At 43.3% G+C, this 71,477-nt stretch overlaps 5 protein-coding genes across 5 annotated transcripts; 4 read left to right on the forward strand and 1 right to left on the reverse strand.

The window, feature by feature from the left end:
• Window positions 1–1,148: 1,148 nt before the first annotated feature.
• Window positions 1,149–2,786, reverse strand: cebpb (CCAAT enhancer binding protein beta). Its single transcript, XM_062392252.1, has one exon. The coding sequence runs from the start codon at window positions 2,589–2,591 to the stop codon at window positions 1,671–1,673; it is 921 nt and encodes a 306-aa protein (XP_062248236.1). The 5' UTR covers window positions 2,592–2,786; the 3' UTR covers window positions 1,149–1,670.
• Window positions 2,787–7,394: 4,608 nt separating this feature from the next.
• On the forward strand, window positions 7,395–14,729 carry peds1 (plasmanylethanolamine desaturase 1). The gene is made up of 6 exons (XM_062392253.1): window positions 7,395–7,569; window positions 9,525–9,644; window positions 9,756–9,847; window positions 9,970–10,114; window positions 10,259–10,471; window positions 10,561–14,729. The coding sequence occupies exons 1-6, from the start codon at window positions 7,434–7,436 to the stop codon at window positions 10,680–10,682; spliced, it is 828 nt and encodes a 275-aa protein (XP_062248237.1). The 5' UTR covers window positions 7,395–7,433; the 3' UTR covers window positions 10,683–14,729.
• An 844-nt stretch (window positions 14,730–15,573) lies between these two features.
• Window positions 15,574–18,401, forward strand: ube2v1 (ubiquitin-conjugating enzyme E2 variant 1). The gene is made up of 4 exons (XM_062392254.1): window positions 15,574–15,691; window positions 16,534–16,682; window positions 17,180–17,305; window positions 17,738–18,401. Exons 1-4 carry the CDS (start codon window positions 15,670–15,672, stop codon window positions 17,882–17,884), a joined length of 444 nt encoding a protein of 147 aa, XP_062248238.1. The 5' UTR covers window positions 15,574–15,669; the 3' UTR covers window positions 17,885–18,401.
• Window positions 18,402–19,622: 1,221 nt separating this feature from the next.
• On the forward strand, window positions 19,623–25,473 carry slc52a3 (solute carrier family 52 member 3). Its single transcript, XM_062392354.1, has 5 exons — window positions 19,623–20,163; window positions 21,146–21,304; window positions 22,618–23,652; window positions 24,216–24,339; window positions 24,531–25,473. The coding sequence occupies exons 3-5, from the start codon at window positions 22,646–22,648 to the stop codon at window positions 24,741–24,743; spliced, it is 1,344 nt and encodes a 447-aa protein (XP_062248338.1). The 5' UTR covers window positions 19,623–20,163; window positions 21,146–21,304; window positions 22,618–22,645; the 3' UTR covers window positions 24,744–25,473.
• Window positions 25,474–55,224: 29,751 nt separating this feature from the next.
• Window positions 55,225–60,799, forward strand: scrt2 (scratch family zinc finger 2). Its single transcript, XM_062391116.1, has 2 exons — window positions 55,225–55,992; window positions 59,417–60,799. The coding sequence occupies exons 1-2, from the start codon at window positions 55,830–55,832 to the stop codon at window positions 60,214–60,216; spliced, it is 963 nt and encodes a 320-aa protein (XP_062247100.1). The 5' UTR covers window positions 55,225–55,829; the 3' UTR covers window positions 60,217–60,799.
• The last annotated feature ends 10,678 nt before the right edge of the window (window positions 60,800–71,477 follow it).

Here is a 71,477-nt window from a genome sequence, read left to right on the forward strand (position 1 = left end):
TCACTGCGTGTGTCGAAATATCCAAATGTCATCTCTGCACATCAAAACAACACCACGGGTTTTATGCTTCATTTAGATGGTGGAACTTTTCGGTTCCAAAACCAGTGTCGTCTCTTAACACAACCAGCAGAGTGGGTCTTTCTCAGCTCTTTGAAGCGAGAGCTGGAAAACATCCCCCACCCTGAAACGTCATGGATCACCTACAAATCCTACTGTGCTCCTTTTCTTTATCTCCTCCGTCAACTGTCATCTTATCCATTATATCTGGTGTAACCCACTGTGTCACTCCCATCTTTAACTTCTTCATTTTCTGCTGAGTGTGTATTCTCTTGGGGGTTAAAGGAGGATTATCTGTATTTCTCGTGCACTGACTCGCAGCCGCTCAGCTCTCGGCTGTTGAAGCGTGACCTGAAGTGGTGTGAGGAGGTTAGTTGCTGATTAATTTCCATGCAACCTTGAACCCATCACTGGGCCAGTGGACCCAGCAGACTATTGACAGAGCCAGCTAAAGATAAAACCAACATTTCTGTGCTGCGTGCAGTGTGGCCGAGTTTTTTTTCCTCTTTTGTTTGCTGCCCTCAGCAGTATCGTTTCAGCATAAATTTGGCTGCATGTATTTCAGGATCTGAGGACTTCAGTGTCCAGCCATTAAGTAAACAGAGGAACCAAAATGGCGGTGGCAGGGTTATCCAGTAACAGTGAGATATCCTCCTACATTCCTGTTGCATATGAAGAGAATGGAGAAACACCAATTCACATATAAATCCTCAGCCAGTCATACATAAAGACGTGTCTGCGCTATCTAGACCTGCTGATAGAAACCACTGCATTTTAAATGGGGATGCGTTGTTACAAAATGATATAATATTGGTGTAATCTGTGTATTTGGCCAACTGAATCAATAAGATTCACTCTCATCTGCGAATTCCTGCAGTGTGACGTGTCTCTTTACAATTTGGTACATTTGGCTGATTTAAACGGTTGTGAATGTGCCTTATTGCCATCTGAAATATGTTGGAATCGACATGCAGGGTATAACACGGTGGTGTGAATATTAAAGGAGAGCTTTACATCTATGTCTGTCTGAGCTACACACACACACACACACACACTCGACTTCCAGAAAAAAGAAGAAATAACAAGAGAAATTGTTTAGACAAAGTATAAATCTGTTTAATTCCATAAAATATCAAGTACAATTAAAGCATTTCACCTTTTAATATTAAATAATTAGACTTATTTCATTCATTGCCAATACTATTACAAAGAGTTGCATCATTTCACTGCAGCACAACTCTTCCCTTGACAACCGCTGCTGTGAATACACAAAAAGTACCAATTCACTCGCATGTATGTAAAACCTGCACAGAAATACTGCATACACCACAAATAAAAATAAAACGACAGCTGAGAATAAAGCTAAGGTGACATGTGAAGAATCGTGAACGATTGCGCAATCCATGCACCCACTTCCTCAGTCCCATTCAAAGAGTCCTTGTAAACTGGTGGTCGGCCGCCGTCTTCACCCGCGTCCGCGAACCGTCTTCAACGCTCAGTCAGCGGATCAGCTGCGGCTCTAAAGTCCATCAGTGATTAGACAAGAAGCCCCGGGCTCCATGTGCAGTCTGCGGGGGGGTGTGTGGGGGGGGGGGGGGTTGGGGGAGAGGGTTCTAACACTGTCCGGTGGCAGAGAGCAGGTTGCGCAGGGTGGACAGCTCTCTGGACAGCTGCTCCACGCGCTTCTGTAAACGGTCGTTCTCCGCGGTCAGTTCCAGGACTTTGTGCTGCGTCTCCAAGTTGCGCATCTTGGCTTTGTCCCTGCTCTTCCTCACGGCCCGGTTGTTCCTCTCCCTCCTCTGCCGGTACTCCTCACTATCCTTGTCCAGGCGCTTCTTCGCTTTGCCGCTGGACATCTTGCCCCCGTGCGACGGGGACCTGTCCCTACCTGCCGGGGCAGGTGTGCCGGGCGGGCTGGAGCAGGACGAGGACGCGCTGGAGATGTTGCCCAGACTGCCGCTGGTGGACTGGTAGTGGAGGTAGGACCTCATGTCAAAACCAGACGAGCCGTTCTCCATCTTCGCGTCTTCTTGAGTGTCGTCTCCGTCCGCAGCAGCAGCTGCAGCAGCGGCGGCGGCGGCGGCGGCAGCGGCTCGGTAGCGACCCAGCTCCGGGCTCAGCACGCTGTCCACACGGGTCTCCTGCAGCTCCGTGTACCCCAGCGAGTAGGGCTCCCGGGGGTCCCGCAGGCTGTCGCACTGACTCGCCTCCAGGTCGCCGAGCATCGAGTAGCTCTTGTAGTTCTGAGCTGCAACTCTCTTGATCTTGTTCTCCGCCAGGAAATCTGAGAAAACGTCCCCCTGCTGCGGCTGCGGCTGCTGCGTGTGCGTCTGCGTGTGCGCCGCAAGCTGCGGGCAGTGCAGCGCCGAGTCCAGGTAGGCGCTGAAGTCGATGGCTCTCTCCCGCTCCTCGATGCCCAGCTCCGACATGGAGTCGCCGAGCCTCCAGTAAGAGCCGCCGCTCACGGGTGCGATAGCTCCGTCTCTACTGTGGATAGCAAAGCCGCCCGCCTCGTAGAAGCCGGCCACTTCCATGGATCTTAACACCCGCCGGATTGCAGGAGCATGGAGGGCTGAGGTCGAGGTCAGCTCCAGATGTGCGACAGCGGTGAGGTGGTTCAGGTGTCGGTAGGTCGGTCGGTGGTGGGTTCGAATCCCGCCCTGGAGTCACAACACTCAGCGGAGCAGATGTGAAGGGCTCGTGCTCGCGGGTCTGGAGGAATTGACAGGTCTCCGAGTCTCGTGGGGTTATATTACGAGCGAGGGGCGGGGCTTAGCTGGGCAGGTGTGTGACGCGCAGAGCGAGGGACCAACCGGAAACTTTCGACATCCAACTGTTTATATGTTTATATATATATATATATATTTATACACTATACCCATCAAAACACTTTTCAATAACTAACTCAAACTTCTGTCTCTTCTTACAGGTGGTGTTGGGTTTCAGCAGCTGAATGTGGAGACGCCCCACCGAGGTAAAAACTTTCAAAAACTTTCCATAAGAAATTAAAAAGTTGCCTATAATGATGGAATGAAAATTGGTTCTGAGGAGCCCTAGACGGCGCAGGGAGAAGAGTCAACACTTTCTGCATCCGTCACAATTTGGAAAAAGGAATCTGTTGCCAATGCAGATAGGAGAAGTAAATACTTATCGTTCTTTGACTGCTCGGCTGAAGAAACAGCTTATTGATAATCAATGAGGTGCACATTACACTACTGACTCTGTTCTTACTCGCTGTGTGTTTTCTCATATGTTGTGTTACTTATTTTCAACCGTTTGAATATTAGTCTAAATGTGGTTTGTATGTGCCATTGTATTTTAAAGTTAGGTGGCCATTTTAGAAAAAGTGGTCAGGGACAACAGATGAAGATTAGCCTGTGGAGCTAACTCTGGCTCATTTACAGTCCTTCTGCTGTTGATGAATGAACATTGTACCTTTCAAATAAAACAAATAAATCAAATTAAATGATTGTATTTCAATCTGTTCTGTGTTTTCGGAATCTCAATAATAAGTTATCATCAACATCTTTACAAGGATGCTGGAAGTGTGTGTATGTGTGTGTGTGTGTGTGTGGGGGGAGGGGGGGGGGCTGCAGCAACCCTTAATGCTACAAGGGCTTAGCTGCCAGGCAAAATAAACCAAACAGTTGAAATTTAATTTACTTTTATTTAAAATTGGATTTAATTTCAAATATTCTGTGTATTTTGTGTGTATTTGATGCACAAACGTGACGTAGATAATGTTAGGAATTGACTGAAAGGATTTAAGTGATGTAAAAGTGGATAATTACTATGTATATGTGTTTTTTTAACAGGACATAATCCAATTTTGCCATCTGTTGTGATATACAATGTTTTAAAACTTTTTGGGCCATTCAAATGAATACAGAAATCACAAGGCTGCTGCACTGCCTTCAATGTGACTCTAACCCCCCCTCCAAATCCACCACATGACCTCAACCGTCCCGTGTCCCTCACTATTTTATAATGAAAAGGAAACTGGGACAACTCAAATGAAAACTAAAAGTAAAAATACAAACCAGCAGCAGAAGCAACTTCACCCAGACAGCGTCCAACACGTTTAACCACCATTTCTTGACAAAACGTCCAGTCACGCCCCCTGCAGGTCCAATCTCATCAACTCAACAATAATGGAAAAATACTGCTCGGTCGGAGTCAACCCTGTTTACCATGTTCTGAGTTCATGCGTAATAACCCTCACGACAGCGATGGAAGTACCCCTGGACACATCTCCACACAGCTGTTTCCCCACAACATCCACTGACTAGTTCGAACCAGTCTCTCTGTGGAGTGTTGTGTTTTGTTGTGGTTAAGTTTGTCTAAGATGATGCATTCACTCCAATACTGCAGAAGGGTCAGGGTGGGTGTTTAGTCAAATGCATATAGTCTTGTTTATGTCTAAAACAGAATTTCCTATACGTGTGATGACCTTTGCTCTTAGAACAATAGATTAAAAAAACTAGAACAGACACAGTGAATTCCCTCAGGTGTAATAAACTGGTCTTGGCATCACATACAGATGTTGAGGGGGTCTAAAGACTCTCAATCTTAGGGGTTGTGATTAATCATAAAATAATATATTAAATAGATTAAATGGAAAATCTCAAAGTCAATAGCAATCCTGTATAAGTATAGGCATTTACTAAATACTAAGGAATTTCCTGACTTATACTACCCTACATAACTTATGTGTGTGTCGACCTTGAGAATAACTATACATTCAATTGCCTAGCTACCTTTCATATCATTAATGAGGATGTCTACGAGGGCTGGGTGGACGAATAAGATAAAGTTTAAAATGTTCATATCAGCCGCTATTAATTGTATATAACCTCAGGTTCTGGTTTTAAACTCTTCTTATTGAGAAGAGAACATCAACACTCTTGATATAAAACTAAACATGTTACAAATGCTTTGAAGATCAGATCTGGGTTATACCTCCTTACTGTGCGTACACAATGCATAAGCATTACATAAATATATTAGACTTTTTTTATATTGCTATTGATGGCTTCTATGATTCTAAATTCCATTGCTCTCAAACTTAATGATTTAGTATACAATACGATTATGCAAATGTAGTTCAGAGCAGAACCAAACAGACTTTCTGATACATGATTTGTGAAGCATTTGGAAATTCACTAAAGTCAAAACAGGGATTAAAAGGAAGAATGCAGATATAAGATTAAAAAGTGTGTAAAGAGTTTAAGCTATAAGTGAAAGCCTGCTTTTGCCTGAGCCTGTTCAGCTTAATACAAAGACTGTTTGGACTTTGTTTACACAGTTTATATTGTTTATACTTGTTTTACTGTGTGTCTTGATGAGAGAATAAATCCGAAGTCAATATATGCACCGTGGGTTCTGGTCGTTTACAGCGTCGTACACTTTGTGATCAGAGCTGAGGGATCTGGATTTTATGTGAGGTCTGAGCTCCAAGTATCTACAGCAGCAACATTACAACAACAGAGTAAATGTAAATGTTTAGTACATGTGTATCTCTCCATAAACTGTTTCACTGGTGTGTGGCCAAAAACACTTTTCCGATCCGGTCCATCTTCAAAACATCTGGTGCCATTCCCGGAAACATTCACTCTGTTACACTTTATTTTGTGACGTTGTCGAATTAAGGGCTTTACTGGTAATTTTAGCAGTCATCTGTTTTTTTTCTTTTTGGTCTGGATTAATTGCTAACTGCTGTTGACATATTAGGGTCACTCCATAGACAGGATACACACAAAGGCTGGATTCCTATCAATGGTAACCTAGGGCAAAATCATAATATTTAATGATATCTAATATTATCTAAATAGTAAAGGTCTTAAAAGGGAATAGATTGTCACATCAAGTACTTAAACACAACCAGGCTGTGAGAAAATGAATAAGCACATTTAAGCCTAGGACTTTTGAGCCCCCTGGAGGTCAGTCGCCTTCCCTGCCTGGTTGGTTATCCAGCCTTTGACACATTTATTTTTCTTTGAGAATAATCACATTGTAAAATCTACTCCTTCGGTAAATGTACTAATTAGCTTTGCTCAAACTTTTGCTGATAATATTAGAGCACTTGAACGGTGGCAATTATGAGGTAAAGGTAAAGGTTCATGTGATAATAACAGAGGTGGAGGAAAGTCATAAAGTCAACAGTGACTCAGTGATATTACAGGAGCCACGTTAAATTGCAATATGTAGTCAACTAAACCATATGAAACTAGTCCAACAAGACCAAATGGATGGATTAATAATAGGCCGAAAAGGCACAGACCCAGAGGCTTGAGTGGTCAGGCCTGTAGTGAAAGAGTCGCTCTATGAAATTAACTGTTTATATTTCTCATCTGAAAGTCATGGAGTTAAAAAAACAAAACTAAATGAACACAAAAAGTCTTTCAAAAATATTAACCCCAAACAAACAAAGATACACTAAGTTACAACAGGACCACAAAGATGTAAGATAACCATGAGGGGTAAAAAACAACCACAAAACCGATACCTAGCTACAGGATGGCCCTAGAGAGACACAAAATAACCACAAAGAGACACAACATAACCATCATTACATGCCAAATGACTCAAGAGACACAAAATGGCTGCAAACATAAAAGAAACAACGATAAAGCCACTCCCTATAGACACAAACCCACCACAACCAAGATGTTTTAAATTATATAATGTTGACATTGACAACTCATAATGTCAATAGATAAATACAAAGGTGCAGAAACATAGCCAATGACTTTTTTATACCTTTATATCCAATCTATTAGCAAAGTTATGTTTTGTTACGTACTGAAATTTGTAAAATATCATGTTTTAAAAAGGTTACACACTGTGAAAGGCCAATTAACTCTTCATTAGCTTCTTCTTTCATCAGAACCAGAACCGGTGTTTTAGTGCCGAGCAGGTTTACACATACATTATTATTTGTGGAAGTATAAATATAAAAGACATGCTAAGCACTGAACAGCTCACCTATTTCTGTGTTGACATGTTTTGGGGCGTGTTGCTGCTGCATCGTCACAATCACGCAGGAAACAGAAGCCGATCAAACATCTACTCAGGTGTGTTTAATTGTAGTTTCAAGCCACGTGCTCATCGACAGCGCCATCTAGCGGCAGAGAACTGAGCGCACACAGGCCGGGTGGGGCCGGGGAAATGCGTTTTTGTTTTTTCTTCGCTTCCCCCATTGGCCCCTCGACTGCGTATGTAACACTGTTCCGTGCGATGATTGGCTGCAGAGCTCAACGTTACGCTCCCGATTGGCCCAGACCTCAGCGGTGACCGTGGGCTGAGAAAGTCGATGCTTCCGTTGGTTCCTGGTCGCGAGTGGAGACACTGAAGGGGCTGGACCCGCCGGGGAAGAAATGGCGAGGACGGTGAACGAGAGCGAGTGTGGAAGCGAACCACGGAGTCCGGAGCCGCAGGGACCGGGCCGAGGGGCGGCCAGATGGGGCCCGCAGCACGCCGGGGCCCGGGAACTGGCCACACTGTACTCGCCAGGTGAGTGGATCCGCGCGGGGACTCGTTCCCCCGGTTCAAGTGTCTGTGAGTGGCGTGACGTGACGACTGGTTGTGTATATAGTTACCAAGTCGCACTGACGCTCACCTACTGACCGACGTCTCACTGACACACCGGTTTATCGGTAACCGGGTCAATGTAACGACACCGAGCCACCGGAGACAGTTGTGGGTTTGTTACTGTCACTGTGTTGTCGCTGTTGCTACACAAAGGGAACTGGTTGTATTCGTGTTTGAGTGTCGTTGTGTGTTTGACATTTGGAGCTCGGAGCAGATTCTCCGGAGGATCCACCCCCCAGCGACCGGTTCAGCAGCCGCCCTGAGCTGTCACAGTACCAGCGGCGTGACTCGGTGTCAGACCGCTGGAAGTCCCCGAGCAGCCATCACAACTAACGGAGTTACCAACTAACCAACTGAGTAACTAGCTAACTAACCGAGTAACTAACTAACAAACTGTCTCAGTAGCTAGCTATCTAACCGAGTAACTAACAAACGATCTGAGTAACTAGCTATTTAACCAACCAACAAACTTACTGAGAGTCAGGCCGCAGACTGAAAGTCAGTGAGCAGCCATCACAACAAACTGAGTAACAGAGTAACCAAGTAACTGAGTTCCTAACAAACCAACAGACTGACCAACTTACTATCTGATCAACTAACTAACTGATCAACTAACTAGCTGACTGAGTCATGACACTGTTTGCTTACTAACCAACTAACCAACTAACTGAGTAACCAAGTAACTAACAAAGTAACCAAGTAACTGAGTTCCTAACAAACATACTAATAGACTTATCAACTAACTAACTAGCGAACTGAGTCACTACACTGTTTGTTAACTAACCAACTAATTAACTATCTACAGTGAACAACAAAATCCAATATAAATAACATTGAAGCACTGAATCACTCACTTGTTCCTATGTTGACATGCTCTGGCAGCTGAGTCAGTCGTCCCACCATTGAACTTGATCACATTAAAGTGAATGGCCTCGCCGCCTGTTGTAGAACACTGGACACCTTGTGAGCATCTGAGGTCTTCACTAGCATGGGTGGATTTTTGGGGAGAGCTAGGACTTTCAGACCGACTGCAGGAAGTTCACACATCAGCATTAAACGATAGAAGAAGAAGAAGCAGCTTGTAGTCTACATCTCCAACGATGAAGTGTTTAACATGTCGGGCACTGCACCTCAACTTGTTTATGCTGGTAATAATAATATAATGGTCATATTGTGGACGATTAGATTAACTAAATGAACCAGCTCAGTCATTTATAGGTAGATGCAGCCACATAAGAGAGGACGACAGGATATTCATGACCTACAAACGTCTCTAGTGGCCTCCCTTAACTGGAACGTGAAACCAAAGCTAACCCGATCAAATATATATGATGCAACAAATACGTGTTCGCTTATTTATGCTTCTTTTTCGTGTCTTTTATATTTGTTAACTTCTCTCTGTGGTCCCTTTGTGTCTTTTTTTAAATATAAATGCAAACGGCCACACAGAGGCCCAGCTGCTCGGTCAGCAATCTGTCCATGCTCACGAGGATCTGAATCCGGGAGCTCTAATAACTGTGGTGCATTAGACTCTTGCTGGCTAATGGTGGGGTTTTGTTGATGGGAGCATGTGTAGCGTCTTTCCGTGGGGAGTGTACGTGTCTTTCAGGTCCAGCTGCTCAATAGCATCATGTCACGTACTAAGTGCAGAGGAATGTTTGCCTACTGAGTGTCACTGTTGTAAAGAAGCATCTGACAATTAACCCTGCTGACTGGATCGCTAACCTTTGGACATTAGTTTGATTAACATGAGGGTCACATCAAATTCAGTTGCTGTGACCTGGGGATATAACAAAATCAATAATCTTATCAGGAAACAAGCAGCAGGCTCATGTGCTGAAGTTGACTAATATGTTTTGCTCTTGTTTTTCTTTCAGGCAAAAGATGTCAAGAAGTGATCAGTGTCGTCCTCTGCTTCTCTCTCATGGCCTTCAATTTCATTCACCTCCTTGCCAATTTCCATCTTGTGCATTTGTGGTACATTGTGTTGGGCATTGGTAAGTGCTGACTGTTTTTTTTTCCAGATTTGCATTCAAAACAAGTGTTGTTTGTTCTCCTTTAATTTAAGAGTCTTTCTCTTATCTTCTCGTCCTCAAACAAATTTTCAGTGGCAGGAATACTCACCGCAGACTTTGCATCAGGTCTTGTTCACTGGGGGGCCGACACATGGGGATCAGTAGATCTACCCATCTTTGGAAAGGTATGCATTCATTATTCAAATCTAGAATCAGTTGCATATACTCCAAATAATCTGTTTTTGAAAAGGACATACATCTTTCCTGCTTTAACAAAGTGTATTTCTGTGTCTGCTCTGACCTGCAGGCCTTTATACGACCATTTAGAGAGCACCACATTGACCCCACAGCCATCACCCGTCACGACTTCATTGAGACCAATGGCGACAACTGCATGTTGACCATTGTCCCTCTTGCATACATGGCCTTCAACTTCCTCACCCTCTCCCTTGGTGTGTTTTTATATCAACAAACCCAGCCTGATGTCTCCTGCCTCTTAAAAATGCTGTAATCTGATCTTAACTGCTTTTTTAATGAACCTGACAGACGGCCAATGAGTTTCTCTCTCAACTTGTGTCTGTCTTCTTTCATTGCAGCGGACATTTACCGTAACTACCCCTGGTACTGCTACTTATTTGCACTAGCCATCTTTGTGACCCTCACCAACCAGATCCACAAGTGGTCACACACGTACTTCGGCCTTCCAGGTTGGGTCGTGTTGCTACAGGACCTCCACATCATCCTCCCCCGCAAGCACCACCGCATCCATCACGTCTCTCCTCACGAGACGTACTTCTGCATCACCACAGGTTCGTCTTTTTACCTCCTGATGAAAGAGTTTGTCATGAGGTTTTTGAAGACCTGAGTGCAGATTGGTCACTGAGCTTTGTCTCTGCAGGTTGGCTGAACTACCCACTGGAGAAGCTGAGTTTCTGGAAGACCCTGGAGGACCTCATCCAGGGTGTGACGGGCGAGAAGCCCCGGTCTGACGACCTGAAATGGGCTCAGAAAGTCAAGTAACGCTGCAGGCTAACGGCACCCTACCTCAGAAGATGCTGGCTCCGTCCAGGCTTCTCATCCCCTCTTTTGCCTCACTTAAACTGTATCCATAGGAAGGAAAACTAACAAACAGTTTCTGATGCCATAGCTTTAAGTCTTGCACATTTTGTCTGTTATTCAAGAGGAGGGCTTTGTTGATTGAATTTTTCGTTACTTACTCATGGAGATCATTGTTTAAAATTGCAATATATCTTTAACTTACTGTGTATTTAACACAACTCATCACTTTTCTTTCGGAAACTTACACAGGTTTTGGTTGGATGTATAATTTGAAATCGCTGTCCAGGGAGATTGAAGCATTTTCCTCACGTCAGATAATTCAAACGATCCCTTGAAAGGATACTTGAACGTTGAGCACTCGCCTTTTTCTCCTCCAGAGCCACAACTGTTCATTTCGAGAGTTGATGGATCTTATATTTAGCACTTCTTTATTTTCTCTGGATCAGTCGTTTCATTTCCACCTCATTAAGGGTCAATTTGATTTGAAGTATTAAACGTGGAATTAGGCCATTGTAAGCCGTAGAGCTGGGGGGGGGGGGGGATACAGGATGCTTTACCAACGTGAAAGCTAAAGAACAAATCGGTTGATTACTGTTACATTTCTCGACTGTTTTAAAAGGTGAGGTGATGATTCTAGTGACTCGCTAAAAGTCACAATGCAGCCAGTTAAATAGTTAAGTAGACCTGGGACAATGACAAGCTATATTAGAAGAGTCTGTGACACTTAACAGCCAAACTAGATACCAGCATGATAGACGACAGAAAAACACCTTTTTACAAAATAAACAATATAGCTGTCAGATACTTAGCAGAGATTTTCTTTTATTGTTTATAGATATCATTGGTTCCAAACACAGCAGATGAGACATTTTTAGGCTTCATGGATACGTACTGTAGGATATGCTCGTAACCGTAGTTAATGTGGCTGCTAGACAATTAGAAAACTTGGGGAAATATACATATATATTATGCTGTTGATGTGCTGAGTCATTCTGGCCCTATAGTCTTTCCAGATGAACGCTTTGTCCAAGGAGAAAAGCCTTTTTGGGTAGAGAGACAGTTTTTTGGGAAAGAGGCCGCGTGCAGTTATGTCTAGTTGCCTTAACGCTCTGTAAATGCAGCTCTTGTGTCTTTTGTTGTTCTGTTTTTGTTTTATGTGCAGCACTTCTTCTGCTTCTGTCTGGGGTTTGTGTCTCAGTTAGTCAGGCACGGATCCTGCAAAGTAATGTGCCAACTGTATGTAACATTTACTCCATTTACACCTGGCATTAGAACACGTTCCGGTCGATCGGGTGGTGCGTCACCACATTAAAAGTACAGGCACCCAAGATCCATTGAGGACGGATTGTGATCTGATTGGCTAAACCCTCTCTGGAGGTTGTCGGGGACGTATTGTGACCATATTGAACACAAGTCTTCATGCTATTTTGTTGTGAGTCCACATTCAATGACTTCAGGGGTGGAACTAATAATCTCCCAGGACTGTTCTGAACCAGCGAGGTAGCAGCAGCTCAGCAGTTAGCAGCCATGAGCCAGTAAACCTGAAGCAGACCTCTCCACCTTATTATTCACCACACCTGTGGATTGAGAGAAGAGGAGACTAATCGAAAAGCATCAGACACAAAAACACAGCGTCACTAATGGCCACCATCTTCCTTATTATATATTTGTACTGCGGTTTCTCATGCAAACAAGAGGAAGATGTGACCTGAGCTGGACAGATCTCAATTGAATCTCAATGTGGACACTGGAGACATTAATACCAGATGTAAATATGATCAGGTGAAATCACTTCTAGACAAATTCTGGATTTGAGACGTATTGTAATGCCGGGTGTAAACGGAGCCACTGTTTCTGTTCCTCACGTCTTTCTTTTCTTTTGTAATGTGAGAAGTTACTGTCAGTGTCAGAGTGAAACATTCCCAGTGAGTGATTAACTAACGTTGCCGCCTTGTTAACTGTGACAAGTTGAGCTGGGGATGTTACAAGGGCTTCAGTGAAGGTTGACGAGGCAGGACTTTCTTCACTCCTATACATGACATTATGTTATTAGATTAATCTGTTTAAAGTTTTTTTATTTTTGAAATGCTTTAGTTACTAATCTGTAAATGTATTGTACAGCGAATAACTATGCATTGTTATAAGAGGCCCTTAACTATACGTCTTAACTCATATGATTAGGTTCAAATGCCTTTCTATTTTTAATAATATACACATATTTACTTAGTTTGAGACCTGGAGTTCTGAAATGTACCTATTTAACAAACTGCATGACAAAATTTAGCTTTAGCTAATTAAGGCGTCACTTACACAGATGTTGGAGTGCATGTGTAGAGCATGTCTGCTTGTGGAAGCAATACACTGGGTCACCAGCTTTCCTTTTGGGTTCGTGTTAAACTAACACTGACCATGAGGATCATGCTCACGCCAGATGAAATTAATTCTCACCTCTTTGAAAACATGAGCCCAAGCTTTGACCGAATTGTCCCGGGTTTGAAGAACCAAAGTTTTACCTTCCTTCCAAGGAAAGCGTGATGAAGATGTTCAGGTTACAATGGGAGAAGCTGACCTCGTTCAGTCGGGTTGACCAGGTTCAAGGCTTAAATATCAAGCTTCTGGTGTTAAACTTTAATCATAGTTGTACTTAACTTTGAAACCAAAATTCTGTTTTATGTCATGTGTTATTCCGGTTTTTGAATCCTTCATACTTGATTAGATACAATTGTTCACTGCAGGTCAACAGCAGAAGTTCATGACACATTGCATTGTACTCGTAGAGAAGCATTGTGAGAAGCAGTTCTCTGTGAGCGAGTGTAATGTTTGCTGGTAAACGAATAGCATCATGTGTCTCTGCATCAAAGTTGTAAGGCCTACGTTCAAATTGTAGTCCTGCTAATTCTTTATTTGATTAGAAGACATTATTACGGGCAGAGGTTACTGCCGAGAGAAACTCAACTTTACTGAGAGCAAGTTTTGTGTTGGCTCCGCTGAATGTATCAGGGCTTAAGTTAATTGCCTTTTTGTGGTAAGATAAAAAAGTAATGATAAGGTAACTTTGTGTTTTTGTGAAACTAGGACAGTCTTTGATTTTAGACACAATTGACCATCATTTGTTGGACATCGACACAATTGACATAAAAAAACATGTGTTGGTGTTGAACTCATACTAGAATAATCTTTGCTTGGATACAGACTTGCTTTCATTGCTATTTAAGGCTGTAACATGTATCGACTTATTCTTCCTTCTGATTCTCCAGATTGTTCTTAAGCTGAGTAAAGTAGTTTAATATGAATTGGAAACAAAACAAGACAAGACACCCCCATGAGTTTAAGTGAGAGACGTTATTTATTGGATAAAAGTTGTTTCAATCACTTATTTGTGTCCGATTCGTTTGGCACTATAGCCGAACGATATAAATACAGAATAGGTTCTGCTGTAGCCATGTGTCAGTGCAGTTAAATTGGCCTCTTGTTATTGAGGGTAGAACTTGTGATTAAGCTGTGTGTGGTTTTTCTGCTTAGAGACAATGGGCTTTCATTAGTGGACTTGAAGGGTATTTTGTGACAATGTGAGCGGTTAATTCAATATTGTTCCCACCGGAAACTGTTTTGTGGAAGCAAATGAAGTTGTCAGTGAATGTGGTGGGCGGTAATTGTTGGTATGTTTGACATGCTGTGTTCAAATCGGTTTTGTAACGAACCCTGGACTTTATATTGAATTGCCTTATTCTCTCCCCGATTGATTTACTGTAAATCTTGCCGACAACATGGGAAAAAACAATTCGCCGGCTGACTTTAAATTGCCCTTCGTTTTCCTCTCACTTCTTCAGAGGCAGGACCCATATGGATGTTGTAGTTGGTTATATTGGCTGGTGGTGATGGAGTTTTAGATATCAGAATAATGCCTCGATGCCTTTTTGTTGTCTTCCATGTGGGAGACTTACAATGTATATATTAAACTGTATTTATAAGTCAACTAAAATAAACAATTGATTATTGCTGCTTCTCGTCTTGTCTCATGCCGTTCCTTCTTTCCCTGCTTTAGCTTAAAGATGCTTTACATAATTTCCCTCTTTTTTTTTATCTGCTTGAACTCATTCTGTTGGGAGTTTACAGTGAGTGTTGATATAGATGTTTTCAAGATGATATTGACATGTCGGGGTAACAAAAAATAATCTAAGTGATAAAATATAATAACGGAATCCTTTTTTTCCATAAAAAATAAAATGTGTTTTATTTGTTATTATTATTATAAATATGTTAGAAAGGCCTAATTCTGTTGCATAGATGTAGTAGAACCTTTAGGGAAGTGAACCTCTGTCTATTAAAAGGATAATGCAGGTGACAGTTTTTGTCCTTCCTCAAGATGTTTCTATTTGTCTGTTGTTAATGGAACATAGACTTGAGCTCATGGGCTACTTGACAAATATCTACATTTCTTTAGTTTTTACACAAGGTAATTTCAATTTTTTTTTTTATTTCTACTCCTAAATAATGACCTTTAACAGCTTTACAAGAGTAAACACTGCAATATGAGGATGAAGATTTATTAGCATTTGTCCTAGAGTGTATTTCCAGCAGTAGGGTGGTGCCTGTGGTAAAAAGGTAATAAAATAACCTAGTAATAGAGTAATACAAATTCTACTGATTGCACATATTAAAGTACGGATGCCACCTGAGGGCTAATAAACTAAAATTAGCTAAATGTAACAGGACGAGTTTAAGCATTGTCGTTAAACCAATTATTTAAAACCATGAAATATATTTACTGCTACTTTCTAATTGTGAACAAAATAAGAACACGTGACATCCACAGTTTATCAGGCCTCGCTCTGATTCTTTGAGAAACTACAGACCCCGAGATGCTTTGCGTTTCTTCCGCGCGCGCGCACGCCACGTCGGCCACAATGGTAAAACAACGTGCACGCCCCCGCTTAGCAGCGACAAGATGGCGGTCGCCGCCGGATCAGGTAAATTATCCACAGAAAATAAATGACAATGAGAAGATGTCGCTGATTCACCGGCTCCGTGAATTCTCACCTCCGGAACGAACAGGCTCCACAAGCTGCGTGACTGGGTTGTGACCCGGCGACTCCGCGCTAAGCTACATGCTAACGCGGAGCCGCCACAGAGAATGAATAGGAAGCGCCGTGTTAGCTAAGCTAGCGTGAGTTGAGCTGGATGCGAAGATGGGACAGGATTTCTCGTCGTTCGAGGCGATGCGGGTGTTTAATAGCGCGTGTACTCGTGTATATGACGGTGTTACGTGTTGGTTTCCAGTTACTAATGTGATCTAAACTGGGAACCGAGCCGCAGCTCCTCCTGCGGCCGGGCGGTGTCAGCTTATTTGCGGTATTGAGCAGGGACCCGATAGCGGATGTGTGTACAACAGAAAAACTCGTCAATAACAACCCCGCGGTGGATCCGCACGTAGCCTCTGTGTAACTGTGGCTCCTTCGTGTCTGTAGCACAGACCCACTGACTGTCAGTGGAGGGAACTGACGGTCAGTGGAGCTGTGGGGCCGGGTCGCAGCAGCAGCTGATGGTGCCGCCGTGTTTGCATGATGGCCCATCACACCTCACTGCAGAGGCCGAGCGATGCAGCACCGTCACGGCCTCATGTTTCACCAGAGCTAGTGAATAACGTGTCTCTCTCCCTAAACGCCGGGGACAGGTGGTCAAATCCAGATGTGTCTGATTCTCTGCTGCTCGTGTCTGTGTCTGGCTGAATGGAGCTAACCTCCACCTGTCGTGTGGGGAAAGGTGCAGCCAGGTTTGGGTGTAACAGCGTTTGTGTATGTCCTCAACACAGGCGTTAAAGTTCCTCGCAATTTCCGGCTCCTGGAAGAGCTGGAGGAAGGTCAAAAAGGTGTGGGAGACGGGACGGTGAGCTGGGGTCTGGAGGATGACGAGGACATGACCTTAACCCGGTGGAGAGGAGTGATCCTCGGCCCTCAGAGGGTGAGTGGCGCGGCTGCACAGTCCTCATTAGAGTGGGGGACAAACGGTCCTGTCAGCACAAGGTCTCAAGTGTCTGCTGCTGGGAGTGAATGTCTCTGCTTGGGTTTTAAACTGGTGCAAAGGGAGACTGATGAAAAATGCTGCATTAATTAGCTAAGTGAATTTGAGGTGATGGAGCAATAAAATAATTAAGTGAAGAGGATTTATCACCACACATTATCACAAAAATAACAGGAAGCAACAGGTTTACACCTCCATTATAAATTCCTTTTTATAATCAACACTTAAGCCTTGATTATTTGAAGGCTGCAGCTAATTATGCATCTGTAATGAATATTAACAGCCCTCAGTAGATTAAGACATCTTCCAGAAGATGGTGGATATTATCTTATGACATACCAGAGTTTACAAAACCCCATGTCACGTCTGAAAACGACTTGAGTGCTGTTTGTTGATGTTTGCTGTGCTGACCTCTCCTCTCTGGTTTCTGTCCTCAGACGAGCTTTGAAAACAGGATGTACAATCTGAAGGTTGAATGTGGGCCGGGCTACCCAGAGGTCCCACCCTTTGTCAAATTCGTGACGAAGATAAACTTGAATGGCGTGCACACCTCCAGCGGTGTGGTAAGTAAACCTTCTACAGCGGGTCTGATTCTATGTCATGTTGTCTCTAATGCTCTTGATCTTGTTCTGAGATCAGTTCCACTCAATCTGTAGTATGTCTTATTTATTCTTATCTCTAAAGGTGATTGTGCTCCTTGCAGTTTTTAAAATGCAGCAACACAACACCCACAAATCTATATGCTAGAGAATATTTTATAAATTAGTATTTACCTTTTGAGGGATGAATACATTTTGGTCTCAAACAAAACTAGTGTGAAAACTAATTGGAACATAAAGGAAGTCATGTGACCGTAAAGTGTCTAACAATCTTATTTCTAACATTTGAACCATTTAGAAAAGTAAAAGCTAAGACAGACGTTTTCTGACTGCAACACAAAATCATTATTGGAGCGCTAGAGGCATCATATCAATCCTTACTGGTCTCTCCTCCAGGTTGACATGCATGCGGTGACTGCACTATCCAAGTGGCAGAACTCCTACAGCATCCGGATGGTGCTGCTGGAGCTGCGGCGGCTCATGACGTGCAAGGAGAACATGAAGCTTCCTCAGCCGCCTGAGGGCCAGATCTACACCAACTGAGCCCCCTTCCACGTCTGGCTCCATCTTTTTCTCCTCTTCTTCTCCTCCCTGCTACCTTCAACTCTTGTTTGCTTTCATCCCTTTTATCCTCCACCATCATCCGACATGTGACATTCCACCTCCTGCCGATACCTTGGCTGAGCATGTACACACACACACACACACACACACACACACACACAGAAACACAGAAAAAAACACACACATGCATACACACACAGAAACAAAGAAACGCGTACACACACACCCACACACACAAACAAAGAAAAGCCTACACACACACACGCACACTCATATATTAGAGCATTCATGAAAAATTCATTCCAGGCCCCGCCCCCCCCTCCCTCCCCCATCACTGGAGCTCTGGGCGGACTCGATGTGACAAGGCAGGCGGAGTCCTCAGTCCACACCAGATATGATCATTCGAATACTGTACATCTTACTAATCTTCTTTTTATTATTATTTGTTAAAAATAATGCAGATTGTACAATAACATAAATAATCTTATTGAGTGTACCTCTTTGTCTGTTGCCTTTTTGTAACATTAAAAAGAAACGGCCACTTAGCACTGTTGCACGTGGTTCACGAGACACTTTGTTTCTGTAATTCACAAAGTAATCTTCTTCACCTACAAACCCTGACAGGCAAAACCAGTTGAACCTGGCAAATGATGTTAAGATGTCAGATTTCTAATGAAATATTTACTTCAGTTTGTGTTGACATGGGCTTGCACACATTGTTTTCAAGTAAATGCACGTCTGCAGCTCGGCAAAGTGCCAAGAAGTGAAAACTGTCCAAAGTGAACATTCTTATCAACACCACTATATCTGATCTTAATATCTATATGAGCATAGTCTGCATATCTGCTGTAGCTCTACATTAGTCCCAGTTAAACCAGGCTTTTAAGTAGAAGTGGAATCGGCGCCCTCTTTTGGTCCTGTGTATCGCAGGCTTCTTAATGTGACAGTTTGTGTTTCCTTCTCCACGTCTTTCATAAATCTTACTTCACGCAATTGTGTCGTAGATAACTTTTGAAAGTTTAAATGCATCGTGTCTGCAGAGCGACTGGAACCATGTGCAGTCTTTGTTTATAAATAACGTATGTGCTCGAATGACCCAAGCGGAATATTTGGAAATTTGACGCAAGCTCAGACCTGTTTAAGGCACGCTGAGTTTCCCTTGTGGTTTTGAGCGTAATGCTTAGTTTGGACTGTTGTGAAAGTTAGACATGTTGCTCCCTTCGAGCTTAATGTCAAGACCTTGGATTTAGCCATTATCTTCCTTTTCTCTGCAACATAATCAGGTCTAAATGTTTATTTGTCCAGAAATTCACCCTCAGATTTACTACAATGCTTGGAGAAGATTATCAAATGTTTGCATACTAAGGAGCTATACTGTTTTGGTGAGCAAACACTAACTACTGATTGTAGCTTTTAGTTTCGCAACCTTTAAGTAGATAACCACAGAGCTGATAGCATGATAGCAGTACTTTGTCTCTTTTCTATTGTGAACACAAACTCAAAACCTACTGGTTATACATTATAATATAGAAGTGAGATCTATTAATCTATTTCTAAACTTAAGTAGTTCTGTTGCTTTAACTTCACAAAGAGTGACAGAAAGCTTCTAAAGCCCTGAGGGCAGTTTTCTCCTGGCAACACCCACGAGTGTGGCCACTGCAGAGCTGCCAGCACTGGACAAAGTACAATTGTTCCAAAGTGTCCCAACGCAATCTGAAGCATCAGAGGTATTTCTGCACAGCCGTGTATCTGCATGGTGTTGCTGCCTGTGCAGGCTGGATAAGGGGAAACATTTACCTTCTCTGTAACAAGAAAAGTCAACTGTGAGATTTGAATATGCAGCTGTGTTTGCAAAACCCCTCCAGGAAGATTAGATTAACTGAGTTTCAGGTCACGAAAAAGCAATCGAAAGGAATTAAGCACATTCGCTCCGCCGGTTAACATGGAACCAGTTCATGCCTGACGACCTGCAACATGAAATCGTTGAGTTACCTCGGTACAACAGCCTGCTCGGGTTCTCTTGGCTTCCCGAGGATTTTCCTATGTTGAGGATACATGGACCGAAGTTTGCATCCTAATGCTGGGAGCAGTTCTTTTCCCAAACAGATTCCTGTGAAGACTGTTCCACTCAAGACTGACTGGTTCAAATCTGGATGATGATACTATGGTGGGTATAATTATCATAATCTTTCCCACCACGACCATCTGACATCAGACGCATCACCAAAGAGAAGCAGATCCGACCATTGATTGATGAGGTTAGTGATTTATCATCGTTATTATTTTATCCCCTTATCCTTATTAACATCATTCAAGGGCCATATGCAATTGTTGGTTACTCAAATGCCCTTTCAGACATTCACTTGTTTTGCCATAGATTTTGTGAAGCACTTTGTAACCCTGTTTAGTTAAATGCAATACAAATAAATACTATTTTATTGGAAAAAGGGAAATAATGCTAATTTAAACACAACCAGTCCTGTGAGTGAGTCCCGCTGTCGAAGGCAGGTGATGAGAGTGATGTCTGCTGAGGAGAAATGAAGAAGTGTTAACTTCCCTGAACTCATTTAGCAACCATCTGTTACACAAGACAGGAAACCATCCCAGTCACTGTTTGATATCAACAAATTAACCTCCTGAGGTCTGAGACACAGTTCACGTGGTGCCTGTTGCCCCTCTGGCCATTTGTGGCCGTTGTAGGCACAAGAGCTGCTTCTCTGGAGATTGACCTTATGGATAAAATTGGAGGGAAAATGTATCTGATAAAACGTGTGATAACAACATACTGGTGTATTTGGAAAACCAGCAGAGATAACAGGACAAGGTAAAGCCAGTAAAGGAGAGGACGACGCCTTAACGAGCTCCACAGTCCAGCTGTAGCAATTTGGCAAAATACAATTATTACGTCAAACGTCCTTCTCAGAGTCAGACATATAACGTACAGACAGGAAGTAATATAACGTACAGACAGGAAGTCTGTACGTTATATGTCTGACTCTGAGAAGGACGTTTATATTGTCTTCTATAAAACCATATCCTGCACTTTTCTGAATTCAACATTTGATTCTCAACATCCTCCTCTGATCTCTATCTTCCTACCGCTCCAGCACATTTAGTTTTTTCTGCACATGCAAAAAATGTCAAGTGCCTCTCGAAGTGCTTCCCTGACGTGACCTAATGAAGAGGTGTGTGCGGTGGAGGAATCTCAGTGGATTGAAACACTGTCCTCTTGTTATCCAGTGTGGCTGATCAGTGGTTGCAGTGGACTCTGACCTACCCAGGAGCCATGTGATTCCCATCGGTGTTTGTGTGTGAGAGCGGCCAAGGGAGATCTGTCACTAGCTTCTACACAAGTTGACAGGAAGACGTACTCACCACCTCCAGGGGCTGAAGACACTTGTGAGTACATGTCCACGTGTTTTCCTGCAATATAGTGAACAGTAAACTGACAACATGAGATTATGTTCTTAGACTTAATTTTCTTACCAGGATCTCGAGGGATCACTTTGTTATAAAACATTATCGGGTTTCCTGTTGTGCTTTTGGTGACTGGATTTTGTTCAACACACATGTGTGAGTCACGTGGGCCCTTGCCCATGACATTGTCTGTCTTGGTTAGTCCACCATCATGAGATCAGCGTGGAAAGACACAAGCGAGAAACAAAGCATGACAGCCCACACAGTGTTTGTTGGATTCCTTAACAATTTGCAAAAGGGATGTGAAACTTGAATCAGCTGCTTGTCACACACCAGTGGCGTCCTCTGTGCGTGTGAACTGAGACAACGCTGGGTTAGGAGAAGCATGATTTTCCACATGATTGGTCTCTGATAGAAACACACTTGTCCTTGACTTGACTCGTTACATCAACGAGTGCAGCGCCTGTTGTAAAGCTGCCTGTTTGGAACGGGCTGTTTGACCTGCGGTGATGCCGGTGGCAGCTTCTCTCTCTGGAGCTGTTAAAGTGACCTGCAGTGATTGAGTCACAGCAAATCAAGAGCTGCTGCAGAACTCAGTCCACAGAACCCAGTAGCTGCACTTCTTCATGCTTTAATATCTATAATTAATATTGAACTGATCATGTTTCCAAATCGCACGGAATTCAACTCTGCACTTCCTCTGGCCCTGAACAATACACAAGTGTGAAGCAGATTCGATGAACACTTAGAAATAGAAATGGGAAACATTGTGTTTCGCTCTCATGTCTTGAGACTGGGATCGTTGGAGGAAGATGGAAGTGGAATTCCCCTTTAAAGAGTCATTCCACATTAAGTTTCAATTAGAGGTGCAATTATTTAATATTTCACAACCAAAAATGAAGATAAATAAATGCAAAGCAGTGTTTTGTTTCTTGTCTCTTCTCAAAAGAATCATCTCAGGAACTCTCAGTTTCATCACGTGACCCTTTTAAAGGTCCCCAGCCTGAGGTTGGGAGCCACTTGTGTAAACTACTGAACTGTACATAACATTACAACTTCCTCCTTCTTGAGTAGCTGTGCAATTAAATGTTTTTAGACTTCGATGCATCAGTTATCAGCATTTATAACATCATTTAGTTATTAAAAGACAGTAACGGGAGAATGCTTCTGTTTCTTTGAGGTCATTTTGCTGGTTGAACATTTACTCAAGATGAAAATTCTAGCCAGTAAATCCCCACTGGCTCTGAGCTCTGGATTTAATAAGTCACAGTCTCTGCTTCATGTTTTGTGATCAGGGGTTCATCAGACTGATCCAGCTGCAGCATGTCTCTCCTCATCCACGTGCTGGCCTGTGCCTTCGGCCTGGGCTCCTGGGTGGCAGTGAACGGCCTGTGGGTGGAACTGCCGCTCATCGTCAACTCTCTCCCCGAGGGCTGGGATCTCCCCTCGTACCTGACGGTCATCATCCAGCTGGCCAACATGGGACCTCTGCTGGTTACCCTCATGCACAAGCTGTGCCCGGGCCCTCACAAAGAGTGTGTGGTCATCTACACCATCCTCTCCATCGGTGTCGTGTCCTGCATCCTGCTGGCTGTCTTCTGGGACACGACAACGGTCGTGGCCGGGGCATCATACAGCTTGGCCTTCTTCATCATCACCTTCTTCCTCTCTCTGGTGGACTGCACCTCCTCAGTTACCTTCCTGCCTTTCATGACGCAGCTCCCAGCAAAGTACATCACTACGTATTTTTTTGGAGAAGGGCTGAGTGGTTTCATTCCTGGCGTAGTCGCCCTGGCACAAGGAGTGGGCATCGCACGGTGTGTCGACTCCAATCAGACGGAGGGAAACCACACCCACGGAAACGCGTCCACCTCACACACTGAGTATCTTCCTCCAAACTTCTCCATCGAGGTGTTTTTCGCCTTCCTCGCGGTCATGATGTCCGTAAGCCTGGCAGCTTTTGTCGCTCTGAACAAACTTCCCCGAACATTCGAGCTGTCCACTGAGAACCTCATGCAAGACACTGAGGGAACTGTCAGCTCCGGCCTGGATAACCCCGGAGCAGAGACTGATGGAGTGGCTGTGAAGGGCCAGGGTGAGGGTGAAGTCAAGGGCAAGGCTCTGCCGGCTGCTCCCCAACTCTCCACGTACCAGCTTGCCTTCATCTACACTCTGGTGGTGCTGGTTAATGCTGCCACCAACGGCGTGCTGCCCTCCGTGCAGACCTACTCCTGTATGCCGTACGGAAACCTCGCCTATCACCTGACGGCTGCTCTGGCGTCAGTGGCCAACCCGGTGGCATGCACCATCGCAATGTTCCTCCCAAACAGGTAAAATCGAATGGTGTCTTCAATGGGGTCTGTCATTTGCAATGAAAAGGGTTATGTGCAACAGGATCTTTATCCGACAGCTTCAGCAGGATGAGTGCTTAGTGGTTATATCTATAACGAAAAGTGGGTTTGGTTTCTATCATTTCATTTTTTAAATGGTGCGCACGACCCTTAAGCACTAAAGGTCATATATGCATCTTCTAAAGTTATCATCTACTAAGTAGAAAATTCCCGTATTGTGTTTCTATTCACTGCGGTTTAGCAAGCGAGCAAAGTTTATGAAAACAATAAGAGGGACTTGTACTTCATATTGGAGTAATTCAGGCCAGTGAAGTCTTATATTATCTATGTAACTGGAACTTGGATGATAATGTAGCATAAATCCAGGACCATCAAATAAAATGTCGTTCCCTCATTCCTTACATCGGCAGATCATGAAGAAGTTATCTCGCAGTGGCCATGAACCGAAAACAGATCTGAAAACATCTTTGACCTCTTTTGCTCCGACTGTCTGTAATCATGTTCCTAGAATCTGCTGCTGATAACCCACCCGCTGTTCTCAGGTCACTGGTGTTTCTCGGTGGGCTGTCGATGCTTGGGGCAGGATTTGGCAGCTACAACATGGCTATGGCTGCCATGAGTCCATGTCCGCTGCTGCAGGGTACTGTCGGGGGAGAGGTGCTTATTGTAAGTGAAAGAGGTTGTGTGGCTTTATGGGGGAAACACTTTCTACAAATCCTTGATCGAAAACCTGAGTGTTGAGCAACTCCTCTCTCTCCCACAACAGACGATGAGGCTGAGATACCAACTTCTAGATTTTTCAGATCATGATTTAGACGAGCTGCTGATTTCCACTTTGCTCTTGTGCTCTGAACCAGGTGCTGTCGTGGCTCTTCTTCACTGGAACGACGTCTTACGTGAAAGTCATGGTGGCCGTCATCCTGAGGGACCGCAGCCACAGCGCCCTGGTTTGGTGCGGAGCCGCATCGCAGATGGGCTCACTGGTCGGCTCGGTCACCATGTTCCCGCTGGTCAACACCTACCGGCTGTTTGAGTCGGGAGATTTCTGCAGCACCCGATGTCCTGTGTGACTTTGAAACTTTACCAGTGTGTTGAGTAAGGTGTCCGAGGTGGAGGTAGCACGGCTCGCTCCAAAGTCGGCCTCCTCTGTGGCCGACTTTGGTCTATGTGTCTTCCGACTATGTGTCATTTTTCTGTAGCAAAAACCAAAAATATATAAAATCACCTATTTTTGATTCAATGGAAGCTAAGGAGGCCGAACTATTTCTTGACAACCTCTCACCAGCCGTGTAAGAAACATCAGGCTAGGTGTTTCCCTCTGTTTCCAGTCTTTATGCTAAGCTAAGCTAACTGGCTCATGAGGGTCATATTGAGGTAGAACAATTTCTTTGACGTTTCTCTGCATTTTCAAACCTCTATTTATGTCCAACGAGAAAGTTATGTGTGTGTTGGTTAGTGTGTGGGTTTGTTGGTTTATTTGTCAGCTGTTGTGGTGGGATAATGCCCCATGAGAACAACCTAATACATTTGGTTGTGGATGCAGATTAAGGTGAAGATCCAGGAACTAAGGCAGATTATTCAATGTTTTCATAAATCTGTCTGAGAATCATGTTCAGATCTTTATTCTGAGAATCAGGCGTATTATGAACTCCACCATTTAAAAGAGTTGATGTTTTTATGTTCATTCTTTTCACCTTGCAGCGGATTTTTTAAGCCGTGTTTGCACTTGTCAATGTGATTCAATCAGCTATGATGTAAAAACTATAAACCTGTTTAAAAAATGAAACATTCAAAGTTCAACTGTGAAGTCCAGCTCCTGTGTTCATCCTCTTGCCCAAGGTGCGTTGCACCAGCTATGAGGTGCTTTGTCCACTAGATGTCGCAAGCACACTTCCAACACCAGTTACTCAACATTCTGCAGGAACTAAAATCCTCGCATTTGAAATACGTGTATTCTGTCAACATGAGAAAATGAAGCTCAGAGATCTAACGCTGACAGTTCAACATCTTTCACACGGAATATTTACCTTTAAACCAAATCATCAAATTCATGCAAGTTCAGAATAAAATGAGAAACAGATTGAGAACAGGTTGTTGATGCATTGAATCAGAGTGAATATAACAGAGAGTCAGAAGATGGACAGCGACTGATGGTGTTATTATACTAACACGGAACATAAAGTTAATGTTATGCTTTTAAATACAGATGTAGAATGTGAACAACACATATATGCATTAAATACACAGTATAAAATAAGTCCTGCAGCAAACAGTAACTCTGTGAAGCGTAAGTGATTCTCATTAGGTTTAATTGTTGTAATTTTGTGCCAAGTGGTGGAAATATCATCATACTTTAGTGAATATTAGATTTTGTCTTACTTTAGTATTATATTCTTATGTTACTTTACACTTTTCATAAGTAATAAATATTTATCTTTTCTCTTGACATTTATTTGATGGATATAGTAATCTACAGATTTATATAACACAATATATAATATAAAAAATTATATATTATAATAAATGATGATGTATTATTATAGATTAAGTTTCCCTGCTCTGCATAATGTTGTTAAATTGGCCTCTTTACCACCTGCAAATATAGTGACATACACATGAAGTCAATGATTGTGAAGTCAATTAATCCAATATTAGAATATACATCATTTTGAAATGGGCCACTTAAAGTACTTTTGGCACATTTAAGTATATTTCAATGCCAATACTTATTGCAGTACTTATATCACCAATGTAATATTTTGTCCCCAAACCTGAAAACTGACAGTTAATCACTCCAGATTTAATTTTTTAATTTAAGTGGTAATAGCAGCCTTCATAAAAGCAGAATCTATTACAAACGATTGTCCACCCACTGTGATTTATTACTCATGTGTTAGTCCTGTAACAACCACCTTTATAATACAGACTGAAATGTGTGTCACGTCGTGGGAAAGGATTGATAACGATCACACTGAAAGAGATAATCGCCATCGGTCGCCCTCTGAGGAGGACGCAGGGACGCTGGTCAACCATGGGAGCTGGAGAGTGTTTTCCCATCAGCAGCTGTTCCTCCTCTCTGCCCCCGTGCCCTTCAGAAGGAGAGCGAGAGGTTCCCTGGCCTGGGTCTGTAGGGAAGCGCAGGGAGGAGGAGGCAGAGTAGGGCTCTAATTACTGATGCTCAGCAGGGGCCGATTGGCTGTTGCTCCTGCCGCTGGTCATTTGGGAGCTTCCCTGACCCCGACACTGAGTAAAAACAAAAAGATAAGGAAGGCAAAATGGGGCCACAATTAGCCCTACGTAGCCTCCAGGGCCTGGGATCAGTGGAGGACGAGAACAGATGGGACTTTCTCACTTGGATTTGTTGACTCCACGTTGCAGTAAAAAAAACAATCACTGCAGTCACTGGCTGATGCAGATTTTGAAATATATACAGGCTCATGTGAAATTACAATTACATGTATTCTTGTCCCAGAGTGTTCACCTGCAGATTGCATATAAACGCTGTTCTTTTGTCGTTGGCATGACCTTGAGTGTTTATGTGTAATCAAAACCATTTTCTCTGAGCGTCATTAGCTAAACTCCTTGATTGGCTCGGGGCTTTTGTGCTGAGACAAAACAAAGCGGCAAAGAAAAGTGTATCATTTCCTTGCGAGTGTCAGATGGTCCCATCGCTGCTCCAGCTGGACAGGAGGGGCCGTGGCCACCTGGATGCTGAGTCCCGCTCCTGTGAGATCCTGCAGTCTCCTCTGCCATGTGAAGACTCCACTTACTACGCCACTGAGAGCTCCATCTGCTCAGGACGACACCTCCCAAAGAGCACACGGACCCCCCCCCCCCCCAAACGCCACCTCAGCCCCCCTCCCTCCAGCCATTCTCCGTGCCTCTCAGCTAAATGAGCAGTGTGTCAAATGGAAGGAGGATTTACCCTTCCTGTAGCTGGATAAGAGAATGAATTCATTGCGCCATGATGCAATGAATGAATGGATCCACCTGCACTCCGCGGCTCGGCTGCTGAATCGACAGATGTGTCACCTGCGTCTGACTTTGCTCGATCTTCTGGTTGCGGAGACGCAGGCTCCTCTGACTGGCATGTAAACATGTGACAGAGCCAAGTAGAAGCTCGGCCTCACTAGAGGAAGGAAAACAACTCTTCTTTTTTTTTTTTAGGTCAACAATAACAAAACAACACGGAAAGTGTGGAAATTCGCTCGGCTGAACCGGCACACCGACAGGTTTTGGCAGCTGATGTTGGAGTGAACAGCTTGTGGGTAAACCAATTGCTGATGCATGCAGACGATCCACAGCTCAGACGGCACCTCGCAGCCCCTCCACCATCAATTTCCACACACACCTCATTTAATAAATGCTGTCTGTTGATTCAGAATTGAATGTGACAGCCCGATGTCATTTCACTACAGTGTCTCGGAGCAGACAGTGATGCACACAGGCCCACTCCTCGGTTTCCATCAGCAGGTATTGATGTTGCTTTAATGAAGTGCCTAGCACTCCACCCTAGGAGGAGACAAGTCTGTCAGCATATGTAAATGCTTCCTGCCTGTCATTGTTGTGGAGGGTTCAGCATGGGTCAGCATAGATTCCCCCTCTGGGAACCCTTTGTTCTGGGGCCCGACTGTGCCACATGAGGGGACCAATTACAGAGCTGCGCAGCAGGACGGGGGTGCAAACTTGTTACCCTGCTGTAGTGAGCTAATTATTACCTCCAGTTATAGTATGGAGCCCGTGCATCATGGACAGGAAACAAAAGCTGCAGCTTCTTCGAATGCGTATAGCCTCTGAACAAATGGTTTTCTCTACTGTGAGTTAGTTTATATTAAAAGCACCATTATCACCATTTGAGAAAAGGTCATCTTAATTTTCCAACCATAAATAGCTACTGAACTGCTCAAATCCCTATGGAGCTGCTTTGCATTGTCAATGCAAAGGCAATTTACAGGCTCCAGACTGCCAGCCACATAACCTTGATGGGATGTCAAGAAATGATTTATGAAAATGCATCCTGCGCTCCCTGTCCCGAGTGAGACCTGGCTGGACCCGCAGTGTTGACACAAAGCCCATATGGCCCAGCAGACAGACACTCGCTGAATTATCAGTCCCGTCACATCAACATCTTAACGGGCTCCTGTTTCCACACCCTGACGAGACATCGGCAAACTGTTTCCCAACTAAATATTGAGAAAGGAGGCTGTATAAATCAGGGATGTGGTGGAAAGTGATGGTGAGCAGGTCGGCGCCCACACAAGTTAACACACCTGAGCAGCGAGTGCATTTTTAGTTAAGTGCTTCTGAGGGTAAAGTGAAGGCTGTATTTTAGGATAAAATACTAAACACACCTCTTGATGAATATAGACGCCCTTCCCTTCTTGCTATTAGCCCCCGTCCCTTCCATCCAGCCCATTCATCTCCTCCTCCCCACCCCCAGTGACCGGCCCAGCTGCTAGGGGCTACCAGTCCCCCTCGTGTGTGGGGCCAGTCAAGTGGAAAATGGCTGCTACCGAGAGAGCCCACTTTAGAGAGCCATCATCCTTTGAAGGGGCATGATGGCCTTTGACAGCCACAGTGTTAGCACGGAGCCCACACGAACACATCACTGCTATTACCGTGTTTTCTAAAGCCAGAGCAGCGGAGAGGGGATCAAGGGGAGACCCTGTTGGTTGATGTTTGGGTCCAGGGGTGGCAGGGGTTGCTTGTCTGAGCCACGCCACAGTGGCATTGTGGGGAAACATGACATGAGATCACCCACAGCCAGGTGGAGATTGTGTTTCCACACGCCAGTCAGGCTTTTAGTGAACGTGTCGTTGTGTGTTGTGTGGTGTCGACGTGTTGTCGTTGTCTTCCTCATGTTTTCTTATCTGGGAACAGGTTCCACCTCCATCTGATACAGTGGCTTTTTCCTCTTCCCTCAAACATCAAGTAAAAACCACGACTCTGAAAATCCACGAGCCATTTGTTTCCTCACAACCTCTTGTGCCGCCTGATGCTTTCATACAGAAGTTGAACTGATATATTTAAATGAGCCCACGATGTGTTGTGTTTTGTGAAGGGGAACATTAGTTGAGGTGGTGCGAACAGAAAAGAGAATTTTGATTTCAATGAAAATATGAAAAGTTATCAAAAACAACCAGAGTGGACCAAAGTGTTTAACAATAAAACATAAAGAGAAATACACGAGTAAAATAGAATGAAAACTGGAATTACCATATATGCCGACTTATATTTTTGATATATTATGAATACAAACCTGTGAATTAACTGTTAGAATGTTGTTTGTATGACATTAGTTTATTGAGGCAGTTGTATCTAACTTTATTTCCTGGTGACTATTACTGACACGGTTTCTGATTTTCATTTTTTTCCACTTGGGGTCTAACTAACCGTTACCCGATCATTTAATAAGTTAATATAGCAACTTGTTAGTAAATAGCTGCACATCCACCAGCAGGAGCAACTTCGTGAAGTGCAGGTTTGTCCAAATAAAGAATCTAAGTTTGAAATTCACTGTCTTTTAGCTCAGTTTTTGGTCTCCACCAGAAAGAGCTTTTGGATCTTCAGCTGCTAAAAGCTTCATTACGTTCATCAACAAGTCACAAAGAGCATCTGTTTGCTGTGCAGTGCTAAGTCTGTAGCGGACAGTCGGTTTTTCTATGGTAACAGATGCACCCTTTACAAAGTAACGTTGAGGCGAGGGGAGCTTCAAATTTAAATTCAAATTGATCACATTTGATTTCTATAGCCCATATTCACAAATCATAATTTGCCTCGTTGGGCTTGACAATCTGTTCAAGGTGCGACACCGTCTGTCTCCAAAATAAATCAGGGGAAAATCTTCAGGTGTTAATTCTCTAGTAGAGTGATAATAACATAAGATAAAGAAATGATAAAAGTATCTGCTGTTTTAGGGTTTGAACTGGTTTTGAGTATTTTGAGAACATAAAAATGTACCAGAGCAAATGAGAAAACCAGCAACATTATCTGATGCTCTTACACAACGTGTTCAGGGCGCAGGTCGAACCAGCAGCAGATGAAAGTCCTTCTCTCGAGTGCTGATCCGCGGCTGCAACCGGACCACGCTGCCCCGGCACATGATGCTGGAGGACACACGCCGAGCTCCGAACGAGCAACAGTGATTTTAACTGCAACAAATGGTCCAGGTATGTCATTATCCAGATTTCTGTTGAAGGGATCATTACCTGCCACAGATGCCGAAGTTGTTTTGTGTCTCCGTTTGTCCTGAGGCCAGTATAACCGTGATACTTGAAAAGAGCAGGAGGTGCCTTTGTGTAGACGAACACCTGATCTTAGCAATCAATTGGCAGCTCTCCCCTCGCACACGAGTCTCCCAGGCTCTGCCTCAAGGCCGTCCATCTGTTGCTGTGAGGATGTGTGGCTGTGGATGAATGTGCCAGTGTACAGGTTGGCATCTATCCGTGTGTGTGTGTTTGTGTGTGTGTGTTTGTTGGGAGTGGGAGGCTGCAGAAAATATGTGATTTGTGGTTTTGCGCCTGTTGACATCCCTTCTCCCCGAGGCGCTGCTCTCTCGCTCTGCGTCGTCATGAAACTGATAGTTAAAGCTGAAAGAGGCGACAAACGATTGTGTTGTGTGTAATTAGCACAAACAGAGGTGGGTTTACAGCGCTGAGAGGAAACACTTGGATCTATACGTTCTGCTGAAACAAGCATATTACACCATTTATCTTTTCTTGTTTTCAGATGTACAGGTTTGCAGGACGTGAAGAAACAAAAAGCAGAAGAAGACGCGTTCTATCCCGACCTTTATTTCCTGCTGAGTCCTCACTATGCTTCAGATTCATGTGCAGCTCATCTGCACGGAGAACGTTAGAGAAGCCTTTTGATGGTGGTGTCAAATGCCTTCAGCATTAAATACATTTCTGGGTGAAAATACCTTAACACTCAATCCATATTGTCTCATTTCAAAACAATCTGCAGGCACAATGTAAATGACAGAAATACACAGCAGTTTAAATGGTGCCTCTCCCATCATTCCATATGTAACGCGGTTAAAATAACAAGAGGAAAGAATCGTGGAAAAGCATCCGAAGCATAATATTGAGACGACTCACTTATCTTGTTTCAGATTCATCAAGTTCTAGGAACTGCTGTTGTGCACCGGTGACATGTCGGGGGTGACCCTCAAAAGGATGAGCGCTACAGATGATGGATGGAATTGATGTTTCACATATTTCCATATTTGTCCTCAGAGTCTGAGCTTTTGTTTTTCTTTCCAGTTTAAAGGGCCAGATTCTGCCTTAGCAAGATAAGACAACTGAATTTACAGAGTAGAAGACCAAGGCTGCAGAAAAAACAGTGAAGTTCTGCTTATAGATAATAAGACTATTAAATATAGTAAATAACATATATATAGCATTAGAAATAAGTTTTATGTTACTGTTCATGATAATATTATGCTACAGCCAGTTCTTTTTTGCAACTAAATGTCATGGTACTCAGGTAGAAAACTAAATATACATTTATCCTTCAAGTACTTTAATGCTTTAGATTCTGCAGAATATCCATTTCCATAATTTCCCCCAAACTTCCCTTTTGTGTCCTAGTGTGCTCCACAGGTTCCCAGTGATTATAAAGAAAATGGATTTATTGTTTCCTCTAAAATACACAGATTTACTTGTTTATCATGATTTTGTTTTCTTCAACTGTATCTACATTTAAATACTAAATAATAAAACAGGAAGTACTTTAATTGTGCCTGGTTAATACAATTTAATGACCTGTAGAACACGGGCTCTATTAATTTTAATGCAAATTGTACCAATTGCAGTACTGTTATATGAGCTCTAAATAAGTGGGGGAGGGTGTTTGAGTTCAAAGTCACAGACAGGGTCCAAATGAAATATTAATACGACCAGAGAGGCTCTTTCTTAGGTTCAGAAGTAATTCAAAAAGCACCTAAGAGTGAATTAAAAACAAGCCAAAGACAAAAGACAGAAAACAATTGAACAAAAAAAATTTGCAAATCTAGAAAAAGTTGAGGAACAAGATACACATTGTGATATATTATTATTCTGAGCATTTTAAGCCCTGTCTTTACTGGGAAGTATAACCGCATCCACAGAGCTCCTGGGAACCACTGACCTTGTAAATATTGAACCTTTTAGATGTACGATACGTAACCTGATTCAGGGTTGTTCTGTGTGGAGTCTGGTCATATTTGATGTACATAATATATAAGAAACAGATTAATAATTAATGGATAATGGAAAAGAAGCATGTGTTGCACTGTTGCTCTGTGGCCACGCTCTGTATCATTTCCCTAATCCTCTCTTTTGTGATTTAAATAATGTTTGGGCTTTCAGTGTATTTTCATTAAATGTGCGTGACAGTTTGTTTTCAGGATTCCTTTTAATTGAGGTTTTTGCTGGTGACCGAACAACAGGCTCCGGGCTTCTGAGCGTGGATGTATAATTTCATGATTCTACAGATTATTGATCCCTCTAATGGCCTCACCTACTGCGTCGTGAGTAAAGTAGATGAGGAACAGTGATGAGCCGTGTTCATAGCGGTGCCCTCTGTCCCTGCGCGCTCTCACTTTAACATGATTCAGTTCATTATGGGGATTCGGTGCTGCAGAGAATGTCATATGCTAAGTTAACCTCTGCACGCCTCGCTGGCCCGGTGCCAGTTACGAAAGGACACAAACATAGACACACTCTCTTTGATGACGACAACTGGCAAAGTCCCCAACCTTTAAAACAACTCGAGCCGCTGCTGGATGTATCCGATGGTGTGAGTGCACTCGATAAATCTGCAAGGGTCCGATTCAGACTCCCACGCATCACTGTCCAGTGTCCTTGAACGCAGAGAACGCCGCATCAGATCAGGAAACACAAGATCCCTCCTCGCTGCCACAAGTCAATGAGCCACTGAGAGCACTTTTAATTGTGTAGATAGCGGGTGAAGCCCGTTTCATATATATATTGCGTAAAAACACTTGCAGATCATTTAAAAACCAGACCCTCCGGGCTTGTCTCTTCATTGGACGGCCCACCACGAGGACAGCCAACAATCCCATTGAGAAATTAGCAGGGTCCCCTGTGCTTTCCTCTGCTTTAATGAATAATTCAGCTGTCAGGGCGAACGCAGGGCGAGGAGACCTTGTCACTGGCGACTGACTCAGCACTCTGTGGCCTAAGGGTGACACTCTAAACCCGCGCATTGCATCCTGTTCCTTCCACAGCAGGTAGCGGTGCTTCAGCAGAGGAAACGGAGAAGAGCAAAGTGTGGATCCAGACCCGCTGAGTCCTGCAGATCATTGTTTAAACACATTTTAGCCACTTTAGAAATGTGTGGTTACATAAGTGTGTGAGTCTTGGTCAAGATTTAAAGCACTCGGATGAATCACGATGACATTTTGGAAAGACATTCAACGTCCCCCAGCGGCAGGAGCCTAATGACTATAGTCGTCATCCTTCTTCTCCTCATAGCGCAAGTGCAAGATTCAAGGCTTAAATTTAATATCTCAAAAGCTATTGGACAGATTGGCACATAATCAGGTTCTGATATGTTCCCCACCTCTGGATCCATTGTAAAAATAGTGCTCATTCCTTAATTCACATTCCCACAGTCAAGTGTTTAATTTTCTCAATGTTTTGATTTTGACCTTCAACACTGTCCATCCGTTCAGAAGATTTTGAGCAAATCCCTCAAACTAAGATACAATATGTTAACCTCGAAATTCTGAGGCAGAGGAGGAAGTGGTTGGATGTTATGAAGGGAAGTGGAGGGGTGCACTGATGCGTCAACAAAACGTTTTCCACCAAGAGTCAATATTAGTTTGTTCCCTGATCTGGACGAAGAAAAGTTCCTGGTCCTAAAGGCTTCAGGTACTTTTGGTCGAAACATGGCAGATGATGACAAAAGTTTTGTTTCCTTAGATTTAACCAAGACATAAAATAACCTTAAGCAAAGCTTTGTAAGATCACATTACAATTTCACAACTGAATTTATATTGCTTTGTTGATTGTGTTGTCAGATCCTTAAATGCTTCCATGTGTACATTGCCCATCTTAGCTTTACTTTGTGTTTAATGCTAATTAGCGGATTTGTTAACATGCGAAACTAACACAATAAACATGGTAAACATGGCATTGTCATTGTGAACATGTCAGCAGCTGGTGGCTTTTAGCACAAACCACTGCAATGCCAAAGTAGTCAACACAATCACAGAGCTAATGGTTATGGTATGGTCCAGTATGTTAGACTGGACCATTTGATCCAAGCCACCAATTCTCACTAGGTGTAAACTCGATAGAAACTAAAGTTCATGTGGTGGTTGAGTCTAATTTCAAATCTACTCCTGAAACACCTGTTTATTTTGTCATTTGCCTTTAGTCTCATTTGTGAAGCAGATTCACAAACGTTTGCATCTGAGGGAAATTAGATTGTAATTGCTCCCTCTCGCCGTCCTTCCATTGACTTTGCATGTAATTACGCCACCAGTAGAATTGGTCTCTCTTCTCCCTGAACTCATCTCAATCTCGTTGTTGTAATCACAATCATTCACACGGGCAAATATTGGTCAGTTTATCATTTTCCTCTCACCTCTGCAAATGTCACACGGATCTTTCCTCTGCGCTACAACAGCAATCTCTATTCCAGAGTATATGTTGTCCTTTCTTTCCTCTCTATTGGGCGCATCATGCCTGTGGCTGTCTCCTGCATTCATAGCCAGTGGAGGAGGAAGGCATTTCAACACAGTTACAAAAGATGATTCCTCATCCAGGGCACACAAGCCCCCTGGGCCCTGTGCATTTGCCTCCTCTGGTCCACGGAGCTCCGAGCAAACATCTGCTCTGGAAACAACCTCTGATCTCACAACCAAGAGTCGCTGTCAAATTAATGAAGGAAGGGATCGTTACAAACAGAAAATGAAAGGGTGAGGTCTGTGTCCCTGTTATTGATCAGGTATGCAAGTGTGAGGGAAAGGATGATTCATTTCTTCAACCTCTGCTCATGTGCTTATTTAACTGGATCGATGCATTTCAGGATAGTGGACACACTACCTTTGTATTCCTGATGTGAATATGTTTTTATAATGTTCCATCAAAAAAACATAAATCCATCCATCCATCTAACTGTCCGTTTATCCATCCATTCATCCATCTGACCATCAGTCCATCCATCCATCCTACTAGCTGTTCATCCATCCATCCATTCATCCACTCATCCACTCATCCATCCATCCATCTAACTATCTGTTCATCCATCCATCCATCCATCCATCATGTTAACCTGCTCAGCTGGGAAGTTGAGTGAACCCTGAACAAAGCCCCATCTTTCCCAGTTAGTATTAATATGACACAGTAGTTATAATGTAATCATACGTGTTGAGATTAAAAGGGCGTTTACATCTTCAAAATCATATCCTGTGTATATCTGATAACGTAATAATGTTTTGACCTGTTCAGTGAATCTTCCTTTAGCCCAGTGCATGCTGGGAAAGTGTTCAAGCATTCAGTGTATCAATAAGATGAGATAATGGACCACACATCAGTGATACTGGCGCCTAATCAGCAGGACTCCACTTCCACTAAGAATGAGATTGTATCTGTGGTGTCAGTGTGTGAAGGGGAAATGGATTCCTTGACTTTAACAATCAATGTGAGCCTATCAATGGAAACGAGAACATTACTATTAATCTCAAGCAGAATAGTGATTAATGATGGAGAGAGAAATATTAAGTGACAGCAGATTTGTCCCCGACATGAAAAAGCCTTTTATTGGGAATTCAAACAGGTGTCATACTGGTTTCTGAGAGGCGAAACAAATGAAGGGCTACTGAGCCGTAAATAGCACAGCAGACGATGAGAGATTGGCCATATGTCCACAGTGTGTGTGAGCGCCAGCCGCACTGGCTTGGTTTGAGACTGGATTCTTTTGGGAACGTCCCAGTAAAAGCTCCTCTGGGATGAAGAGGGATTTGACTGCAGCAGCCACTCACTCAGTTCTTGTCAGCAGAAATGCTTTAATAGTGCACTTGTCTTCTCTGAGGTTTGGATGCATTACTATGTTTAGAGTTTCATCATCCTGAATGTCCCTCACAGGGAGAAAGCAGGAATCGACCCAAGATGTCGCCATAACGTGATATCAGTTAGAAATTCATATTTGTTAACCTCATTAACCCTCTTCACATCCCTTATACATTCACTAGAGAGACCGGGGTGTGTGAGTGTGTTAGTGTGTAGAGGTGTTCAGCAAGGATGGGGCTTTCTCTGAGGAGCACACCGCTCCATCTGGGCCAGAGTAATTGGTCCGCTATTCATATTCAGCAGTGTAATAGCTTCCAGCTATTTCATACAGTCACACATGAACTAGTTACACTGGGAACAATCAAAAGATGGGATGACCTGCGTGTCACGTTTCTAGGAGCGGTTCCTGAGACAACACGCTGGGAAAATCTAACCTGGTTTGATGGGATGCATGAGAAAATAAATCCCCTTCTGATTGAATCTGTCAAACATTATCCGCTGGATTCAGCTCTGCAGCATTTAGCAGGAGATGTGGAAATACTCCATGTTGCATTATGATGATCAGCTATTTTAAAAAAAAAACTGCAGGACTTTGAATAAAAAAATTATGAAATCTGCCCTGTTCTTCTATCTTTTCCCTGAGAAAGGCCTGGAGCAGTCATACAGCCGGAAATGTATGCAGTGAGTCATCAGCTGCTGTGGTGCATTATTGAGTTATTATCATATTGAATAAATAATCACGTTAAAGTAGCAAACTGTTGTGAGTTCGGAGACAACAATGAGAACAATAACACTATGAGTGCGTGAACGTTTCCTCTGCGGCCGCAAACCAGATCGATTTCACCGTTCAAACCCTTCGTCGGCAGCATCAGCGCCGTGAAGCCGCCTGTTGTAAAGGTAAACTGTCGCTGATGTGCTTCCTCCCTAAAAACACCTATAATTACCTGGGTAATGGAAGAAAGCCCCCTTCATCATCTGATCATTCCTCAACAAGATAAATATGGTGGTCAAGGCATTTAGAGACAAACGCTCTCCTCTCGGTGGCGAGGGCTTGGAGTGCTGTATTTATCATGGTTTGAAGTGGTGTCTGAATCTAACCAAAGCACTGATTATTCAGACTGAAGAAGAGCTGCCAGCCCATTACCTCCCGGAAAATAACAATGTGAACACCCGCCTCCCCGGCCTTCCCCAATGTAGCCTGTCGGAGCTCGTCAGCTGCAGCACCATTCATTCAATCTCAACAAGCACCACGCTGCAGGATTCATTCCTCGTCCTGCACTATCTCTCCCTCCTTTTAGTTTCACTCTCCCTCGCATTACCTCCCAATGTCTTGCAGGTTGCCGCCTCCCCCCCGTCAGCCCCACCCGCTCACTTCCTCCCATTCTGCAAGCCTCCGCTGCTCCACCCCTCCACCCTACTTGGTCCCGATGAGCCATTGTGAGATTCAAGCAGATGGATGGGGAACAAAGGGGTGAGAGGGGGGCCCCCTCTGCCTGTCCCCCTTGTATCACTGCCAACCAGGCTCTGGGTAATCTTCTCAAGCTTTCACGGCGGAGCAATGAATAACCTCAGCCTTCTCTCTGAGACCCAGGCTCCGCCGCAGCCACCCCCCTCTTATCTCACCCTCTGCAGACTCGCCAGGGCCGGCTGCTCCCTGGATAGCATCTCTCACCCTCGCTTTCTACTCACTGTCTCTGCCCTCCACACCCAATCAGGGTTTTTTTTTGTTTCTCGGGGCGTGTTACAAGGCCCGGAGATTAATTGGGGCTGTGGCTGGATGACATCTGGTCCTAGCCTCATAAAAGTCTGGGTCCTCGAGGTCTGCCGGGTTTATAATGAAGTGTATATAAGTTAATTTTCTCATCAACAGAGCGTTAATCAGAGCTTCTTCAAGGGGCCATTTTGACACTCATGCTGGGACACATAAGAGAGATGTCTGGTAAATTTGATTAGCAGACCTTACCGTCAGAAACTGGGCTTCTAATAAAAACCTTTCAACCTGTTAACCAGATTTTCTTCAACTCTGAATTATTTATTTGCTGATATTTTAATTATTGTCGAGAAATTCCATAAAAAATCTAAAACTATAAAAGAAGCAGAACCCTGATATTTCTCATTCCTTGCTAAGCAGCCACCGGTTGACATGTTCCTTAGATATGATGAACATTATTTTTGAGATAATCTCACACATCTTGCTCCTGATGGTCCCCAATTAATACTCTTTCATTATTTGTGCCCCTTTTGTCTCTTTAAAAGCATCTTCAATGTGTATATGTACCATACAAATACACTTACTCCTCCCTTCTTGGAGGTTATAAGTTGATCAGTAGATTCAGAAGTTCATGGTCATGTTGGAGGCACAAAGTCCAAAGTATACATCATTGAGGGTTTTCTAAATAACAGAAACACCTCTCTGTATACTCTGAAGATATGAATCATCACAGTATAAGATTGTGTTAGGTGTACCTAATAAACTGGCAATAGAGGATACTTCAGTAAAGAAAGCACTAAAGAAAAAGAAAAATATACAGAATAGATAAATAATCAAACAAATGCACACAAAAACCTATGTTCAACTCTTATGACTGACCTTGTAAACACACGGGTTGCATACCAATAAAACCTCATTTACATTCACTGGATCCATTGAGGAGGAGCTAGTCAGGTTCTACGCCCCTTCTCATAAGTATTTAAATTAAGAACCAACGCAGATAAAAACATAAGATACTTGACAATTATAAAAATGTGTCAAATACTGACAGATTTAAAAGCTGTAGCAGTCGTCTCCTTGTCTAATTGAATCATGGGACACGATGCGGAGTCAATTATCAGACCTGACTGAGCTCGGCAGTCCCTGATCGGAGCCTAATGCCTGTGGCTCAGCACCAACAACAATCCACCTGTTCTACTTTGCAGGAGCAGCTCAACCACTCTGCAGCTTCCTTGCACGGCCCTGTTAAAATATTGAGCAAGAGCTTAAGTGCTATTTGGCCAAGTGTCATTTAGCATGAAGGGCTCTCCATCCACAAAGGATGTCTTGAAGTGACTGGATCAGAGCTGAACCACAGAGGAATACACAGGTGTTGAATTATTTACTCCCGATGAAATATTTATACTTTTGTCCCACAAACTACGAACTACAACTCTGAAGTGGGACGGCAGACGCACTGAGAGCCGGGGCCACGTTAGAGAATCACACTAACTTTGTGTTACATGCGTTTTACTAACACAAGAGGAAGTCGCAGCCCGAGATCACGACATGTGAATTCACCGGAGCTCAAAATGGAGACGAATAAAGTCTTGAATTTGTCTTTTAGGGGCGAAGCGATGGCTCTGTATGCTTCACTGACATTTATCAATAATAAAACATTCATGTAACATGATTTCAATTTAGATTTCATTATAAAAGCCTCCTGGACCTCGTCCACATGTAAAAGTCCACCCGCATCCTGTCCTCGTTCTGTATGTAGTGCACCACCCTGTTCAGCCACTTCCTGTTATCCTGCAGAATAACTGTGTGAAGTGACCTATCGGAGTTCTGGGACTGCGACGGCTTTTATTCAAAACTGATTTATTTCACTACCGAGATGAAACATAAAACTTGCGAACCGACAGCGCGTCTTCTCACTCGGCCAATAATTTGCGCATGGGGGTGATCAGTTGAAAGCACATTGTACAGGACCTTGTCTGTAAGCTCTTCATTTCCCTCCATAAAATGTGATGACATTCGCTGATTAAATTAGAGCTGTATTGACTTTTAGGAACCACTTGCCTAAATCTACAAGATTAGCCCTGTGAGTAATGACGGACACTTAATCCTTTGTTCAAATTGAACTGTTCAGAAAAGATTGTATCGGGCCAGACGAGACATTCACTCTCTCCTCCACCACCTGCCACCTGCTGTCGTGTAACAGGGCGACCGCTCGGAACAACAACCTGTAAAAACTAAACAACAACGTCGCGCACGTGTGTGTATCCTTTGTACTTACAAAAATGCCACACATAGCACGGACGGATCATTTTCATACAGATAAAATGTTGACAGCATACAAATCTGTCGGGGACCTTTTACGTGACATGAAAGGCAAAGAGCTCCTGTGCGAAGCCGCCAGTGTTGAACTTCAGAGGGAGGAAAAAAATAAGATGGAGTGCCAGGCAATTTATGGATGGAGTCATTTCAAAATCTGTAAGTAAAGGTCTTTAAATATCCACTCGGTTCCGAGGAAGCAAAACCCGGAATCAGACCAGGTACCAATGATCTGGATTGGGTCTTGTTTAACCAGCAAAGTTCTCAGGTAGATCAATAGATAGATATATAGATAGATAGATAGATATATAGATATATAGATATATAGATAGATAGATAGATAGATAGATAGATAGATAGATATATAGATAGATAGATAGATAGATAGATAGATAGATAGATAGATAGATAGATAGATAGAGGCACTTTTTTGATCCCAAATTGGAAAATTATTGTGTTACAGTCGCACGACAACGGCATTGCGCTTAGAGCAAAGAAGCAATAAAACAGGTGACAAAAAATGTACTTCCTAAATAAATTATACACAATTAATTATTAGAATAGACAGTAAAGTACTAAATATAATAGAACAACGAATGTAAGAGATGACAAACTATGAACAAGAGACAAGTGAGTGAAGTTGTTTGCATTTAAAGACGATGTAATGAGGTAGGGAGGAATATGACATTGTGAAATAAAATGTGAATATAAGATGTTCACAGTTATTGAATCTCAACATGAAAGCCAGGCTGAAAAGAGCGTTTTTTCAGTTTTGCGTCTTTTTAAATAATCTATATTTCCAGCTTCTCTCGGCTCTGGCTCAGAGCATCATGGCTGAAAGCAGCATCGCCAAATGTTGTTGTTCTGCTTTGGGGAACAGCTCAGAGAGAAGAACCAGAGGATCGGATCATAAACCAAAAGCATCTCTGACAGGTAGTCAGGTGCAAGGCTGTGCAGTGCTTTATACTTTAATATTTACTGCGTTTTGGATCCTCCAGCTCCCGCCCACCGTCCTGGTGTTTCTGCCTCTATGCTGATGATAAACAACTATTTGTCCCGAATCGTCTGGGAGCCTGAAAAAAAACAACAACCTTCGAGTTCTAATCGTCGGTACGGACGATGTGTGTTAACTCCTCACAACTTTCTACAACATCAGTCAAAAAATGAATAAAGGTGTGATTTTCTTTGTTTACATTCTACCATTCATTTTCAATTGCATATGAACAAGGTTGTCCAATCTTGTTCACATCACCGGAAGCATTTTTGCCAACATCTCTTCCTTTCGGAGCTTCAGAGACTCTGGATCTTTCGTGCCTCCTCTCATTTCCCCACATTTCTATTACTCATCGGTTTGCTCAAGGGCAACAAAGCCCAGAATCCAAACTGCGCACAACACAACAGCAACTCAACTGGAGATGAGATTATATCTTTACTCCGGATACCAGTTCATCCCATTATCAGCTTTAAGATCCAACTCATTATAGCAATTAATGGCCCCAGAATATATCTCTCTCTCCTGCGCCTTCATTATTATTTATCCTTATTTAGTTGTTGGGTGACACTTTGATTTAGCGCAGAACAAAACAACACAACTCCCCAGTTTTAGCTGTTGTACGTCGCATTAACCGATCTGCTTTTCCCTTTCATCGTCGTGTCAGGAAGTGGTTTGACATGGTGCCTTTTTTTTTTTTATTTGCAAATGTGCTATTTCTGTCACAGCCCGAATTACCTGTCACACGGGTGTATATTCATGTGTCACAGCGAGAGAACTACCATCAGAGGTGTGTGGACGTCCATGAAAGACGATGAAGAACACAGACACGGAGACTTATTTAGACAAAAAAGGTTTTTCTTTGCTGGGATATCAGACATCATCGCGTGACACACAGACTGAGCAGCTGTTTATACATAATTCCTTTGTAGTTTCCAGGAGCTCGTTGTGCGGTTGATCATATTCTCTTCTATCTGTGTTCAGAAGCTGACCTGTTGTGCAGAGATGTGCATATTTATTCTATTCATAGGCTCCGCGCACTGCACACATGCTACAGGCACATATTCATTACTAAGTAGCCTGTGGCGACTGTCATGTGCAGACAATGGTGGAAACAGACAAAAAAACAGTGTTTCCACCACATAGGGAAGCGTCCACACTTGTAGCCACACTGTGGAGATAGCACTTGCAAATAGCATGTGTTTTTTGTTTTGTTATCACATTCACATAATCTGGTGAGAGTCGTATGTGGACGCGGAGATAAGCCTCCTTATGTTGCTCTGATATTGCTGCAAATGAGCACGTCTGAGAAATGTAACACCTTGCACAGACTCTTGCATTTTAATTTCAGTGGCATCTGTGACCGGTCCGTCATGTCCCTAACCCCCTCGGGGGACCCCCAACCTATCTGCTGCAGACCCCCAAAACCCAGGAGGAGCAGCGGAGCGGAGGAGGGGGGGGGAGACCAGGGACACATTTGATTGATGATGGTGTGAATTAAACAGAAAGAGATGGAGAGAATCCTTTTATCAGGCCAGAAACACGAGTGGATTAAAATGTAGTTGTACAACCCCTCTGTATAATGCAGCAACCTGGCCCAGTATCACGAGGCAGCAGGAGCCAAGTCGGGGGCCGCTCGTTACTGTGCCCCCCCCCCACTTGAAACTTTGCTGAAGCAGGGAAACCGGGAGGAAGCATGTGAGAACGGAGCGGGGAGAGAAATGCTGATACGATTAGTTAATCACTGACAGAAAAAAATTAATCCTGAAAGTAATCTGACGATCGGTAAATCTCTGGAGTCGAGTCTGGATGCAGACGAATAGATGACAGGTTCCAGCCTCGGTCATGTGAAGAATTACTAAATCATTGTAAATGTAATAAACTGGATTTTTTAACTGTTGATGAGACAAAACTGGACATTTGAGTCCGTCTCTTAATGAATCTGTCTTTCATGGACACATTTTCTGTTTTGGGACATTTTACAGAAAAAAACAATATGAAATGATAAGAATAATATTATTGACTATTTTTTATTTAATAGTTTTCTGATGTGTAAACCTTTCTACTGTCCTATATTTGGACGAATCTAACCTGTCAGCTTTGTGTAGATTTTGGAAGATAAGAAGAGAAGCATAGTTTGATCACAAAGGAGACGTTTTATTAGAAGCTGCCCATAGTTATGCATACGATTTAATAAAAGTAATATATATATATACAGTTTCTTCATCTGCTCGTGTCATGTGATCTTGCAGGTAGAAGCCCTTCATTGTCCTTAGACATTATCATTGAGTCCTTCAGGACCATGTCCGAGGCTTTAATGGAGCGGCAGCATGTCTCTGTCTGGCAGCCGCTCTGTGCCCGGCCACACTGCTGCTCTGCTGATGTTTTGTGCCACTGCATAATTTATTGCCCTCTTTAGAGGCCTCTCCCTGCACATCCCGTCCTCGCGGTGCAGGTGAGAGTTCAGCTGTTTGGTTTAACACATCACCGAGAAGGGCCTCAGACCAGCGGACCCCACGTGTGACAAATGCAATTAGAGGAAATATGCAATTACTGCAATCCCCACTCTCTCATGCGGCCAGACAAGGACAATTTGTCACCAAGGCCCCAGCGGTGTCTCCAGAGCCTGGGTAGGGACCTGCAGGTATCATTGTCCCTGCCTCCTTCTCCGGAGCTGGCCCGTGGCGCTGGATGGCCTGATGCCCCTGGGAGGCCTGGCAGAGGAAGATGTATGGCCAGAGAAAAGCTACAGGGTTCAATAATCAAAAACAAACCCCTTTGTCTTTGACCGTTCAGCGACATGGACTCGTTTTCTGCTGTGGAACCACAGAGAGGCTGGATATAATAAAAGCTTTATTCAACGTTCTTATTTGTGCAATTTTAAATAGTAATATTTAAATAAAAACAATTTAGCACATGGACAAGTCTATTGTGTTCTTGATTTGGAATTATGAGATGCATATATATTATTATGGATATCAAAACTACCAATAAACACTGGGTGTGGGAAAAATGGAAATCTGGGACCTTAAAGATCCAAACTGGTCTCCCTGCGTTTGTTGGGTTTTCAACCGTCTCCGTTTTTTTGTGTGTTTGTGTGTTTGTGACCAAATTTACACAAAAATAACTGAATGGATTTCCATGAAACTTGGTGGAATAAAGTGGTATAGCTCAAGGATGAACCCATTCAATTTTGGTGTGGATCCGTATCAGGGGGCAGAGCCGGGAATATTTTTTAGTTTTTCACAAGAATACTTCATGGATTCAATTCAATGTCTTTAACCTGTAATAACAAGTTGTAACTCCGACACTAACATATCTTTGAGATTGAGACGTTGACCTTGACAGAAACACAGTCACATCTACAAACTCAGCAGTTACAGAAACACATAGTTTTCCATTTATCGTCATATTTCTGTTCACCTGATGATTACGTCCAATATTCAACTGTCCAATCTGCTGTTTTCTGCTCTCTACCGACTCCTGAGGGGAAAATCGGGCTCTTCAGTTGCAAACTGCTCCGCCACGTTGGCCAGGTAGTTGTTAACTGGGCCCCGGCGTCCGCTTGATGGTGCGGTACAGTGGCTTTTTACAGATTTTATTTTCTCCACTGAGAAACGTGGCCAAAAAACCGACGCCGTGAGAGCAGCGCGACTGAACCGGAACGGTGAATTTACGAAGCGGACAGTGAAAGTGATGAGCTGACGCTGGCTCCATAAAGCCGAGCGGAGAGCCACGGATTCAACGGATGGTTCCTCTGCGGGGTTCATCCCTGTGAAAGAGGCCCTTTCACATCTCCACATTTCTTGTCATCAGATGTATTGTTGGTGTCAAAGATGTGTTACAGCTGCTTTGAGGTCCCCCGGACTCAAACCGCACACAGCCTCCTGATTAATCACTTTCCTTCTTCCCCTCTCATCCAGATAATGATGAAGGGAGCAGTTCTGTGTCTGCGTGCGGCCTCAGACTGAGACACTTGTCTGAAGTGCTCGACGCCGGGCCAACAAGCGAAGTGCACGACCTGCTGCATGCCTTTGTCCCCCCCCCCCCCCTTGAATAGACATGATAGATAGAACTGGAGCAGTTGACAATTTGAGCGCTGACCTGGTTTTCACTGTAGTCATCATAAAACACAGAGCCCCGGCGTCCTGGGGACATGTAATAACATCAGGCCTTTGGTGTAGTTCACTATCTCAGTGTGTGGCAATATAGCAAAAGCCATTACATTTGCCTTGTAATTTGCTGTCACCCCGGCGAAGGGATTCAGGTGACTGCGACCCCCCGTTAATGGAGTTCCAGTGATAAGGACAGGTCTGTTTATTAGCCACATGCGGTCAAGCGTGGCAGGAACAGCTGAGCGCAGGCAGGTGTCGGGCCCGGCGAGGGCTCAGGCACCGCTGGCAGGCCCCGGCGCTCATTTCACGCACATTATCGTCACAGTAGCTGGGTTGAAGAAGGAGGTCGCCGGGTGCACGACAATATAACTGCTGAGTGATGAGGAGCCACACTGGTGAACACCACTCCTGGCAATTTGGTTTTGTTTGTGGAAATCAATGAGTCATCTGCTGCTTTGTTTTTTAGTCGCGCTGGAGACGGAGCTCCGTAATGAAACATCAGGGTTTGTTTTGTTGTGTTTTTTTTTGGAAGCCACTTCATTTGAGGAGAGCCACCGGAAATAACCGGGATTTACACCCGTCCACAAAGACCGAATACAACAGAACGATAAGTGAACATTTCATTAGGACACCAAAATAAAAAAAAGATCACATCCTGTAAAGAAAGGTTATCTCTTGCAGCACACGCGCTCGCAGACATTTACAGAGCCGTGAGGAGAAAATGAACTTCAAATTAAAATGTCTATTTGATGCATTATCCTAATAGGGACGGAGCGGGAAAGAGAAGTGTGCGGTGCTCTCATCCTTCAGCCCGAGGGGACAGACTTGGGGAGTTGTCATTACCAACTTAGCCCATCAAGATGAGCCTGTTGGGAGGTGGATTCACCGAGATTGTCGGCTGTTTTGACAGGTGTCTGTGCTGGTTAATTTATCAGGCAATTACAGAATAAATTGAGCTATCTTTACATGGGAAACATGATTGATCCCATAAAAAAAATTAAAAATGTCTTGGAGTTTGATTTTGAATGTTCGGTGGAGGAAGCTCATGCAAACAGAGAAGGGAAACTGAACTTAACTCAGTGATGTTGAGGATGCTGAGTTTTGTCCATTTCTGCTTGTATCATGTAGATTTGATTACATCTAGTGGATTGTATTGTTTTTTTTATTTGATGATATTTCAGTAGATAATCGTGATGTTTGATTTCTCACTGGCCCCAGCTGAAATCTGATGGGCCCCCGAAGTGTCAATCATCTAAGACCGAAAACCTGTCATCTACTAAAATCTACTATCTTTTATTGTCTAACCTTTCTGAAGTACAAAATGCATTTTAACAAGGAACAATATTCACGATAGATTTGATAATGATGTGTAGCTTTGCTCAAATCTACAGAAATAACAGTAAACAAGGGGATGACTTGGATATGAACCTTTCTGAATCAGGTGTTGTGTATGGATGTTGGATATTTCATTACTGGGGACCCTCTTGTGTATTGATGATTTCACATCTACACATACATGTACTTAGTAATGTGAAAGAACAACACAAGAGATATTGTCGTCAATATCACACAAGATAAACAGGAGCGGGAACAAGCAGTGTTTATCTCATTAAATGATAAATTATTTGCAGAATCAAGTTCTGTTGATTGACTTATCACTTAATAATAGACAAATATTTCTTCTAGACTGAAGAAGCCTGACAGAGTCGAGTCAGACGCTATCGACGGGCGAGACGGCAGACGGACAGGCGGCCTCTACGCAGCCCAGATAGAGTGTGACCCAGGAGCCAGGGCTTTCTGTAAGTGTGCCAACGTGGACGCGCTTCCAGCGATAGTCATGCTCCTGCCAGCTGCATCATCTGTGCCTGCACAAAAGCATGCCCTTTGAAAAGCGCTCGACGCACACAGGGGCAGTGATGCGTGCTGCACATGCATCACTGTGCAAACGTGCATGCTCACATTACCCTTTATGCAACTTATGATCCCCGGGTTGAAGCTGATTGTCAAACTGATGAAATGGTTCAAGTGCACATATTTGGGATATTAAATTAAGTTTCTTCTCTTTCTTTCTGTTTGTATTTTTTTTATTTTCTCTCCTCGTTGAATCTTGCAATAATGTTCCAAAAAGCAGCAGAACCAGTGAGGCTGTTGTAAAGAGATCTGAGGTGAAATCTAAATATGTGGTGGCAGATTGAAGTGGAAGCAACAGAGCTCATCTGTCCTCTAGCAAAAGACTCACTATGAGTCATACCAAGTGCACGCATCACTGTGGAGACACTCAATTATGATTCAAATCTCCATAACGGGGCAATAAAGCCATTTGTCATGTGACCATCTGCAGAGCATCCGATTCTGCCTGAATATAGTTAGCCCCTGTGCACTGTGCGAGTGCAAAGAGTGGAACGTGTGGATTTATTAGTGCCGGGCTGAAACTGTAATCACCACAGGATCAGTGCCGTGCCGATAGATTAATTTCATTTTCTGTGAATTGTGTTGTAGCCTCCTGAAAAAGGGAAATCTCCCGGAGCTCGGAGGCAAAGACGTGGCCCCACCCCGCCCCCCCCCCCCCCCCCCCACAGCCGTCTTTGTTTTTACTTTTTCTCCCCAGATTTAAAACAATGTGCGACGGGAGAAAGCAACACCAGTTTAGCTCCAGCACCGTAATTATCGCCTGCTTTCGTCTCCCAGGGATGTTCATGGACAAGGGCCTCATAACAGGTGACAGAATGCCTGCCAGCCGCCCCCGGTTCCCCGCCCCCACCCCAGAATGGTGACTATTATAAACCAAAAACGTATGCTCTCAATATATATGCAAATGATGCTTGGTCCCAAGGTGAAGTTCGCGGAGCAGCAACGCCGCTTGCCTCTGTTTTGCTCATTTGCAAAAATGTTGAGAGTAACAAAGACCACAGGAAATTGAAAAATTGTTACTAAGTATTAGAAAAAGCAATCATTTTCCCCTGGCAGCCTAATCCTGTGGAAATTGATCTCACCTCTCTTCCTGACATGCACGGCGAGGGAAAAACACATAAGAGGAAAATGCTCGTCTCAGTGTTACCTGCTGGAAAATTTGTTTGGTTGTAGATTTTCTTTCTCTTATTTCGTTCTTTTTTCCTCCACGTGACCACGGTGTCCTGTGTTATGAGGAGCCGCTCTTTGTTTGGCTCCTCGGCTGCAAACAGGTGAAGTGAATCCTCAAAAAAGAAATTAGTAACTGCCGTGTAATTGTTTTCTCGACCTGCTGCTGCTGCTGCTGCTGCTGCACAACCCTGAGTAATCTTTCTGCTGAGCGGCTCCATCCATGCTACTTGCATGCAAATCTATCCATTTGTTGTCTAATTTTAAACGGGCTGATACTATCTCACTAATGCAGATACTCTTCCTTTGCGTGGAAGTACAAATTGGAAACGACAGTCTATTACCCACCGCTCTGACCTTCGTGATGGAACATAATGTGAAAAGACCTACAATGCCTTTATTTGAAGGGAGGGGGGGCGAGGACAGTGCCGGTGATTAATTAACCCAATTAATTTAGACTAAGATTATCTGAACAATTATTTCTCGATAAATCAGAGCAAGGTGTGATGATGACTATTATAGTTAAGGTTTAATTACAGCATTCAAAGATGAAATTACTTTGCTCCGAACACACTGGAACCTTCTGTACCAAGTCTTTGAAGGAAATTGCTACAGCTTCCGTTTGAAATAGACAATAGAAGCCGAGGAGAAGAAATGTTCCTCTGAGGGAAACTCATTCGGAGTTAAAGAAACACTTTGCACTCAGGCTCTCTCACACACTCTCTGTGGAGCTACAGGCATTAGCCTAACTTAGCTTAAGTTGCTGCAGACTAGAGGATAACCAGGAGGATTTGAGACCCAATTTGGCCCCTCCGACAATTGGGGGGGCAGTCCCGACAAGAAGGGTTAACAAAAGAGTCTCCTTCATCTCGAGTCGTAAATATCAAACTGTTTGATATTACTACTAAACACCCAACAGCAAAAGTAAATAGTAATATGTCACTGACTGGCTTTTATGAACCGTCCACAGTGTTTCCCACCTCTCACCCGATGTTAGCACGACTCCAGTCCACCTGCGACCCTCATAGGATAAACTGTATCGCTGATGAATTAATGAAAAGGAAAACGTTGTATTACTCTTTAAATTTGAATCATTATAAACATGTTTTTGTTATTTTTTGCAGTACATCGAAAGGTTTAAGGTCCAACTCTGTACAAATTCAGGTCATTCTTAAATGTAGGTTTTCCAGTTGTTAATGTTAGCATGTAATAAGTAAAAAAAGTTGTTGTTGCGGAGAGTTGCACTCCTTCTTTGTGATGTAATTAATGAATTTCAATTAGCAATATTTTCTACTGGTTTCACAGAAGGAAACATTACATCAACATTAGTAGGTAGGAGCCTTTTCTTTAAAGGTCCTGTTTGACCTGACGTGGCCTCTCGATGCCGATGGACGCCGTCCCTCTTGAAGACAAAAGCCAGATGTTTATGAGTATTGGTAGATTTTTTGACTGGTGATAAAGAAGCTTAAGACTATTTGCAGCTGCCGGTGTGGCTTTTATATTTACAGTCATGAGAATAGTATCGACCTTCTCTTCCAATTCTCTGCAGCAGACCCCCCCCCCCCCCCCCACCCCCTGAAAGCATTTCCCCAAGACGCAGTGTTTGAAAGTGTAGCCCACATTCTGGTCAGGCGTTCCAGTTGCAGTGCACAAAAGAAATTATGTCAGCCTTGGAAGCTGACACATTTGTTCTCAGCGGCTGACATGAGAGCTCCTCACTGTGCATGAAAGTGGGAGGCTGGTAGAGATTTCATATGGTTTATTGCTCCCACTTTCACCGAGGTTATTTATTGAACTGCCATCGTGGCCCCTGCTCCGCGCACGAGCCACCCGGCGCCTCCGTGCCCCCTCGGTATGATCGAGGAATTTATGTCACATGAACAGCATGCGGGGACCGAGTTTAAGTTTTATTCAGAAGCATCACTCATGCATAGGATACTATTTACAGTAATGCATTCACACATGCTGCGACTTCCTGTGATGGCCCTCGAAGGAAAAATGATGATAGATTGTGTGCAGGGTGTGAGGCTGTAAGAGAGAGAGAGAGAGCTGAGAGATGGAGAGAGAGAGCTGAGGGGGGGAGATGATGGTGGTGAAAAGTAGGTTTCAAGTATTCCACAGGCTAAATGAAGAACAAACAAGCGCCACACAAGACAGTGAAGGAGAAGAGATTATCATCTGCAGATGAAAGCTGGGGAGAGAGAGAGGGAGAGAGACTCATTCTCTGCCACACAGCTGTCTTATTTGCAAGGTGTTGAGAAACCAGGTTTTTTCTTCTTTCTTTCTCCAAGAGGATGAAAAGATTCTTCTGAAGCCAAAAGGGTCTGCTATCATTTTTGGGCAGCTTGAGCGGTAGAGATGTTATTAGCATAAATTATCTCCCCCCACCAAAGAGATGGGAACATGCTAGCTCGTTTCTGCTTTTCACACTTAATTGCCCTATTTACTGAACAGTTGCCCGTGGACAACAAATGCACACACGCTCCGAGATGCATACAGGACAACAGGCAGACACAAGCCAAATAGGGCATGAGTGATACACTGAACTATCTGCCAAACAGCATTAGATACAGTGCGGCTGGGGAGGCTGTTAAGGTCCATTCAGACTTCATGTTGGACCAGAAATCCACAGTAAAATGTTAAGTATTGCCTTCATGGTCACATTCATTGAGCCATGTCTGATCAGTGTCTGCATAAAAAAGGATATTAAATAAATAAATAAAGGATTCTTCCACGAAACATCTTTAAAAATCACAAATTAAATCATACCTTTCTGATTAAATAAATACTTGTTGCGATTCTGTAAACAAATTCGTGTTGTGCTTTAAACTTTTCCTCCAGCGTCAGCTCCTGCGTTTTTAAAGAGCACATCAGTCTGCTCCTGCAGCAGCTGAAAAAAAGCCCGGGTGAAGTGACCCAGTAAGCAAGAGTGAGGTGAATTATACATGGCTGTGCCTAATGGACTCTTAGCCTCACTTTACCTCGCCCAACCGGCTCCGAGTGTCTTTATATAAGCGCGGCCCTCTCCACGAGATGTGTAATCATATTTTCTGTTTGGTTAATCTTCCTCTTCCTCGGCGTGAGGCTGCGTGAATTAGCTGGAAGTTAAATGATTAAACCGACTTAACACGTCTGTAAATGGAGATAATAAACTTCTGTATGTGGGCTAACGAGAGTCGCGTGAAACGGTGCGAAGGAACAAATCAACGAGATTGACTTCATCCAGTCAGCCGGCGAGGTCGTCTCCGAGGCCCCGGAGGGTCGTACAGGATGTTAATGAGGCTGATTGTAAACCCCCCACCACCCCATCACCCCCCCCCCCCGTTCCATCTGACCAGAGCGAAATCCTCCCCCCCCCCGTCCATCCAGTGAGAAAAAAACCTTTCCTCCAGCCTGAGGGGGTCCGTAGCTATGGTAACATCCCGAGGCAGTGACCACATGTCGGAGTCGGGGGGGCCATAAGTGGACCCGAGCTCCTGCAGGAGGAGGAGGAGGAGGAGGAGGAGGAGGAGGAGGAGGAGGAGGAGGAGGAGGAGGAAAGGGTTGAGTCTCCTGCTGCTTGAAAAGGTTTCGATCCCAGCATGTTCCCTTTGTCCATCTCTTCTAACCTGTGGCCAACTTGTTGCACTCGTTCCTTTGAAGTGTCTTTGAAGCCCAAACGTGATGGAATGGAGAAATAATGAATGTGTTCATTATGTCAACGTTGAGTTAAAAAAAAAAAAAAACAGCCTGAGTGCACAGAGGGGTTTCATGTGAAGCTACTGGAAACACACTGGTTACAGGTGGCCTCTACAAGTTGAGTGATGGGGAGCTGATAAAGAAATATATAATATAACATGTAATAATAGAACAACTGAAACATTAAGTTCTGCCTTTGTAATCTTTACATTTGGGTTAAGTTAAAGCACTTGGGGAAAAGCAACAATAACCCGATCACAATGTGACAATCAATGATAATAACTGGGCCCAAATAAATCTGTTGTGTAATTTTTGTGTTATCCTGCTGACAAACACACAAACAAATGAACACGGGCTGGTAACATAACCTCCTTGGCAGAGGTATTAATCAGCAGATTATTCAATACTGGGAATATTAATTAGTTACAGCCGTAATTAATTCCCTGCAGCCTCCACTATCACCACCTCGATATCTTCTCCAACCTCCTCCCACTGAAGTGAGGCTGCAGCGTCTGTACTTGTGTCGGTGCTGTGCTCCCACAGAGTAATGAGAGTGTGTGTCAGAGGTGAAGTGAAGTTCAGGCTGATACAGACGACAGGTTTTGAAAAGATGCTGAAACGGTTTGATATCAGTCGCAGGAGGTTTCACTGTTAACTCAACCTCTCTGCTCCGCGGAGTCAGAACCTGAGGAATCATCTCACGGTTCTTTGGAACAAGCAAAACATTTCAACACGTTGCAGTTTGTTGTTTCTTGAAGAAAAGAGGGGACATTTGATCATTGAAGAACTGTTATATATCATGACCTCCTGTGAAATGATTCTTCACATGGTGACTCATAAAGAGAGAAAGAACAGAGAGCGTCGCCCGGCCTCATTGTTCCCGACAGCGATTCTCCCCCTGACCTCTGTCGTCCTTGCCTCTATCAGCTTGGCTTACTGACATCAATGTGAACTTGTCCTCTAATGTACAATCACACACGTATGATAAATCCTGACGGGGCTGATTTAACGCCGTCCCCTCTTGAAACCTGTCGAGGCCGAGCTGCAGGGTCACCGTCAGTGGCCCGATATGATATAGAGCGAGCAGCGGGGGAGGGGCGGGGTTAATATAGAGCACCCTTAACACCAGTCAAGCACGACTTCAGGAGCACAATCAAATCTGAAAGAGCAAAACGTACGAATTGAAGTTTCCCAGTCGATGCTACAAGTGGTTAACAACAAGAAGTTTCATGGTAAATATGTTGCTTTAAACTTGGATGTGACTTTTGACAATTTAATGGACTAAACAAAGTTAATAAAAGATACACCAACCATCCACAACAATATAACAATAAATAATTTAGTATTGTATAGAGTAGTAGTATTGAAGACATAGAAACACACAAAACACATAAACCACCTGTTTTAATGTTATTTAATTGTGAGTGTATGAGTTTTAAATTGAACAAATATGAAACAAAGCCAATTCATCTGGTGCTAATCCATAGTAATATTATATATCTCGTTAGATCTTCTCTAAAAATGTGTGTTTTTGCGTATTTCGTTGGTTTTACTTGACAGAAATGTAAATATGAAATGTTTTTAAACATATTTAAATATTCCACTATTGGATTTTAGGTATATAATACAATAACTGACAAGAAATAGATTGACATTACATTTCCTATTCTTCCTGCATCACCTTGTTTCTCCCGACACGATGAATTCACCATCACCATTGTCATGAAATCCACAGAAATCGAAGAAGCGACAAAATAGAACAGAATAAAAAAAAAATTTTTCTGACTTCTACTGATATAATGTGCGAAAGCAACAGAAAAAACAAGCGTTAGTCATTGATTTTATTAGTTTGATGCTGTAAGAGACGATTCAATCAAACAGGTGACGTGACACAAGTGTTTCCTGTTGTTGAATCAAACAGGTGCATGAATTCAGTTACACAAGATAACTTTTATTTTTGCCTGTGTAAATATTGAACTCTCATTCTTTCTGACAGGGGGGGGGGGGGGGGTGAACAACAAGTGTGCGTCTCTAATGAAAACGACATCACAGTCTATTGTACAGTGTAGCATAAAATCCACACAAGTGATCTAATGAATCCACACAAACACAAACCAACAAGCAGAAATCTGGCCAATTTAGCAAAGCACGAATCTAATTCTAGATTTCATCCTAATCAAAAAAGATGTAATTAATTAATCAGATAATTCACTGCCACGCATGGCAGCACACACATCTGTGCAGTGGTAAGGGGGAGAGAGAGAGAGAGAGAGAGAGAGAGAGAGAGAGACAGAGAGAGAGAGAGACGAGCTGAGCAGTGCAGCACTACAGAGCTCCCCCCCTCCCCATCACCGACAGCTCCAACAGTGCTGGTGTCCTGTGCAGCTTCAGAACAGGAGAGAAGCTGCGCTCTCCTCCCCTGTCCCATGTGTCCACAGTGCAGCGTGTCCCCGGGACGCAGAGATCTGAGGCTGCTCCAGGAGACAGGGATGACATGAGGGAGGCAGCGCCTGTACAAGGCAAATATAAACTGTGCCACTCCATCTGAAAACAATGGGGGACAGGACACTGAGTGCGCTCTCATCCACATCTCCATTGTCTGCCCTCCTCTTTTACTCCTCCTCCGAGCATGGAGCATAAGGGGGGTGAAAGAGGGGAGGGCAGGGGAGGGGAGGGGAGCAGCAGTGGGGGCAGTGGGGGTCTGGCTGTGTTCTTTCTCCTCTGTCTGTGTGCGAATGCACAGACGGTTCAGTAGTAATTTGATGTGTGTCCCCGGGGACATTTGATGGATTAAAGCTAAGCAGCTCCATTTCGCAGCACCACCTGATCTTCCACTGCCTGTGCCCCATATAAAGGCTGGCGTGATTGCTGATCTCAGCTAGTCTGACAGTCTCTCTCTCTCCCTCCTCTCCCTGTCTGTCTCCATCTCTTCTCTTCCTCACTGGTCCCTGAAGCCTGCTGCATCACAGGAGCTATCCAGTGCTGAACAGGATCGCTTTTATTTTTTATTTTTTTATTTTTCCTGGGGAAGCTGGGGGAGCCAGAGAGTATCACACAGCATCGCCGTCAGCCTTGTTCTCCACCGGTTTCCATTTTCTTTCTTATCTTATGTTTTGGCCGCCCGTCTTCACATTAATCGCACGGATTACCTTCCAGCCAGCTCTGCTCGCGTGCTTCCTCCGAGGGTTTCCATATTTTCTCTCATGCATTTTTTTTCTCAGCTCTGTGTTTTTATCCATTGAAACATGCCCCGCTCATTTTTGGTGAAGAAAATCAAGCTTGATGATTTCTCTTCGTCCAATTTGGCTAACTCCAACCATCATCACCACCACCTGGACGACTCCTTCACTTTTGCCCGCTCCATCACAGACTCGGTGACCAGCCTCGGTGTTCGCCTCAGCGAGAATGGTGAGTTAACATGCCTCCACTTGTCTGCGCTGCTCTAGATAGAGAGGAGCCTGCACACTGCTGATTTCAGCCTCGCTCACATTTCCACACTTAGCACAGATGGCTCCCTCTTTTGTTTTTGCGTTAACTCAGTGTTTCTCCTGCTCGTAGAGTGTATTTCATATTAATGTGAGATGTTACATGCAGCCGGCTGATTTTTGCATCAGTATCCCGATTAATCCTCTCCGGAGTCACCCCACCCCCATCTCTGTGCCCCCAGACTTTTGTTTTTTGACTCCAGTGAAGGACAGACACAATTCAGGTCACAGCCACGGATTAGCTTATGTAAATAGGGAACAAAACGTGTGTGTAATCAGGAGAAGCTCCAGTTGTGTGTGTGTGTGTGACTGCACCAACCCTGTGGTAGCGGAACACGCACATAGTGACTATATCTGGTCATCATGTGCACTAAAAAATTCATGAAAATGAGAGATGAGTATCGGATGATGCATTTGTCCTTAGCTGTTATTGTCCTTGGGTTCCCATCACGGTCCGATCCTCCCTTGCCCCCCTCTTCCCATCCAAGTGGAGCATGCACAGTCTCCCCACCCCCATCGCTCCACTACATCTTTCTCTTCCTTCCGGGCATTTGAAAACTAGCAGGGGTTAGAGTTTCAGCCGTGCAGGCCTATCGCCGCCACTAGAGACATCAACACACTGTACAGTACGGCCGGAAGGGAGGCAGGGAGCTGGGCTGAGGGGGGAAAGCGAAGCGAAGGAGAAAAAGGAGACAAAAATGCTTGGGGCAGCAAAGAGGCCGGTCACGTGACGGAGGCTGTACAGTAAACATGAAGAAAGGCACATAGCTGCGCTGTGGTCACCACACGGGCCGGGCCACGCTAATCCCCGGTCGGTGCAGAGAGGCGACCTTCACTTTCACGCTCTGCTTTAAGCTCGCCGCTTCCATTTTGTGGCCACGTTGCGAGGGCCATATGTGTCTTTGTTGTGATTCGTCAGGATATTCTCACAGAGGCTTCGCGGTCCGCAGCTACATGTTGTGACGATGCCCACCTGTTATTCAGCCGCGTCAATATCAAGCTTCACTGATATTTTCATGTTCGGGGGTTTAGGGGATTTAACAAACATTCAACTTGTTATTTATTAAACTAAATAATGGAAAATGTTAAATTTCAAGCAACCTGCTGAGGAAAGAATTTTTGTATTCATTTGCTCAGCATGTTCTCCAGTTTGTGATAATGAGTGCTCTTTTTAGTTTCCTGCTGCACAATATTACATTATTATTACAGAATCCATTAGTATAGTTATTGTCACTCTCTATTGTTCCAGAGTCTATTGTTCAACACCATGGAAAATAAGCGTTATATTAAGAAATGAGAAAAAGCGACACTGATGTTGACAAAAGGCTTTTACATCCGAAACAAAAGAATCTTTTTTCGTGCTGATTCCAAAAAAGAAAAGAGGAAGCGAAAAAAATGAACGAATTCCCTGCGAGGCTGAAATACCTCACATCAGCACTTCTGCCGTGCCAGGAGATTTTCTTTCCCCCCATTGTGGAGACATTTGACTTGAGTGTCTGTTGAACAACAAAGAGGGGTGGCTGAGAGGGTCCATTAATTACATGCTTGCTTTGCATTAGAGAAACGAGTCTATGAGCTGGAAAGGCTGATGAGCAAGAGTCCCGAATGATGAGCTCCATGTCTGACCTTGGGTAATTGAAACACAGTAAACAACTCTGCTTAGTGGAGATTACAAAAAATAAAAAAAGAACTCTGCAAAATAAAAGGTTATCGTGCTGTTTTCACGAGTGACTGTGAAACAGGTGCTTGCAAATAACAAGAGCTGCGTTGTTTAATCGCAAATTAAATCGCAAATGTAAGAATTTAGGTTTAAAAAGAACAACAAGTGATATTTTTTATATATTTCTTTTTAAAGAAAGCATTGCTCAGTCTCTCTCGCTCCCTCTCGGACACATTCACCATCTGTGTGGTTGAAAACAGTGCACACATGCAGTGCAGCATCACAATGTGTGCACAGGCCCGGTGTTTCCCGGACCTCGGGTGTCACGGCCGTGTCTTTGACAGAGTGGCTGTGTGAACAGGGACCCTTGGGACTGGAGACGCTGGAGGAAGTGAGCACTTCAGCTGATTTCTTAATGGCCTGTTTTCTTGAAGGCTCTTCAGCTGCGGTGGGCAGGTGACCCTCTTCACAGACAATGTGTACAACGCCACGTCGCACATTATCGGCCCTCGAGCGCACCGTGCTCAATAAACTATTATTGTGTGTCGCAGATACTTGATCTTCTCCTGTGCACGGCTGTTCCAACAGCTGCACTATTTTACAGATGATGGCCTATTGATCAGTTCAAAACTTTGAATTTCATTAAAAACACGTCAATACCCAATTTCCACCGCTTGCTGCACACAGTGCTTAGGAATGGCTTTTTTCTGCTGTCATGCACTATTACTCTCCGAAAAGGAATGTGACCACATTTTATACTCGCTATGGTCCACCCCTTTACAGATTCAAACCTGGAGGTAAATGCATTTAGTATTTATTCAGCTCCTGAGATTCGCAGGATCAGAGTATTCAGTATATTGAGTTGTGTTTGGATGCATTTAGCTGCCAGCGAGCCTTTTAGCTCCTCTGGCACCGAGCTGCTTCAGAGAGGAAGGAAAGACTTGAGTGATGCCGATGAAAATACATCTCTCTGAAATCATGCTCCGTACAGTTGGTGACATTTAAATCTCTCATGGTGCCTTTTGTGTTGCAGCACTTTTCAAAGACGTAGCACTGAGTCTGACAGGATGTAACAAGTTGAATTGGTGCAAAAACCAAACTGATTAATCGTTTGCAGGAAAGATTAAAACAGTAATTGATAGAGAAAGCCCTCAAATCTTCCTGTTCTGAGGTGTTTCGGTTTTAGAACACAAATTTAAATCAAATTTAAATCCTTGTCCCATTAAAACATCTGAGGAAATAAGGTCTTATTTGAGTTTTGCAGTTGAGACTTGATGTAATCGTTGAGCCGGTGTTCAATAAGAAAACATCGAGCGAGGCCCTGGCCACGGAGGACTGACACATCGTAGGAGAGGACGTCTGATCAATGAGACGACTTTATTTAATATGCATCCTCTCACAGTCGTCTTTGATGAGCCATTATCTCCCGCTCATCCTCACTGTAAAATTGCAACCGTCCTAATCGCAGCTGAGCACATCATGTTTCCCTGCATCACCGCACTATTGTGTGTACAACCTGTGAGCTCTGGGAAAAAAAATGCAATTATCTCTGAGCTACCACTCGCTCTTTCCCCATTTTACGAAGGGCAATCATCCAACATGATGATCATGTAATCACCAGTGTGTCACTGTGTCCTTATCCATCACAACCCCTGGCCAACTGTGTTTGCGTGTCTCTTTTTCCCAGGCTATATCCAGGATTACATCACGCCATCTGTATACCAGGGGGAGAAGAAGATGGAGCACAAGTTGGCGTCGCCGGTGTCAGACCCCCTGTACACGCCGCCGAGCAGCGGAGGGGAGTACTGTGACCCCGACCTGAAGCAGCCCGACAGCCCCCAGTCTGGCATGACCGCCAGCGGCTTCTACAGTGGTGAATCGGAGGCCCTGTCCGAGGGTTACACCATGGATGCCTTTTTCATCTCTGACGGGCGCTCGAGGAGAAAGGGTGACACCGAGAGTCATGGAGGGGGCTCCAGAAGCAGCAGCGCCAACGCTGGGACTCCGGAGGGGGTACCCGGCACGGCTCGCCATTCCTGCAACGAGTGCGGCAAGACGTACGCCACCTCCTCCAACCTCAGCAGACACAAGCAGACGCACCGCAGCCTGGATAGCAAGATGGCCCGCAAGTGTCCCACCTGTAATAAAGTGTACGTGTCCATGCCGGCATTGGCCATGCACATCCTCACTCATGACCTCAAGCACAAATGCGACGTGTGCAGCAAAGCTTTCAGCCGGCCGTGGCTCCTTCAAGGTCACATGCGCTCACACACGGGGGAGAAGCCCTTTGCCTGCGCCCACTGTGGCAAAGCCTTTGCTGACCGTTCAAACCTCCGCGCCCACATGCAAACACACTCTGCCTTCAAGCACTACAGATGCAAGCGCTGCAATAAGACCTTCGCTCTCAAGTCCTACCTGAACAAGCACTATGAGTCGGCTTGCTTCAAGGGCTCTGCGGACGAAGACGACTCTGGATCAGAAATCTAACCCCCGAGGAAAGAAGCTAAATTTTGAACCCCACGTTGTAGGTTCACCACCAATAACCCTGTTCACTCTGCCCTCCATGCCTTTTTTCTTCCCTTTTTTTAGAAAGCAATATTTTCACTGAGATTACGTGAAGAAACTCTAATGATTATGGCAAAGACATTTTCAAAAAGATGCTGGATTTTTTCCCTGCACAGTAGCTAATCGTCCACAGAAACATACAATCAACAACCTTCCCCCAAATAGAGACTGTAGATGATAGTTGTACACAATGACTCAACATGTGCTCGCATGGACGCGTGCTCATGTAAACACACACACACACACTCACGCAGACATGTATGCATATACACTTACACATACTTGTACTTTAATCGCTATGAGGACACATACTTACATGATGCTATAACCCCGATGCTAATCTTAATTATCATAGCTAAATGCCTAATCCCAAATCTTTTGCCTAATCCCAAATCTAACCTGAGACCAGTAAACCCTGAAATTTCCCTTTGTATTAATGGGAACCAGAATGTCCTGACTTTCCCAAATGTCCTCACCTATAGGGTAAAAGTCGCTGGTCCCCACAAGGACACACACAAACACAAACACACACACTTACACACAATTATATATGAGGCCTGGCATGTGAATTTTTATCAATGACTATAATGATATTGATATCAATAGTAATAATATTTAGATTCCTGATATTTTATAGCAAATAGTAATGAGAAAAAGACAAAAAAACAACATAAAAAAGGACTAACAGTGTTCTTTTGTTTTTTAGAGACAAAATGACCTCTTGTATTTTTATGCTGCTTTTTATTTGCTAAGAATTGAATTCTTTTGCAACTGCCAACATGAACTTTTTATGAAAATGTGAACTATGACAGTATTTGCAAAAAAAAAGGGAGATCATTTTAAAAGGTTAAACGACAAAACCCTTTTTTCCACACCAATGTTTTAATTCAACGGATGTTATTTTTGTATTTGATTTTTCTAAATTTTATTTTTTTGTGCTTATTATCCCTTGTTGATCAAAAGGAATCTTTGTAACTGTGGGTATTTAAAACAAAAACAAAAATAAGCTAATTTCAATAAGCTGGACGAGATGATGATAACAGGCCATAGGCCGTTCAGTCGAATCCTCCGATAGCGGTGATGTTAAACATTTAACAGGCCTGTTGAACAGGTGATCACACCACATCCAATCAGATTCATAGTCTCACCCTGACGTTCAGAACAAAAAACAAAACTCTGAGAGCCAGACCAAATGATGTGTTGTTTTTAAGTGCCATGCGCGGTTGATTCGTCTATAGCAATGGAAACTCTCGTTGATCTTCCTCCACCATGGTGGCTTCATAAACTCTGCTGCCTTTATGGTGCATCATCAGTCTTAACGAAGCAATGTGCAGCCAGTGTTCGAGGTGCTCCGCCACCGCCAGTGTTACCTGCGAGTGACGCTATGGACTCACGCGCCCTCAGTTACAAAGTGAATCGTTCTGTTTGTCCCTTTTATATGTCGCTCAAAGCTCCGCCCACGGTTCTAAATGCATCCCATCTATTTATCATGTAAATACTTTATTTATCTACCTATTTATCTATTTATTTTGTATTATTTATCTATCTTATTTTGTGTATTTATTGAAGACAGAATTATTTGTTGATTTATCATGTATTTATTTTACTGTTTATAATTTAACAATATGAACATCCATTGACCTTGTAAGATGCTGCTGATCTTCAAAGAAAATGTTTATATGCATGAAAACTGTAGAGAGTCCGAGGGACTTAGTTTTTTAAAGAGGAACAATGTACGGTACCAGTGCTAGAAGAACTTCCAACTAATGAATGCAGAGTTACTTTTGTTTTCATGGCAATAACTTACACTGACACGGCAATTTGACATGTATAACAATCACAGTCACTGTCCTGTTTTCAGTCGATTTAGGGCAATAAAAAGAAACGATGAAAATGAAAAACCTAAATATTCTCCCTGTTGCTGTTTCCCCGGCCTCCTCGTGAACTGGAGGTTCTTCTTTAAATCTGGGGCAATAAACAATTCCCAGAAATTGGCGTTGATCTGTTCAAAACACGTGACACCATCCGAAAAGAGAGTTGAACAATGATGGGTGTAATTCATCCAGATTTTAAAATGTGCAAGGAAGCAATAAAGATAGTGATGCAGTAACAACACTCCATCCTTTAAACAGCGAAGCTAAAAATATGCTACAAGTGTTAATTTATCTGGAAGAAGCTGATGTTCCTTATTTTTTTATTATTATTTAACTGTCTCTTTTGTGTTTTTAAAGATTAACCAGGTATAAAATCTCTTCTGGCAGCTGAGGGCAGACGTGATTTGACTGACGTGTTTGAAAGTTACATTTTCCGCAGCAGGAAACATTAAGTTCCACTTAGGGTCACTGACATAATGAAAAGTTTAAATATAGTTAAATTTAAAAAGAAACCACTGCTGCTCCCAAATGTTTAAAACAGCTGAGGTGTCAAAGGATAGAAACCTGCTGAGATCACATTATGATGACTGTGTACATTTCTAACCAGCACTAACTGGAAATGGTAAAGAAGGTTTGCTGTAATGCATCTTTAAACACCCCCCCCTTCCATTATATCCTCCCCCTGCCTGGCCTCCCTCCCCTCCCCCCCTTCCCACCATACGTCCTCATCTCGTCCCCCCCCCACCGCCTCTAAAAACAGACGCACCGAGGATGAGATGTGTTGAAGAGGGATTGGCGGTGGGTGGTGGAGTGTGGGAGGATAACAGGTGTTTGCAGACAGACTGCAGATAGGGAGCGTAATTGAGTCGGCGAGCGACCTCCAAGGGGAAGGTCAAGCACCAGCAGGCAAATGCACTGTCAGCGATTTGCATATTCCAAATCAATGACACGATCGCGGTGATGCTGAGAGCTCGTCCTGCGAACACAAAACAAAGCAACGAAGAAAAAAGAGCAAATCAGAGGAGAAAGGACAGAAAAGAAGAGTTTCTCTCTCTGTCCGTCCGTCTCGTCAATGGTCGTCTAAGTGCTGCAGCTGAATCACTGCATGAGAGCATCCAAACCACCTGTCTCCTGATTCGCTTAAACAACTCACCGTTTGGTACGTCGCTGTGTCATTGAGCTATCGCAGAAATCACCACTTCCAGTAGATTATTTTCTACGTTTTATTTTTTACTGTGGAACACAATTATGAATATGTACCTCTGAAACCTGGGGACGGAGCCAGATAGAAAAGTATGAAGATCATTAAAATCAACTGGAATCGGAATCGAACTGTAGGCGTCATCGTCCCCAGGGGGAAAAATACTGATCACAGACAAAGAGGCACAATTTGATTCTAAACGTGTGAATTTAGATTTAGGGAAACATTGTTCCTCTTTGATAATTTTGTAAATATATTTGTAAATATATCACAGCAATAATATGACAATGCATGTAGACATTTAATTGCTCTTTTTCTATTCATGTTGTCTTTATTTATTTTATTTATTTTTATTAAGAGAAAGAAAAGACAAAAACAGGTACCAATTGCAGTCCGGGTGGCCACGTGAATCAGGGAGTGTCTTGATTTAAAAAAACGCTATCTGTTGTAAGTTACAAATGAGAAACTTCAAACTCTGTGTACTCTCAAAGATTTGATCATGTTCTGTATGATTTCTCTTTTCTTCCTTTCTTTTTATTTATGTGCCCGGCTTGGCTGCGCAATGAAAAAGTGCCAAAAAGTATGATTTCCATGACAAAAGCCTTCAACATATGGTCGGCTGCTTGAAACCTTCCATATGGTCCTCAAAGAAAAAGAAAAAACTGATTAAGATTTTCCACTTTCTCTCTCTCTCTCTTATTCTCTCTCTCTCTCTCCCTCTATCTCTCTCTCTCTCTCTCTCTCTGTTCCAGCTGAGTACGAAGAAACTTAAGCCATGATTGCTGAGGGGTGTTTTGATTTATCTTGTTCTGCTAATTAATAATGATGACAACAATAGCAATGATAACGTTAATAAAAACAATAGCACAAGGACCCTGCAAGCCTTTTTTTTATTCCTTTTACAATAGACACATTTATTTTCGTGAAATGGAGAAATTGGTATTTTGTGTTATTTAATCCTGTATTTTTTTCTACACAACACGTTCACACAACACACACACAGTCTTGTCTCCATGACTTCAGGGGACTATTGACTTACATTGATTTTCTGGAGACTTACTAGAACCTTAACCATAGTTACTACTTGTTTAACCCAAAACTAAATGTAACCATAACCTCAACCTCACCTTAAAAAGCTCAACTTAACCTTAAAACATGTCTTTGCCTTACAATTAAATGATTAACCTTATGGGGACAATTTCCCATATTGTGACTGTGTAAACACATTCAGGTCCCCACAACATACGTAATACCTGGAACACACACACACAGTTTGTGCAGCTCTGCTTATTATGCCTAAACCTAACCAAACCACATTTCACATCTGACCTCTGACCTTAACCAGGAGAAAGCTCAGATACTCAGTGGAAAGAATCCTGAAGAGGCAACAAAAACATGCACAAAGTCCTAAGGTACATGCTCCAAATGCACTTAAGTACAAAGACATGAGTATAAGTACACACACTAACACAGCAGATTGACAAACCGACCTATTCTTTTACCTTATTTTTCATAATTTATGTCCGTACGTTTATGAAATGCTGAGATATCTGGTGAGAGTGGTTTGGTATCGCCCTCAGACAACTAACTCCGTGAGTAATTATACATGTGACTACAGCGTGCCGTCAGCTGCAGCCTCCTCGGTCAACGTTTGATGGATTTTTTTTACAAATCTCTTTTTTTTATTTACCAGCTTTTAATTCTTCCGCTCTGAGGCACATAACCACCGGTGCTCTTTGTTTGTCTCAGCGGCAGCGGCGGTGGAACAGGAGACCTGACAACACCAATGTGGTTTTTGAATGAGCGTTCCTGAGATGTGGACGTTATCAGAAGCACAGACGTCTGTACCACCTCTATTAAGCCCCTTCCTGGTCATTAAATGTTAATGGAACATTGATTTCATGCTGGAACTACTCTTTCTGAGTGACTCAAACGCCAGGGTAGAAATATGGAACGAAATAAAAATGAATCATGACAGCGGGCAGGGATTATCATTCTGGGGCTTTCCTTGATTGGTTTCCAGGGAATATACAACACTTGAATTCAATCGCTTGTGTCCTTCAGTGTCCTCCAGCAGCGCAGCAGCAGCATAATGAGACAGCAGAGCAGAGCAGGGCCGAGCTCGGACTCAGAAACCACACACTCTGCTGCACACTCCTTCCTTTAATGTGCAGAGGCAGAGATTTCCATTGCTGCTCCTTGTTTGTCTGTCGTGTCGCTAAAGGTAAACAAATAACCGAATAAATTGTCCATCTGTTTTCATCATGCTAACCCCCCCCTGTCCCCTCCCCCCCTTGAAGAGGGTAATGACAAGCCGCACAACCAAGTGTTGATTCCTGAGCACGATGCAACAGCTCACGCCGATGCTGCAGATCGGAAACCGCTGCATCAACATTCATGTGCAGCCCTCGCTCAAACTTCACCCCGGCAGATGTTGTCCCTTATCAGATTTTATGATGAAAGTAAATAACTGATTTCATTACATGGCAATGGACTGTCAAATGGGAACCCATGGAATCCAATTACATGACCCGTGGGTGTGCTGTGTGTTTGTGTGTGTGTGTGTGAGTGTTTGTGTGTAACAATAGCGGCTGTGAGTGATCAGCACAGGGAGGCAGGTATGGGAGATTATGGCCCTGCATACATATCCCTGCAACACTCTACAGCACGACAGACACACACACACACACACACACACACACTCACTCAGAGCATATCAGGTAAATTATTGAAAACAAGCTTTAAAAGTGAGCGATCTACAATCTCACTTCAAAGATATTGACCTGAGGATCCGTCATGATCTCAGTGAAGATGTGAGAAAACGATATAACCGGCTTCTGATGTGGTGAGAGACTCTCACAGAGCAAATACAGACGCATCTAGAGCGGCAGCAGGAAACACAGAGAAACACTGAGACATTTGGTTTTCATAGGAAAACAGCAAGTCTTCACCGTGCGCAGACAGATTATCTTTATTGATTAGATGGCAGGTTCAAGAGGAGAAAGCGTTTACTGTGCAACTTGTTTCAATTTCTCAAAGATGCCAGAAATAACAATTTCTGGTAACAGCCACTAAACTGTGAATGTTTAGTGTTGTTCTCATTTGAAGGTAAACTGGAAATATTTGGGCTGTGGACAGAAGGTCGGGAAAAACAAGCCGTGCATCTTGTTATCGTTTTTTAGCTGCAGCTTCATTTTTGACTCATTCACATCTGATCTGCTGACAAAGTAATAAGGAGGAAAATGATATATTACAATACAATACAATTATTCAACCAACAATTACAAGCAAAGTCAATTAGCTTTTCTAACTTCTGCTTTAAATCAGAATAAAACGTGAACATCTTTGGGTTTTGGACACGTCCTCATACAGAACAAGCAATTTGTGGTTTGAAAATCATTTGTACTTTTTCCTTTTTTTACATCACATGGTTTACTGATTTATTGACGGAAGAATCCTTAGAGACATCTCTTAATTGAATATCATTTTGTTTTGGACTGTAGGTAATTTGAAAACGTCTTTAGGAAACTGTGATGAGCATGAATCACTATTATCTTAAATGTATAGACCAAACAATTCGTTGTTACTATAATCAACATATTCATTAGTAAAATGTTGAATCTGCAGCTTTAAAAAAAGGGAATGAGGATGAATAAATATGTTCACTATCGCCGATTCTGTCTATTTCAGACTCACTAAAAGTATTTTAGTTGCAACTGGTGTCTCTCAGCTGTTCCCAGTCGACACAAGTAACAACGTGTCATCTTTGTAATTACACAAACTATCATTACTTGATTCAACACTCCTCCACTGGAGCCAGCCCCCCCCCTGCCCCCCTCTCTCCTTACGGCTCTGACCCTTCTCTTACATCTGGCGCCATCTGTTGGCTGATTGCGCCCGTCAGCTGATTGCAGCAATAACAATAAACAGGGTTTGTTGGTTAATGACGGAGCCATCGGTTCATCTGCAGGAGGAATTCTGCTCGAGACTTTTCTATTCAACAAACAGAAAACACAAACAGAAATACCGGAACGCTGAAAGTCCCCAAACAAGAGGTGAGAGGAACCAGTTCACCCAGTGATGGGCCCAGCGATGGTAACTGGCCCTTTAAGAGCGAACAGTTTGTCTTTTCCCATTCTGCATCACAGGAGAGATGCTCATTAAAAGCGCCTCCATTCCTCACTGTTTCATCAAGAGAGACTGCCAAGCTCTTTAACTCAGTGTTCTTGATGTTTGCGCTGTTTGTGTAAAACCCATCTGTTTCCCCGTCTCTCTGTTGGCAGAGGGTCCACCTCATCCGTATGCTTCTCCTTTTGAAGTCGTGTCAAAATCACATTTTTATGCATCTAAGATATCCAACTTGTCATCAGCACTCGGGGAAGAAGTCAAGGAGGGCACTCTTTAAATAGCTTCCTCTTCCTCTTCATATACAATACATGCAGCAACACGGGAAGCAAAGGGAGCACACAGACGAGGTCTTTATCATTTGTCTCCGAGACAGATACGATCATTTTAACGGCGCTTTTGTTGTCCATTGACATGTTATTGTGCTGCTGTTTTTTAGGGTAAAGTTAATGAACTGAGAACTGAGTGTAAATGGAAAGAGACTATGCCACTTCATCTACAGCTCAATGACCCCACGTCTTCTTGTTTCCTCTCAGGGCGGGAGAGCAAGTCTCCTTCTAGGGCGAGAAGATCATTAAACAGGAATCCCGTCCTGCAGGGAGACGCACCAGGAGGAGATAGATGGTTTTCACAGGTTTAAGCAACGAGAGCCGCCAGTGAACAATCAGTCAAACACACACACACACACACACACAAACACACACACATCCACCTCTGCTAAACCGTGTCATGATTTCAGACACACTCATCCATCACAAAGTTTTAGTCTGAAGACGGAAAAATCGCTGTCGGAATAATCACCACTTTAAAAGGATGTCAACGTGAAGATAAAAAAAAAACAGAGAAGGTATAAATAAATATAGCTCACTTCCCCGTCGGAGGCCTGGCAGGTAATTTTCTCCGGCTGCTCTAAGTGTGAAAATCCCGTGGGGACTGAAATCTAATATTAACAGCAAATCATTACGTGGGAACTGTTCCTCCGTGACCCGCCGCTGTACCTGCGTGACTAACTCAATCTAAGTAATCGAGGTACGCCGGCGAGGCGGGCGCGGCCCTGCTGTGACAGCGGCGGGTCACGCAGAGTGTAGTGGGACTCAAACACACCTCGGCAGCACACGTGATTTACATGTCTATACGCTGTGAGTGACAGGCTCTCTACCCAGCGTGTGATGCTGCTCTCTTTTGGCGCGTAATGAAGTGGCTGTTTGATTGACAGCAAAGCAGCATCTCCACTTTGACAACGTATAAAAGCGCAAAACGCCCGGGGGGGGAAATATGTCAGCATACATATTTACTATACAGTATTTATTCATACAGAAAACTCCAAGTCACGCAGCCAGCTGTGTCAGCAACGTTACGTCTAATTGGAGCTTTTCTGTTGTTTTGACGTTGCACCGGTGTCACTTAATCTCTTTAGGAGAAAGAAACACAAGGAAAATGTAACATGAAGCTTTAAAGCTCCGATGCTTCAGGAGGAAACTGGGAAATTGTTGCTGCTTCTGCAAAACTAGACACGGTGGGAAAAAAAAAAAAAGGAATTACACCCGGTGTGTTTTTTAAGTCTTATTCTACAAGGGAAAATGTACTGATCCCACTATAAATGATTACATCCTATATATAGACCTCCTTCATGTTGTAACTGATCCCTGTGTGACCAATTAATGATCATGCAGGACGCCACCATTGTAGTTCAAGGTAATTGTAATAACTCAATCCGGTGGTCTGCCTCTGCTGTCCAGGAAATCATTTTTAATTGTCTCATTAGAAGATGTTTTTGCGGAGGGCTGGAGAAAAAACAACAATAGTTGTGTTTCCGCTCCGCTGCAGCTCATCTTTGAAGATTTCCACTTACCTGCTCAGAGCTGCGAGTCCAGACGTCCTCTCTTTTTTCTAATCTTTTGTAACCACAGCAACCTGGCTGGCTCTTTGAAAATCCTGCAAAAATAGAATATGATCAAGTAGTGCACTTTGAAGGAGGAGGCCGGTCTCATGCAACAGTCGCGGATACAACACACCGACTTTATTAAAAACCATTGTCACCAAAGGATTCGGAGCTGGTGGCGACTCCTTTCAACTGGGAGACTAATTGCTGCGGTGAATTTTAATGAGAGACTGTTTGAAACAAATATGTTATGTGACTAAATGGATAAAATGTGTGTTTACCAGTATGCACCATGAAGTACTCAACATGTTACCACCAGGCCTGGTTACACTCTGAAATACAAACCAGGTAACAGTAATGGTCTGTCAGGTAAAAAAAGATTTTCATAACTTTTAATGCTTCTAAACACGAGTTCATTATTTTCTTTTCATGCATTTCCTCTGTTTTTGTCTCAGACTCTACAAAGAGGTTATGTTTTCACTCCTGCTTGTTTGTTTATTTGTTTTTTTTCATGGTTACGTAAAAACTACTGAGCAGAGTTTCATGAAGAACGGGAGGCGAAATGGGACGTGAGTCAAAAAACAACTCTTTCTCATTCTTTAACATTGCAAGAAAATAATGTAATAATAATTCAATTGGGACCTTCAATTAGGTGACTGTCTTGATGAGACGAAGTTAAAAATCTAATTTCAGAAATTGTGATTTCACAATTGCCGTTAAATAAATTATTTTTACAAATGTAAACTGTGTTGTGATTATAAATGTGAATGGTTAAACTAATGGTTATTTTCAAATTGTTGGAGTCTGCCCAGTAGGTCGTCTCTTCTGACAACCATGGAACTGCTGTTTCTACTGTAATGGGGCAACTGCGACGGCCATGAAATGTCCACTAAAAGGTTTTTTTACACCAGTAAAAGGCTCAAATAGTTTTTCTAGGAAATCAGTATTTCGTGTGTCTGATTTACGCTTACACTTCTGTACAAAAATGCCATACAGCAACTACCAATTTGTATATTTTCTCTTTATTTAAATAGTTTATCAAAAATGTGTATGTTCTCTTTAATTTTAACCACATTTATTTTTAGAATCAATCAAAACTCCTGCTCAACCTTCACCTCAACCCTAAGTTGACACCTTCAGTCACTTGACGCTGAGGCAGCTTGAGTAGTTTAAATGTTTTCTTGTTCTTCCTTTGTGACGTAGCTGTGACTCCTCTGTTGCAGCTGCTGACTGCAAAGTAAATTATTTACCAGCAGGGGGAAACATAACTCTTTAGTTACACACGTCACATTGAAATGAAATGTGACTGTGTGTGTGTGTGTGTCTGTGTGTGTAAGCAGCGCTAACCTTCCTCTAACCAGTTGGACATATTAAAGGATTATGAGGATTTCCATTGTTTTCTTCTTTGGACACACACGATAAGTTATAATAGAAAAAAGAAAGAGAACCTGGAAACTTTTAATTAAAGAAAGTGAAAGGAAGTCAGCGAGAGTGTTTATACTATAAACACTAAATAGTGTTTATAGTTTGTGTCATAATGATCCTAGAGATCAAAGCATCTCACAGGAAGAGGTGAACGAGGAGACGTGGAGGTGACTTCAGGGCCCTGATCTGATGAAGGTACAAATCATTCAATTCAATATTTGCTTTACTTCTGCTTTTCTACTGAGAAAGATTTTAATATAATTTGTCTCACTTAAGTTTTCATGTCTCCACATCGACACCATCCAGTGAACAGAGGAAAAAGGTTTTCTGGTGGCGTCGTCCTTGTGAAGACGATATCTCAAGAACTCCTGAAGGAAAGATTTTCAAATTTGGTACACAAACTTTTAATGGTCTGAGGTTAAAGTTCAAAGTAACTGTGACCTGATGAAACCCCTTATTTGCCCCTGTGTGTTATCTTAATAATGCCAAAGGTGCTCAATTAGAGTCACAGATTATTTTATTAAATTTGGGCAGACAAGGGTCAAAGGTCAAGGTCACAGTGCATGAAATGATTCGATTTCAGTTTAAATTTAATTTTATATTAAATGTGTGTATGTTGACTGAAGCTGTGCTGGTTGGTGGAGGTTTACAACCACAGAATTTTAGTCTGAAATGA

The sequence above is a fragment of the Platichthys flesus genome, chromosome 7 (assembly GCF_949316205.1).
Source record: "Platichthys flesus chromosome 7, fPlaFle2.1, whole genome shotgun sequence".
NCBI classification, from domain to species: Eukaryota; Metazoa; Chordata; class Actinopteri; order Pleuronectiformes; family Pleuronectidae; genus Platichthys; species Platichthys flesus.

Excerpts from the sequence above, each read along its gene's own strand:
- cebpb (XM_062392252.1), bottom strand. The coding sequence starts at position 2,591 with ATGGAAGTGGCCGGCTTCTACGAGGCGGGCGGCTTTGCTATCCACAGT.
- peds1 (XM_062392253.1), top strand. The coding sequence starts at position 7,434 with ATGGCGAGGACGGTGAACGAGAGCGAGTGTGGAAGCGAACCACGGAGT. Across the intron at positions 7,570-9,524 it reads GGCCACACTGTACTCGCCAG|GCAAAAGATGTCAAGAAGTG; the intron begins GTGAGTGGATCC and ends TTTTTCTTTCAG. Across the intron at positions 9,848-9,969 it reads ATCTACCCATCTTTGGAAAG|GCCTTTATACGACCATTTAG; the intron begins GTATGCATTCAT and ends TCTGACCTGCAG.
- ube2v1 (XM_062392254.1), top strand. The coding sequence starts at position 15,670 with ATGGCGGTCGCCGCCGGATCAG. Across the intron at positions 16,683-17,179 it reads TGATCCTCGGCCCTCAGAGG|ACGAGCTTTGAAAACAGGAT; the intron begins GTGAGTGGCGCG and ends TTCTGTCCTCAG. Across the intron at positions 17,306-17,737 it reads TGCACACCTCCAGCGGTGTG|GTTGACATGCATGCGGTGAC; the intron begins GTAAGTAAACCT and ends TCTCTCCTCCAG.
- slc52a3 (XM_062392354.1), top strand. The coding sequence starts at position 22,646 with ATGTCTCTCCTCATCCACGTGCTGGCCTGTGCCTTCGGCCTGGGCTCC. Across the intron at positions 23,653-24,215 it reads GCAATGTTCCTCCCAAACAG|GTCACTGGTGTTTCTCGGTG; the intron begins GTAAAATCGAAT and ends CGCTGTTCTCAG. Across the intron at positions 24,340-24,530 it reads TCGGGGGAGAGGTGCTTATT|GTGCTGTCGTGGCTCTTCTT; the intron begins GTAAGTGAAAGA and ends GCTCTGAACCAG.
- scrt2 (XM_062391116.1), top strand. The coding sequence starts at position 55,830 with ATGCCCCGCTCATTTTTGGTGAAGAAAATCAAGCTTGATGATTTCTCT. Across the intron at positions 55,993-59,416 it reads TGTTCGCCTCAGCGAGAATG|GCTATATCCAGGATTACATC; the intron begins GTGAGTTAACAT and ends TCTTTTTCCCAG.